The following is a 53,009-nucleotide window of genomic DNA, read 5'->3' on the forward strand; positions in this document are numbered from 1 at the left end:
GTGTTTCTTTTTATCGCTGTGTGAAAGCCTGCGTGCGCTATTACCGCTTGCCACTCATACCCACAATCCTTTGCAGATTTACTCCGGAAAAGACGTCACATTTTCAGTCTCTATTCTCTGTGTTTTCAAGCCGTCCCACCCACAGTCTTGTCTGTCTCAGAGGTCTTAGACTGCAGGTAAACTGCTCGTCCCTCACTGAGTCGCCCCCTGTGGCCATCTGGGGGGTTAAATGCAGCAATATATTAAAAAACAGGGTTTTTTTGGGGGGTTTTTTGTTGTTTTTTTTTAAGTATGTTTATTGAGATTTTTTGATATAAGGAAAAAAAGAGGCACACAAAAAAAGCAGACAACACAACAGCAAGGGCTAAAACACACAAATAACACAAAAGGTTACACTGCAACAACAAAAATACTACTCCAACACTGGCAATAAACAGAAATAAAACGCTAAGGTGGTAGGCTGAGTTATTGGTGATCGATCAAACAGAACTTTGTTTTAATAGATGATCTAAAAATGGCTGCCACACATCAAAGAAATGACTAAGTTTGTCCGCTAATGTGTGCCTAATCCTCTCCATGTGCAATAGTGCAGTCAGTTCTGTAAGCCACATTTTCAATTGAGGTACAATATCCGACTTCCAGAGAGTCAAGATAATTTTGTTAGCAATTACCATTCAGAACAAAACTGTAGTTTGTGCAGCAGAGCTGAGGAGTAAAATGGAAAAGGAAGATCCAAACAATGCAGTTATTGGGTCTGGCTCTAATGTGCAATTATAGATACCAGAAAAACATTTAAAAATGTCCAACCAATAGTTATACAATTTGGGGCAAGTCCAAAATAAATGAGTGAGAGAGCCTTCTCCAAGTTTACAACGATCACATATCGGACTGATAGAAGGAAAAATCCTGTGCAGTTTAGTTTTTGAATAATGAAGTCTGTAAAGCACTTTGAATTGAAGTAACTGATGCCTTACATTTAAAGACTAAGAATGGATCCTATACAGACTCCTCTCCCACACCTCATCTCCTATTTGCAAACCAAGCTCCTCCTCCCATGCCATCTTCAAAAAGTCAGATTTAAAATTTAAATACTCTGAAAAAGCTTTCACAAAACCAGAAACCAACTTTTTAGAATCCGGGGAACTCAAAAGGAGTGTAAAAATTGACCCCCCTTCCAGAAGAGATGAGATTAACAATACTCTGACGAACATAGTTTCTTATCTGTAATGAAAAAATGTGACGCGGGGAGAGAGAACTTGTTCTGCAACTGAGTAAATGATGCAAACTGCCTGTCAATATATAAGTCTTTGACAGTAATAATACCTTAGAGGCGTCTAAACATGAGGGTGGAAATGCATGATTACAATATATTGGAGTATGGATCGAAGTGTCTGGTAGAGCACAACCTTTTTTGATCTGACTAAAGATTTTAACGCAGTTTGAAACTATAAAATTATTGACCTTGGTTCGTGGATTAGAGGACGAAAAAAGAAGAGCAGGGAGGGAACTATTCTCAACCCCACCACTCTCTATGACCACCCAAGGTGGGGTATCTGCAGACATGACCTTTTTGTACCCTTCCTGCCAGTAAGCAAGAGTTCTAGCATTTGCAGCCCAATAATAAAACTGAAACAGTGGCAGAGCAAATCCACCCTTAAGTTTAGACTTACATAGATGAACTTTTGATATCCTGTGAGTAGGGATGGGTATCGTTTAGGTTTTATCCGATACCGGTGCCAAACCGGTACTTTTGAAACGGTGCCGGTGCTTAAACGGTGCTCAAACCGGTGCTTAAAGAATGGAGAACACAAAATTGGTCCAAACACTTCTCATGTTCAGGTGTTTTTTTGTAAAAAGATAACAATGTTAGCCTTTTCTGCAGCTATGGGGCATATATGGTATCACTCAAGGCTAGAAGCAGTGCTTAATCAATGGAAAAAACACAAACTTTGTCCAAAAACCTCTCATGTTCAGCTGTTTTTTTGTAAAAAGATAACAATGTTAGCCTTTTCTGCAGCTATAGGGGATTTATGGCATCACTCTTGGCTGGAAGCAGTGCTTAAACAATGGAAAAAACACAAACTTTGTCCAAAAACCTCTCATGTTCAGCTGTTTTTTTGTAAAAAGATAACAATGTTAGCCTTTTCTGCAGCTATGGGGCATATATGGTATCACTCTTGGCTGGAAGCAGCTTAAACAATGGAAAAAACACAAACTTTGTCCAAAAACCTCTCATGTTTAACTGTTTTCCACTTTTTGTTTGGTCATTTTAGCCTTTTTGTCCAGGGTGAAGGGAGTATCTGCCATCAAACAAGAAGACAGCCGCATGTAGCTATGATGGTGTTTGCTAGTTCACCTTACATGCATTAATGTAATAACGTGGTTAGCCTACTCAGCATAAATTACACACAAACAACATTAAGCTACTCACGCAGAGAAGAACTGCTGCTGCTGCCATCATCATCCTCATCATTTCTGCTACACTGGCAGGGCTAGGGGCCAGGACTCTCCTCTTCGGGTTTTTGAGGGATGTTGCTAACTCCGGGTTGATAACAGGCACCACACCCGCAGTAGATGTGCTCGGTGTGAGGTCTCGCAGCAAGCTATCAAATACGGTGCATTTCTCGGCTTTTAAAAAAAATGCTATGCGTCGCCAGGTGTTTCATCAGATTTGAGGAGTTACCTCCTTTGACAGTATCACAGTATCAGCTTAAAGCACTTGTTGCAGCTGCTGAGTTTGCATCTTTTGCTGTGAAGTACAGCCAGACTTTTGACCGCTTCGCCTTGGGCATTTTTAATCTGTAGCTCTGCTCTAAAAGAACGTACGTACCTGGACCCGCCTACTATCCTCGGAAACATAAAATGATATGCTAGAATTCAAAGTGTATCACATCTCAGGAAAAAAAAAGCACCGAAATAAAGCACCAAAATAAAGCACCGAAATGTGCGCTGCTTTTCGGTCTGGTTACTACCGTTTATGTCAGAAGCATACTGGTACCCATCCCTACCTGTGAGTTTTAAAGCCCCAAACAAATGGTAATACTACTGAGTTGATCACTTTTAAAAAATTGCTTATTCAAAAAAATAGGTAAATTTAAAAATAAATATAGAAATTTACTAAGGGAAACCATTTTAATTACATTAATGCGACCTACCATGGAAATAGGGAGAGCCCTCCATTTCTCAATGTCCTTTTTCAAATTTTCAACTTCTTCAAGATAATTCAACTTAAAGATCAATTTAGGATCCTTAGGCAAAATAACACCCAAGTATTTCAATCTGTCTGTAATTTTAAAAGGCAAAACTTTCAAAAAATCAACATCCAAGTTTGCAGTTAAAGCCACAAACTCACTCTTCGGTCAATTAATTGTATAACCTGAGATTTCCCCAAACGACCTCACCACATCTAAAAGTACAGGAACAGATCGCTCAGGATTTGACAAGAACAAAACTACATCATCCGCGTATAAAGAAATGTAGTGCTTGATATTCCCCAATCGGACAGGGTCAATAGAGGGCTCATTCCTAATGGCTACTGCAAGAGGTTCAATAGAAATTGCGAAGAGCAAAGGGCTCAAAGGGAAGCCTTGTCGTGTCGGTGTAAAAAAAAAGGTGCTGATCTATCTTGGTTAGTAAGAATGGAAGAAGAGGGATGCCTATATATCATATCAACCCATGATATAAACTGTTCGCCTAAACCAAACTTCTCCAGTACCCAAAGCGTATAGGCCCACTCGACCTGGTCAAATGCCTTTTCAGAATCTAAGCTCAGTACTGCGATCTTGGAAGCTCCCCAGTGCCTATGATACATAATGTTCATCAATCTTCGAACATTAAAGAAGGAAAACCTCTGTGGAACAAACCCAGGTTGATCCAGATGGATAATTGATCCAACATGTCCATTTAATCTGTTTGCCAAAATTTTAGTGAAAATTAAATGTTTCCCATAAAATCAGAAACGTCTTGTTGATCATTAGTTTCCAAGAATTCTGATATTTTAGTTGTCATAAATTGGCAAAAGGATGTCTCAGACAGGAGTGATGGGTGAAAACGCCAGTTACCCTGTTGTTTCATACCACAGAAGTCCAGGACTAAAGAGGTTGGAGAGTGATCCGAGATCAAGATGTTGTGATAAGTTGAGCATACAACTTTAGACATCAATTTAGAATCAAGCAAAAAATAATCTTTTCTGGTGTACGATTTGTGCACTTGTGAAAAATAAGAGTAATCTCTACCAGTAGGGTTACACAGTCTCCAAACATCAACTAGGTAGAACTCAACATATTATTCAGAACAGTTGAAGCGTTAAACAACTGAGAGGTTTGAGTGGATCTATCCAAGTGTTTATCAAGTGCACAATTAAAATGGGTTGCATGAATATGGCCATATCACAAGAACAAATCAACCATTCCGGTCACTAACCATGGACTCATGTCTAAATGGGACTGTTCTACGGATCAATATAGCCACTCCACGGGCTTTACTGGAGAATGTTGACTGAAAAATCTGATTAGCCCAGGAGCACCTGAGCAACCTCTCTTTAGTCAGTTTCATATGGGTTTCCTGAAGATACACAACATCAGCAGCTAGCGATTTTAAGTGAGAAAAAACCTTAGCTCGTTTGTGCACATGCCCAAGTCCTCGCACATTCCAGCTCACAAATCTAATGCCACCACTTAGCGATGATGAATTAGGATTCACTCCAGAAATAATAAATAGCAGTGTACACATGAATTGCCCTTGTATAACATTAATACGTACAACATACCGACAACACAAAAAACATAGCCTCACGTGGCGTGGAGAACACTTTGACCATGGAGCCATGCGTTACTCGTAAACGCGCTGGATAGTAGAAACTACACTGAGCATCCATTAGGCATTTACGCATGTCCTGGAAGACCTGCCGCTGTTTCACCACCTCCGTCGGGAAGTCAGGGAAGATGTGAATCGCCTTGCCATTGTAGTTCAAGGGAAACTGCTCCAGAGCAAGCTGTAGTATCTTCTCTTTCACTTGAACGCGATGAATCCGTGCTATAGTTACCCGGGGATGATCTCTTTCCCCGGGGGTACGACCGCCCAACCGGTGTGCTCGGTCAATGTCCAAAGGCTTGTCAAACTTGTCCGCGCCCAAAAGTTTCGGGAGAAACTTAGACAAAAATTCCACCATACATCCATTTTCAATTTTTTTGGGCAGACCAACAATTTTAATATTCTGCCATCCGGACTGACCCTCCAGATCTAATACTTTTAGACGAAGTGCCTCGTTATCCGCTTGCAATTTTAAACATGTTTTCTCAACCAGAGAAAGACGATGGTCGTGATCAGAGCTAGCATTTTCAAGCTCCTGTAGCCGACCGCAGATACTCGTCAAAGATGCCTGTGCTGTAGCCAGAGACGCTTCAAAACCTTTCAGTCATCGTGATATTTATTTTCTGAATTTCAGAAAGAACCTTGAAAGAACTTTTATCACCATTATCCGCATCTTTAGCAGGCTCCGAGGTTAGCTCAGCTTCGTCGACTGGTTCAAGGAGAGCGGTGTCGGTCCTGTTCGGAGGCTTCTCCTGCTTTTTAACTTTTTCAGCTTTTGATTTGGGTATCCTGTTTGAGTTAGGAAAAAAGTATTCTTCAGTGAAACCAGGAATTGTGAGGGATAAGGCAATAAAGTCCAAAATGTGAAGAGAGTATAAGGAGCTCCACAGAAACACGTCTACTCCATTCGGTGCTCCTAAAAAAACTTTTTTATTGATTAAAAAACACACACACTATATCGGATTCATATCGGTATAGGGAGATATAGAAATTTATGATATCGGTATCGGACTTAAAAAAGTGGTATCGTGCCAACAATGTAACCCCCAATAAAGTTATGAATTATCTTGCATTAATAGGCTGCTGATTTTCTTCACTCGTTTCAGGTGTTACCAGCAAAATAGTTGTTAATCATCTGGGAATGTACCCAGATTGATTTATTTAGACAGAGATCTTGACCCCCCCAATGTTCAATACAAAGTTACGCCGATTGTTACGTACCTGTGCGGTTTACCTGTGTGTGTGTTTCAGGACAGGAAGTGTGTACTGCACGTACTTACCTGTCAGCTCCATAACTGTGGTCTCCCTGGGAGACAGCAGGTAAGTTTACAGGTAACGTCTGGTTCACGTGTTTGTCGTGCTGTTGTTTATTTGTTTGTTTGGTTTCAGCTCGGCCCAGCCTCCTCCTCCTGCTCCCATCATGCACCTGGGCGAGTGGGCTCTGAGCAGCAAGCAGAGGTGCGCTGTGGGACAGGTCAAAGGTCACGTGGTGTGTTTCCTGTTCCTGCAGCTGCAGTGGAGCTGCTCGCTGTGTGGCAGCGTGTACACACAGGTACTGCATAAAATACACACAGTGTGTACAGGATGTGTTTAGTTGTAGTTTCTCGGGTGCAGTGAAAGTCCTCAGAGTGCTTCACGTGTTGTTAGCGTGTTGGTGGTGTGTTAGTGCCGGTGCACGTAAGTAAAGTGTGGTTTTGGAGGAAACTGCTCACGACTTCAGGTGTGTGTTTACCTGTTGCTCTCTCGCTCTCAGGGCTGCAGCAGCTCTCAGTGTCGCTCGACCTCGTCAGTGTTTCAGTCCAAAGCAAAGTAAGAGCAGCTTCCTGTTGAGCTCACCTGCTGATGTTAATCACCTGGATCAGTCAGGTGACAGTCACATGATCAAACCATGTCGCTCTTCGATCAGGCTGGTGATTGATGACGGGACAGGTGAGGCTCACGTCTGCTTCTCAGCTGCTCTGGTTCGTGCTCTGCTGGGATTGGCTGATGCTCAGTGGGAGGGGCTTCAGAGAGCACTCAGGGTCAGAGGTCACATCAGAGTCTTCCCTCGTGGGCAGAGCCAGGTCAGTAGCACCTGTCAGGTGTATATGTTTACCTGTCACAGGTGAGTCACGTGCTCATTGTCGTCTTTAATCTTTATTTTGTCTTTAAAATTTAAGATGAGGCTTTAACTTTGAAAGGGCACATCCTGTTTACATCCTGGTAACGTCTGCTCACACTCTACTGCTGAACTGGTTTGGGGGCGTGGCCACTTCCACCTCTAAAAGTCTGTAGGTGTGATGGACCCACGCTGGGCTCACGTGAACAGGGGGGAGGGGCCTTACAGCCGTGTGTTTCAGCGAGATCGTGCCCCTGACTCCACCCACTCGACCTGAAGAAGCAGCAGGTGGTGTAGCTCTGAGGGTAATCAGGGCTGACCAGCTCCATGTTCACTACACCTCCCACATGGAGGGTGGAGACCACAGGGGAGGGGCAGGACAGCGAGAGGCATTTAGGACTCGGGTCACACCAGGAGAACCCACAGGGCTCCTCCACCCACAGGTGGAGCTGTGTTAAAAGACCCTGCAGACTGAAACGTCCTGTGGAGGTGAAACGAGAAGAAGATGCAGCTACAACCCAAAGAACAGCGTCCACACAGTGAAGCACGGTGGGGACGCTGTGGGGGGGCCACCACAGAGAGAAACAGGCGTCCTGCAGGACGTTTCCACAGGGCCGAGCCGTGAGTCTGCAGAGACATAACCTCTGTGTCTGTCTCAGGTGTGTGACGCTGACGACTTCCTCCTCCACTTCCTGTTGACTCTGTGCAGCAGTGATGTCATGATTCGGCCGCTCAGCCTCACCTGCAGGAAACACACCAACCAGAGACCAGAAGGTAACCCCACCCTCACCACCCTCACCCAACCTGACCAACCTGACTACTTCAGAGTCGTGTGTGTGTGTGTGTGTGTGTGTGTGTGTTTCAGAGGTGAGGAGGTTCACTCGAGGAGACAGAGAGTTCCTGACCAGACTGGCTCCTCCACCCTGACTGAGCTCCACCTGCTTCGTTCTGACTTCATCTGTTTTACATGTTCATGCAAATAAAACTTTATTGTTCCTCCTGTCACACAGTATCTCACCTTCACTGACTACAGGAAGTGATCCCTGTGAGTGGCGCCCACATCAGAGACGTTCTCAGATGGTGATTCATAAAACCTGAACCAGTAAAATCTGACAGTAGAAGGATGATGAGTGAAACTGGTTAATCTGGTGTTTGTGGCACAGAAGGTTTGACCTCCACTGTGTCATGTGTACCTGAACAGGTGCGCTGTGTCACGTGTACCTGAACAGGTGCGCTGTGCCACACGTGTACCTGAACAGGTGCGCCGTGCCACACGTGTACCTGAACAGGTGCGCCGTGTCACGTGTACCTGAACAGGTGCGCCGTGTCACGTGTACCTGAACAGGTGCGCTGTGCGACACGTGTACCTGAACAGGTGCGCTGTGCCACACGTGTACCTGAGCGGTGAAAGCTTCAGCCTGACGAGGAAAGAATGAGTCTGCTTTAACTTTAAATTAATTCCTCCTGACCTTCACGTGTTGAGTTGATCCATCGACACATTTTAACCTGCAACATTTCACCGTGTTAGTTTGTCATAAATTGGACTATTTTAGGATTTCAGTTCATCTTTCCAATAAAGCTGGCAGCTCTGAAACAGCTGTTCTCTCTGAGGGTGTTTTGCATGTAAATAAAAGTGAAATAATTAAATGTAAGTTCTGTGAACAGACCGTCCAGTGGAGCTCCTCAGGGCTCTGTGCTTTCACCACTTTGTTTTCTATGCTAATGAGTGTCAGAGCACGTCAGCATTAGTCCTTCAACATGGTCACAGCCACTGATGAAGGTGTTCAAATGTGGGTTTTTAATCCAGGTTTACACTTAAACAGTCTCCATGAAACTCTGCCCTCCTTCATAACATAAAGTTAATAGTTTATCTGCAACAAAACATTTTTCACCGCTTCAGTTTTTGGTGTCGGGTTCTTTTCCACATACGGTGGTTGTTGTCATGGAAACAGTGTTTAAAGTGAAACAGGAGAAGGGAGGGATGAAACTTTGACTTTGTCTTTATCTGTAAGACAATCAGGCCTTGGATGGACGTTGGGAGTTCTTAACAGCAGCTCGTTGTTCATTCTGATGTTGTTTTAATTATATTTTATATTTAATATCATATATTGGCCTTTTTCAGCTCTATTTGAAGGGCCACAGGTCAGACTCCACCTGGGCTGCCGCTCTCAGCCTCACTCTGAGGAAGCCTACAGTCTATCAGAGTGGAAACTACACCGGGGGACCCGATCTTTGGGGTGGACCGATTTTGGTTTTAGCGTGTTTTGGGGTTTAAAAGCCACAGAGACGCGGTGCTTATAAAAAATGCATTTCAGCTGTGCCGATGCTCCTGACACGTATAAGACTGGGGAAACCTGCATTCAGCTGAAACTGAAAAACACTATGTCCAGATAAACAGAATCAACTTTTGGAGAAAAATAAAAGATTCTTCATCAGACTCAACTAAAAACATGACACTTACCTTAATTGTATGGGCTACATCAAATATATTCAAGACCGACAGTAACACTTCTCACTGCTGCTAATTTTAACTAAACTAAACAAAAAGTAGAAAAAGGCAATTCACCAAGTCTCGAAAAGTAAAACTGAAAAATATAAATACAGAATAAAATATCCATCCAGACCTTTACAACCAACAACATAAAATCTATCTTAATTAAATGGCCTAATTCTCCAATAAATTAGCAATAATAAAGTAAGAAAAAATAAGATATTCAATTTATGGACGCGCAAATTAACAGAGCGACATTAAACGCACCTCATTGCCTGCCGTAGCGTTCTTCGCAGCTGCACTTCACCTCAAAGGTCGGTTAATACATCGGATTTAACTTAACCAAAGTTCCACAATTAAAGGAAAATAAAATGTTTCTAACAAATACAATGAAGAACATTAAAATAATTCACTGTCAGTTACTGTCGCTGTGAGTTTGACGAGGTTAGCTGCTTCATTTGGTTCTCCCTAAAGTTAAAGTTCTCTCAGTGATCGAGTGTTTATATGATAAGATACATGTTTAATGCAGAAAGAAAATTATTTAAGAAAGAAAAAATGATGTGACTGGAAGGATGCAGCAGTCTGTGCTCCACCTTTCTCCTCCACACCTGCAGGTGGAGAACACGGATGCATGAATCTCTACAGAGTTCTTTGAATATTATCCGTCTCATCAGTTTTCAGTGAACAAAACTCCTCACAGAGCCAAAATAACCAGTTTGTATCCAACATAACTCAGCTGGACTCTGATGCTCCGTATAACAGCCACACATGAGTCTGGATTCACTCAAAGCATTGAACAAACTTTATTGTAAATGAAGCTTTTGGACATTTATTCTCTGATATTTGCTCTTCAGCTCGAGTCTCCATCAGTGGGAACATTTCCTGATTCAACTTTTCTTCTGTTCAAATCAAACTCCATGAGAATCAAAGTGTGAATCAGAGTCCTGATGATCAGATTCTATAGAAACATGGAGACTGTAGAGGATTCACACTCAATATGTTCATTTGTTCCCTTCAAGAAAAATCATTAAAAGTAAAATCTTCCTCTTCTTCAAGGTCATCATACATATAAAAATTTTGTCTCATCAACTCATCCTGCATGAAATCTGGAACATCTGGAATTTCATCATCAGACAGGATGAGTTTAGGACGAGCTGTATCAGGATCCAGAGTCACGTCCACCTCATGCTGCTGGACCCTCTGCAGCTCTGCAGCCTCACACAGCTTCTTCTTCATGGGTTTCCAGACTGTCTCCTCCAGCTGAGCCACAGCTCTCCCCACAGTCCCCTCATATGATGGTGGATGAACTCTGACCTCTGTCCAGTCCTTGCTGGGTGGAGCAGCTTTCAGGGAGGAGAAGCTTTGGAGGAGGTGGAGGTGGTCTTCAGAGCGTGAGAGCTGCTCCACCTCAGAGCTTCTCTCCATCAGCTCAGAGATTTCCTGTTCCAGATCTTTGATGAGACCTTCAGCCTGTTTCTCTGTAGCTTCCTGTTTGTCTTTGATCTCCTTCATGAGCTCCTTCAGGCGTCTCTCAACAGACTCCATCAGAGCCGTGAGGACCTGAACACCTTCTGCTTTCTGTCTGTCTGCAGCATCTTTACTCATCTTCACTGACTCTGTGATCTCCTGAATCTTCAGTCGTCTCTTCTGGATCATCTGCTGAATCTCAGCCTCTGTCTTCTCCAGCTCTGCCTTCTTTCCTTCATATTCTTCTCTCAGAGGAACAAACTCGTGGTTCTTGTGATCTAAAACAGAGCAGAGCATGCAGACACATGTCTGGTCGGTCTTACAGAACAGCTGCAGAAGGTTATCGTGCTTCGTGCACATCCTGTCTTCCAGGTTCTCCACAGCATCAATCAGCTGATGTCTTTTCAGACGTTTCAGTGTCAGATGAGGCTCCAGGTGAGTCTGACAGTAGGAGGTCTGACACACCAGGCAGGACTTCAGGGCCTTCAGTCTGGTTCCAGTGCAGACGTCACAGGGAACTTCTCCTGGTTTGGCAGCTTGTTGCTCTGAGCTGCTGCTGCTGGCTTTCTGCTGAGCTTCACGTCTGAACTGAGCAACCATCTCAGAGAACAAAGTGTTGATCTTCAGCTGAGGTCTAGTGTAGAAAGTCTCTTTACACATGGGACACTGACAGCTCTGATTCAGGTCCCAGTGCTGACTGATGCAGGTTTTGCAGAAGTTGTGTCCACATGGTGTAGAGACTGGATCAGTGAACACATCCAGACAGATGGAGCACAGAAACTGATCTTCAGATCGCAGATTGCTGGCAGCAGACATGTCTGCACTCTCAGGGAGAAAGAAGAGAAACATTTGATTCAAAATTCACTTTAAATTTCATTTTTAAAAAGAGAGAAACAAGCGTTAGTAGTCTGAGGAGCTTGGAGAGAAAAGCGTCTGGACTTCTTTAAGTTTCTTGAAGATGTTTCATCAGAGAAGCTTCTTCAGTTCTCAGAGTAACTGGTGGAGACCCAGCAACACACTCAGACACAAACTGGTTCATCCCAACACAAACCTAACATCGTAGTGTCTGCTGTACAGTGCAGCATCCAGATGGACAGGATCAACGTTTGGGGATGAAGATAAGTACAGTCGTTAAAAAGATGTGAAATATTTTCTCTGACTGTTTTACAGAAGGTCCAAGATTCATCCAGATCATTTCTATACTTGAATAAATCAGTTTGTTGGATATATTCCATCAATTACTGTGAAGTAAACTTCGACCTTCGACTGATTTATTTTTGTATTTCATATATTTGTTTGTCCAAATCAAAGATTGATGTTAGTAGAGAAGAAGCCACCATGATAAAGCCTGTGTGTGAAAATGAGATCAGTGGATTTGATCAAAATCACATTTAAGGAGGAATTCTGTCCTCCAGTTTGTTTAAATAAGCTTTGGGATTAACCACCATCATCTATGTTTGTGTCTGATGTTTGATCCAGTTCAGCTTGAATATCACAGCTGATGTGTGGAACTCTGACATGTTTAAAGCCTGATTATCAGGATGATTTAAACACATCTGTTTAAATAATGAGATTCATGTTTCCACACAAAGTTATAAAGTGCAGCATCGACTGTTTTCTGAATGATTTAGGAACATCTGTGACTCTTACAGGATACACTAAGTCAGATAATCTTTGTAAAATGTGTGACTTTTTGAAGTACTGACCAAAATCTACTGGTTTACAGTATCAAACGCTTTATATCAATAAAGAATAAATAGTTGTTTTCACGTCTGTAATCCTCAATCAGATCAAGAATCAATCTAATAGGAACAGGAAGTGATGAATAAATCACCCCAATAACATCTAAGATGGCGCCACGGTAGGCAGCCTGTTTCGTCCGCTCCCAGCTTCCTTTCCTTTCTGTTTTTTTATTGTGCTTTAAGCTTTTTTTACCCGACACTCTTGGTCGTGTTTTATTTCTTGTGCAATGGGACATGGACCCACAAATTTTCGTGAGAGTAGTAGCATGTCTTCTACTCTTTTTGGGACTTTTTACCACCACTTCTGGAGAATCTGTAAGCCAAGCCATTGTTTACAGTAGGGAGCAGCTGCTAGCTCTGGGCAACAGGAAAGTACACCCAGAGGAGTGACCCAAGATTCCGAAGGAATTACGACGTTGGAGGAGGGAACGCAGGGCTGGAGTGAAGTACCAAGAAAGAAGGAGACGGTACAAACCAAGCATTCCATCCATTCTCATGGGTAATGTAAGATCTTTACCCAACAAGATGGAAGAGCTAATTGCGCTAACCAGACTGCAGTGGGAGTACAAGCAGAGCAGCCTCCTCCTGTTCACTGAGACATGGCTCATGGACCACACACCGGACTCTGTCATAACTCTGGATGGCTTCCAACTGGTTAGAGCGGACCGGAGTGCAATGGAGAGTGGTAAGAGGAGAGGTGGGGGACTAGCAATGTATGTCAATGAGAGATGGTGTAACCCAGGGCACATCACTGTGAAGGAACAGAGCTGTACCAAAGACATTGAACTGTTGGCAGTTAGCGTCCGGCCATACCACCTGGCCAGGGAATTTTCACACGTTATTGTGCTGACTGTTTACATCCCACCCTCGGCCGATGCTACAGCAGCCTGTGAGTACATTCACTCCACTGTCTCTCAGCTACAGATGGCACATCTGCAGTCCCTCATTATTATTTCTGGGGACTTCAATCATGCCTCACTATCTGTCACTCTCCCTAACTTCTCCCAGTACATTGACTGCCATACAAGGGACAGCAAAGCCCTGGATCTATTGTTTGCCAACACAAAGCAGGCTTATAGTGCATCACCCCTCCCCCCGCTTGGCCACTCAGACCACAACCTGGTCCTTCTCCACCCCACCTACACTCCTATGGTGAAGAGGAACCCCCCCACGAAGAAGGTGATAAGGGTGTGGTCTAAGGAATGCACTGAGGCCCTAAGAGACTGTTTTGAATGCACAGACTGGCAGGAACTCTGCAAGCCTCACGGTGAGGACATCAACGCCCCCACCCACTGCATCACGGACTACATTAATCTCTGTGTTGAGAACACTGTGCCTACCAAGAAGATACAGTGTTTCTCAAACAATAAACCGTGGGTCACCCCAGAACTGAAGGCCCTGCTGAACAAGAAGAAGAGTGCTTTCTGGTCGGGAGACAAGGAGGAACTTAAGAAAGTCCAAAAGGATCTTAAATACAAGATCCGAGAAGGCAAGGAGCGCTTCAGTAGGAAGATGGAAAACCAACTCCAACAGAAAAACGTCAGAGAAGTCTGGAGGAACATGAAAAAAATCTCTGGACACTTCCAGGACAATGGAGGAGCCACAGTGTCTGCTGGCTGCAGGTGGGCTAACGACTTGAATCTGTTTTTTAACAGATTTGACAATGGCCCACTTATCACCTCTCCCACCCCCCAGGTTCCCTCAACCCCCCTCCAGTAGCCGCCCCCCCCTCCGGGTGCAATGCCATTGTCACCTGAGCTCTCCTCTCACCACAACCCTGCTTCACCCCTATCCACACATCTATCCACAACAAAGCCAGCCCCATCCCCCACTCCAGCCTCACATCTACTTCACAGCTGATCAGGTGAGAAATCAGCTCAAGAGGAGGAAGGCAGCAGGTCCGGATGGAATCTGCTCCAGACTGCTCAGGGACTGTGCAGACCAGCTCTGTCAGGTGGCCCTGTACATCTTCAACCCGAGCCTGAGCCTGGAGAGGGTTCCTGAACTGTGGAAGACTTCCTGTGTGGTTCCGGTGCCAAACATCGCACACCCCAGGGAGCCCAACCACTTCAGACCTGTTGCCTTGACTTCTCATCTGATGAAGACCATGGAAAGGCTCATCCTGCACCACCTTCGGCCACTGGTGGGCTCAGTGGTGGACCCCCTGCAGTTCGCCTACCGTTCTGGAATTGGGGTTGATGACGCTGTCATCTACCTGGTACACTGATCCCTCTCTCACTTAGAGCAGGCGGGGAGCACTGTGAGGATCATGTTTTTTGACTTCTCCAGTGCTTTCAACACCATCCAACCCGCACTACTGAGAGGGAAGCTGGAGGGAGCCGGAGTAGGCAAACAGCTGTATGGACCATCGACTACCTTACCAACAGACCGCAGTATGTGAGGCTCCATGACTGTGTGTCCGAGGTGGTAATCTGCAGCACGGGGGCACCACAGGGCACGGTTCTCTCACCTTTCCTGTTCAGCTTTTACACTTCAGACTTCTTTTATAACTCGGACGATTGCCATCTACAGAAGTTCTCAGATGATACAGCCATCATTGGATGCATATCAGAAGGGAATGATCAGGAATACAGGCGGGTCATCAGTGACTTTGTTGGCTGGTGTGAGACCAACGTACTCCAAATCAACGCTGGCAAGACAAAGGAGATGATCATAGACTTCAGGAGGAAGTCACCTCCTACAACACCGGTGAACATCCAAGGGAAAGACATTGAGATAGTGGACTCTTATAAGTACCTGGGTGTTCACCTCAACAATAAACTGGATTGGACTACAAATACAGACGTCCTGTATAAGAAGGGCCAGAGTCGACTCCACCTGCTGAGGAGACTGAGGTCCTTCGGAGTCTGCAGGACTCTGTTAAGGACATTCTATGACACTATGGTAGCATCTGCCCTTTTCTATGCAGTGGCCTGCTGGGGGAGTGGATGCACGGACAGGGACAAGAGCAGGATTGACAAACTGGTGCGGAGGTCTAGCTCTGTGCTGGGATGTCCCCTGGAGTCTGTGGAGGTGGTTGGCGAGAGGAGGATGTTAGTAAAGCTGACATCCATCATGAACAACCCACATCACCCACTGCATGAGTCTGTGAGTGGGCTGAGCAGCTCCTTTAGTCAGAGACAGAAACACCCTCGCTGCAGGAAGGAGCGCTTTGGCAGATCATTCAACCAACAGCAGTTAGACTCTATAACTCCTCAATCACGATGTCATGAGTCACTGGACACTGTGAACATCCACGGACACCACTTCATGCATAATGGACCCTCCATGTGTATGGACATGTGCAGGTATATATGTATGTATATGTATACATGTGTATATTTAGTGTGTACATGTCTATAAACAGGAATAGTAGTGGTAAAATAGCTATATCAAGCTATATAGTTTATGTCTTCCATATTTCCAACCATATCCATAATCACATACTGTGTATGCTACCATTGTATATAGTGTATTATCTTACTTTTTTTCATTGATTGTACTTATTTGTATTTCCTTCTGATATCTGTACCTGAGCTGAGGTGACGCAGAAATTTCCCCGTTGTGGGATCAATAAAGTCTTATCTTATCTTATCTTATCTTATCTTAAACAAGAAGTGTGGAGTCAGTCTGAAGTCCAGAGCACAGCCTGAGTCCACAGTCCTGAGCAGAGCCACAGTGAGACTGAAGCAGCAGCTCGATGTTCCTACAGTGGATCTGTGGTTACATGAGCAGATTTCTATGGATCCAGTGTGACTGTGATGAGTCCTGATGAAGTGAACAGAGTGAAGATTTGTGTAGAAACAGGAAGTGTGATCAGCTGCACTCACCACTGTTGCTGAGAGAAACCTGATGGACTCCAGTGAATCTTCTTTGAGAGACAAACAGGACTCGACTGCAGCTCTGCTGCTGCTCTCTCACACTTTCACTTCTGCAAAATGACGTTGAGCTTCTTGTTTTTCAGCTGTTGCTCCGCCTCTTCCTGCCTCTCCCTTTACAGGAATCAGCCGGTCTGTACTCAGTGACTGTGTGCAGCGGGTGGGAGGAGTGAGGAGTGGTGTGTGGGTTCACACAGTAATGACGGCCTCAGGTGATCAGGAGAAACTCACCTGGATTTCCTTTTTCCACAGCAGACTGAGAGCTTCAGGTGGACCCTGAAGGAGGTCTCAGACACAGGTGGTAAAAGTACACACAGTGTGTACTGAAGTAGAAGTACTACTGTTAAAAATACTCCAAGTACTGTTTCAACTTCTTTACTCAAGTAAAAGTAAAAAGTCCTGGCTGTGAAATGAGAGTAAAAGGAGCTGATTGAAGAACATTTCTAACACATGTGTTTATACAAAGCTAACTGAACCATGTGCTGCATCAACGTGATAATAAAATAATATTATTCACTTTGTTTCTAATAAATATTCCCAGCTTGAATCAGACAAGTTGAACATGAGCAGAGAAAAAGAAGGAAATCCAAATATTCCTGTGTTCAGTTTTCTCCATTGTACAGGCCGACTGTGCCTCTAAACAGGAACATGAGCAGGAAGAGGCTGAAGTGGATTCAGCAGGTGGAGGATGCCTAACATCAGCTGGAAAGATTTACTGTGACGTTTGTTTGCTGTTTTCGCCTCGTGCACGAGAACATCACCAAATAAACTCGAGACAGTTTTTAATATTTTATTGTTCAAGAGCAAAAAGACTGACGGACTGTGTTTAAGGCAACCTCACAAATGTCACACATGAAATATTCAGTGTTTATTTGCTGGTTTGTTGGCAGCAGCTCCTTAAAGTCTGTCACACATCTGTTTGACCGTCTCCAGTTAATCTGAGACACCAGTTAATCTGCAACACCAGCATCAGGCGGCTCAGCTGATCTCTGGTGTGTAGCTGCTGTGCTGAGGTCCCATTCCTCAGTGAAAGTAACAGCAGAACAAAAACTCTCTCGATGTTTGAAAAGAAAGCTTTTAAACAGATGAACACACTCAGTAAAGGACAAAGAAATAAGTAAGAAAAAGTTAGAGTAAAGAGTAAAAGCAGGAGCAACTGAAACAGGCTGCATGCTAGCTGACGCATGAGCACTAGAACTGTTAAACTTAATTGTTATGATTTTAGCACCGAGTTACATGAAATCCTGCATCAAAAAGAACAACACAGCGATCACAGACATGTTTCTGCCAACAAACCAACATTAACCCAGAAAAGCCTTTAAAACAACCTGCTGTGGTTTGGAGTAGAGAAGCTGAATTTACCAGGTGCACCTAAAGGCAGCACAATTTAAACCGTAAATAATGATGTAGGTGCGCAAATCCTTTTCAAGCGTCACACCATCAGATGAGCCGGCTTACATTTGTTGCACTTCTACACCAAGTTTTACGCTCACGTTTCTTTGTTGCTGATTTTTGTTCCACAAACCAAAAGAAAAAAGAATCAACCTTTAATATATTTTCATGTGTGTTTCAAGCACTGTGACATATCACACACACACACATGCTGAGTGTGTCCCTGATAAAGCTGTGACACAGCAGCTCACTCAGTCCAGTCCAGGTAACAGACTCACCTGTTAGCAGCAAGTCTGAGAAAGCCTCCATCCTCAAAGACCCCACATCCCCCCAACACAGACTGTTCACAGTTCTGCCCTCAGGACGAAGGTTCAGAAGTTCAAACTCCAGAACATCCAGACTCAACAACTCCTTCTTCCCACTGCTGTCAGACTCTTGAACAGCTGACCTCTTCTAACAGTAATGTTTGCACATCAGGTCATCTTTCATATCAAGCTCAAAGCTCCTTTGCACCAACATCTACCTCACACTTACATTTAGTCTCCATCATTTATTCATAGTATTTGTATCTTATCTTGTTCTATTTGTATATATTAGCCTGCATCAGTGTGTGGACAGCACAGAAAGAGTTTCATTGCACAGAGAAATGCTTTTCTTTGTATATATGACAATAAACACTTTGAGATCTTGAAATGTTGATCTGATTATTCATGACACTGATTACATCTGAAACCATCAACAGTCACATGTAGATCTGCTTCATCTTCAGCTCTGTTTCATTTTTGTCTGATCTTCTCTGAAGCTTCCTGACATTCAGCAGCTTTGACCTTTGACCCACATGAAGCTAACATGTGACACAGAGTCAGGACGCTCCGTGGAGATCCATCAGAACAGCAGAAACACGCTCGGGGTCATCATCATTGTAAACTTCTAATGTTAGAGAAACAGCTGCAGAACATCTGGCTGAGGTTAGTTAGCTGTTAGCAGAGGAAGGCCAAAGCAAAGCTGCACCTTCATCTTCCTCAGGACTCAATACACAACAGATACTGTATATACACACAGGCTGCTCTTCATCACCAGCTCCTCCTCCTCCTGGTGACCTCACAGTTAAACACACATACCTCAGCTGCCCTTTGACCTCTGCATTTGGTGCCCTCCTCCTCCTGAGACGTGTCAGCATGTCTGCTATGGCTAATATTAAGGTTTCTGCAGAGGAGGAAACGAGTCTCAGAGCTCATCAACTTATTTCTACATCAGACACAAACCATGTGACCATGTGCAACACGCTTTCCTCTCAGCTGTGGTTTAGTCTGAATAGTGGGAATAACAGAATCACCAGTGGACCATCTGACAGTGACCCTCCAAGCCTGCATGAACCCAGCAGAGCTGAGCACCGACTCTGGTCAGGTCTCCAAATTCAGGCTGTTAGATTTATAAAACTGTACAAGTCAGTCTTAATGAGGAAGATGGAGAGGATCTGATTTCTGTGATCTGTGGATGGAAATCTGGGTTCTCTTCCTCACAGTGAGGAATACAGATCATTCCCTCAGCACTGGGATGGGAACCTGGAAGAGCTGAACATCAGAAGCTCTTTGAGTAAATGCAGCAGATACTCTTCAGTCCTGTGGATCCTGTGGATCCTACAGTCTAAGATCCAGAACTGTCACTAGGATGGTTCAGTCATTTCTCATCAGCTACAATTAGAACTCAGAGCTGAGCAAATATCATCAATCACATGCTGTAGAAACTTAGATGTTTCTATCCTTCAGAAAACATCTGACAAAAAGATCTAAAACTGTGTGAAAATCAACACTTGTTGTTCTCTAAATGTTGGGCCACAGCTGTAGATTACACTATGAGTGTTGGTCAGTAATGACATTTAATTTGTCTTTGTGCAGGTGAACACTGTCCAATCTTCTATCTAAATGATGCTTTGTCTTTAAAAAGGTGAAGAGCCTGAGGACGGTGACAGTCCAGTTGTCCTTTCCCCAAGTACATCCTCACAGCGGCTCACAGGACAAGGCCACACTCCTGTCCTGCCAGAGGAGAAGCTTCAGAGTGTCCGTTCAAACACACCTGTCATATTCAGTACGGTGTTCATGCAGTTTGCTGCCCGACAGTTACAGCATGTAGTGATACAGTCCCACTGCCTGTTCAGCAAACATATGATGAGTTCAAGCGTGTGATGACAAAGGCCTCCCACTGTGGTTTCATCATGTGTAGGAGCCTCATCCAGCCACACATCTGATCAGTGGAGTATTAGTAAAACAGAAAACTAAAGAGGACACATGTTACTTTCATCTTTTTTATTCTATACATTTGTCATTGTCAGACATTAGGTTCACTGAAATCATTACAAACAGTTTTGTCAGATTTCTTTCCTTCTTCCATGTGACTGTGTCAGCTTGTCAGCATCTATTTGGGACGAGAATGAACCAGGAAGTAAATGAAAAGTACCAATAAAAGCAGGAGAGGTTCTTATATTACAGAAGAAGAGATTATTGTAAGATAAGACGTTCTTATAACTTCACCCTGTGACGGGCCAAGCTGCGACTCTCAGGGATGGTGATGTAGGTACAGAGCATGTGAGAGTGTGGTCCAGTAAATGTCTCTTCTAAAACTAGATGAAGGCACAAGAGGATCAATGTCAAGGTGTAGAGATCGGACATCTTCAGCCTTCAGTGGAGACTCCATTTCTGGCACCAGAACACCTGGGTGGGTATGACGGCCCTGAGCTCTCCCAATCATGCCCTCAGTTTGGATTTGCTGACATCAAGAAGCATGTGTAAATGATTATCAAAGCACAGAAGAGTCAAGAAAAGAAAATCACTGCTTTATTACTCAGCTGCCTCATTTCCTCAGATCTCTGTGGCTCTCTGCTGCTGCAGCATCCACAGCTCCCACAGCTGGTCGGGGAAACGCTCGGTCCTAATGGGAGGATCATTCCAGACAACAGAGAACAAATCCACCTTGAGACTTGGGAGGAAGGAGTGCTGGGCACAGAAGAGATGAAGAGTATCTGAGATGATGAGAAATCCATCTTCCTCCAAGCTGTCATCATAGTAAATGTGTCACACCTGTCCAAACGTCCCTCCACAGACGCTCAATTCTACATTTGAAAAATACTGAAAAGTTCTCAAAGGTCAGTCGCAGACAAAGAGCAGCCAGACAGCAATTCAGCTGGAGCCAGTCATGATGGAATAACAACAATGTCAGTTTGATCTGAAGAGCTTCAGCACCTCTGCTGGTGCTTTTCCCACTAAGAAAGCTTCCACATCCTCTCACAGTGAACCTCAGCAGGCTCTGGACCACATGAGATTTTGAAACAAGTGTTCAAACAACAGGATACACAAAAACGAATCCTGATGACTCCATGTTTAAAAATCATGAGACTAACTTCAGAATAAATTTAACGGAGCTTTGCTCACATGAAGGCAAAGTGAGCAAATCTTCTGATCCATCCAGAAAAAGCTCAAGTGCAGTGCTGTTGTTGCATTAATGTTTCAGAAGTAACCATCCTCTCCTCAGACACAAGCTTTAAGACCAGCCTTGCAAAAGCAGTCACACTGAATGAGAAAGGAATCGACAAGAGCTTTAAAAGGATGTCTGGAGGTCCACAGTGTTGAATTTGGTGGGTGGGGGGTTGCACTTCCGCTCTTCTAGTCACAGCTGGATTTCCTGAGATGAGCTAGTTTACAAACACACATTTTGAATATTTGGCCATGTTTAATGTAGCAGAGTCCCAAATAATAAATATGACAGAACCCAAAATGAATTATTAATATTTACTTCTTTGAAAATGTATATAGAAGCACCAATTAAAGAAACTAAAAAGACTTTATCACCTGGAAGAACTGAGTCACAGCCACAACTTGACTTTTTTGTGGAGAACAAAGCATTTTCATCAGCAGGTGGCAGCAGAGATCTCTAATCTGAATCTTTTAACTGATGCTCTCTCTTTGAAGTTTCAACATGACGTTGAAAGAACAGTTTACACTGAACTGTCACACAGTTCAAATCTGCATACCTACTGACTACTTGTGGGATAAAGCAACAGAAACACTGGAAATATAACGAGACGTTTCAAACAGATCAGTCGTACAGCAGAGTCCTCAGTTATTAGTTAATGTGATGACATTGAGCTGTGTTGGTTTAATAGGAGTTGGTAGCAGATGGAGACGTGGTTCTTTAACTGATACGGTGGCTTTGAAAACGTTCTCATGTTCCAGTACACAGAGTCAATCATATCTTATTATGTGAAGTGGCGATAAAACTGAATTAAAATTGAAAAGTGCTGTAGTCGTGTTTAACTCCTGCATCTCGGTCTCTTCTAATGACATAAATCAATGTTCAGAAGTCATGAAGTTCAGAAGTCATTGCTGTGTGTGAGAAGCTGACAGAAAAGATGAACCTCCTTTTCTCTCTTTGAGCGGCTGCTTCGATAAACTCCTTTTGTTGTGATCGTCATGATTGCTCTCACTGTCTGTGTGCGAGAAGATCTGGATTGTGTTTTGATATGAATGATGCTGATCTCCATCTGTTATCATGATCTGTTATCATCCCAGCACTGAAACAAACTAACAGTTCACCTGTAACTCAGTTTGTAATCCATATGTCTGATTACAGATGAACGTGATTGGCTCAGACGCTAATTGTCTGCATCTTTATTCTCTCCTTTGTTCTGCAGCTTAAGGAATGAAGCAGTGTGTGCATTACACCACAGATTTGGATTTTCTTCTGCTTTTAATGAGCCTGAACAAAAAGCTTTCTACTCTATTTTGCTTTTTTAAAAATATGAAATGAAACCATTTAAGCACAAACATCATAAATATCTAAACATCAGATATTATCTGAGGAGTAGCAGCCACATAGAGTCAGGCTCACCTTAATGCACAACCTGGGAAAGAATTTTAAAACGTTGACACACTGATCATCAGACAGCTTCACGAGACAGTGAGTAAGATATCAAGCATGAGTGTGAGTACGCAAATATTTGTGGAGCTTCTTTTCTGAGGTAGGGTTACACCGAAGGACGGCTTTGTCACTCCCTCCTCGACAAAGCAGTCAAGGATGTGCGTGTAGTGCTTATCATTGCTAATAGAGCCAGTAAGATGTTCCTGCAGCATTTAGTCAGTTGAAGGTTAATAAGGTATTTTTCCACATTCAGCTTTTCTACAGTCAATGAATATAATCCTGCATCCAAGAGGAAGGAAATAAGCTGTATTTAAAGGGGCTACACAATGGAGAGCTAATCCACATATATTATTAAAACAATTAAGGTTATCACAGGTTTTTGAAAGCGTGGATGTTTAAATAAGTGCAGAGAGATTAGAAGATAAGTGCAGAATTCAAATATAGCTTCTGAATTTTAGAATGAATTATGTAGAAGTCATTTTGTGGAAGTTGAGTGTTTCTCATTCAGCTTGTTTATACTCTGCCTGAGCACTCACACCACTCTATACAACATGCCTCATTAATGGCACAAGCTTTAAGTGCTTTCTATCACATTCACACTACAGTGGACTGTGGAGAACAACCTGGGCTTAGCATCTTGCCCGAGGATATTTGGCATGCAGACTGCAACCGTCTGAATAGTAGATGTGCTACCTTCTGAACCACAGCCACACTATGAGATCACATCCTTCTAATTACAGGAATTATGTCTCTTTGCTCAGTAGTTGGGATAATGGGCAGTGAGTACGACTGAACATAGAGAGTGGGAGGAGCTGAGGAAAGCAGGAAAAGTTCTGTTGAGACAGAATAATTTATTATTTCACTCAATGGCATCAAATCAATTCATAATTCTGCTGATGTGTTTTTCAGAGTCTTTGGTTGCTATGCCGACTCTCACAGTTTAAATGAATGTACAGTGAACATCATAGATTGTTCATTTCTCTTCAAACGTTCAAATTCAGAATCTTTTTATCTTTCATGTTGTTTTTATGTTAGTGCGACACTCAGGCTGTAGTTTCCACTTCCTGTGTATTATCTGCACACATGGTTTCTGACAATGAAGCTGACTTTGTCTTGACTTTGACTTGGAACATGTCGTGTCAGCAAAAGCTCTGGATAATATTTCAGTGAGTCCTGTTCTCCAGACAAGAGATGCTGTTTGGCAATAACAGCAATAATTTTCCACATGAAAATCTTTCTATACAACTTTGTTTTCAATGTGAGCTTCACTTCTATTTGTAGAAACACTCGTGTTCTCTTGTCCTCTTATACTCTGTTCAGTTCAGCTGAAAATAATGTCCCATTGGAAAAGCTGGTTAGTTTAGGCCTTTATAGATTCTGATGATCTCTGAGCAGCAACAGAAGGAAATAAATGTCCAACAGAACGAACTCTGGGGAATTCAGTCATCTTCCTTCACAGGTGGATGAGGTGAGAGAATAAAGAGCTTTTAGAAATATCAGTCAACAAACATTATTGGGATGAACTCCTTTCACCCTCACACACAGACAACCTCCCACAGACACACACACACAGACTGTACACACAGATGAACACATATTGATGAACTCAGGATGACCTACTAGCCTTGTGTACATTTGAGAGCTTCACATATATAGAATTACTGAAGGCTATTGTTGAGTGTTAGTAAAAGGCGTATATGTGACAGGCGTGTACTCTCTGACTTGAAATGTTTCTGAGGTCAAGGTAAGGTCAAGCTGGGCAGCCAAGACCAAGAAATGGACCAAACAGACCAGAATGTTTCTATGTAGCAACGAGCAGCACTTTCCATGTTGAAGGACACTTGTATCAGCAGGGGGGGCTTACCCAAGAATACGAGCCACTCTTCTGTGGTCCTCGTGGGGTGCTGGGGCACACCGCTTCTCCTGGCTGCCTGACCCACGTCTTCACCTTTCACCTTGAAGCATGTTCGCTGAAGCCAGTACTTTTCTACGTCTCACAAAAAAACAAACCATCTGTTCAACAGCCTTCATGTTTATCAGTAGTAAGTTTCATTTCATCTTGCGAGAGGAGTAACAGCATGCTGTATTCTATGCAGAAACCTGAACTGGGAAAGTCTGTTGCTCTCTTATACACTTCTCCCAGTTATGGAACCATTATTCCATAACTCTTCTAGCATTTTGCTGTCAGGATCCAGAGTATGCTGAGCAGCCTGAGCTTTCTGTGCAACCAGACCTCAGCCAGAGACTGCTGGTTCACCTGTGCCTGCTCATTCCAAACCCTCTCAGCCAGCTTTTGCCGTGGTTGTTCCAACAATTGTGCTAGGTCAGGGGTGTCAAACTCAATCGCACAGGGGGCCAAAGGTCAAGGCACGCTTTAGGTCGCAGGCCAAACAAGATAAACATTTATTGAACACTAAAACTGTTTTTTAAACATAAATATGAATAAAAACAGACAGGAATATTATTCCAGATTAAATAAACTTAAAAAAATAAACTTATAAATAAAAATATATCCTGTCAAAATTATGCAAGTTAGAAATATGAACATGCTGCCAAAACCCCAGAAAAAGTAAATGAGAGCAAACACAAGGTTGGAGCTGCATGTAGGCGGAGCTGGGCGTTGCTGCAGGGGTGGAGCTAATAAACTGTGCGGGACGTTCAGTGTCGTACTTTCCCATCATTACACTGCAGCTCCATCTGAATCTGCACAGCTGCAGCTCAGCAAAGCTGACTTGGTTCAACATGACTGCAACAGGAAAGTGAGGCAGGCTGCACTGGTGCATTAGTGACAGCTTCACGTGAAACGCCTTCACAGCATCAAACATGTCCATGAACTGACAGGTTTCCTTGATGAGCTCAAAAACTCTGTTGAGAACTTTTCCCCAACTCAGCCAGCGGACCTCTGTGTGATGAGGAATGAAACTCTGAATCTATTTCCCACATAAAGACTGAAACTGACGGTGATTTAAACTTTTAGCTCAGATAAAATTTACAGTTTGTGTTACGGTGATCATTACATGCTCCATTTTTAGGACTTTACCACACAGCCTTTCCTGGTGTTTGATGCAGTGATGTGCTGTTAATAGGGCTGCAACGATACTCGTATCGATATTGAACCGTTCGATACAGTGCTTTCGGTTCGGTACGCATATGTATGAACAATACAAATTTTTAATTTATTTTATCGACTTTCCTTCTGACGATGCTGTCTGTGTTGAGCGCTCAGTGGATCTGCGCTCGACTACTCGAGACAGAAGCTAAGCTCGTTGCAACATGGCAAACTGAACCTCCCCCACCCTCATTCAGATCTGGCGTTTGGAACTATTTTGGTTTTCATGTGACGTATGACCCTGAAGGTAAGCGCGTCATGGACTAAAGTAAAACAGTATTTGGATGTGCCACGCAATGCTCAATTACATGGGTGGGAACTAGTGTGTTAGCGCAGTTAGCTCGTTAACATGTTGGCCGTCCAGCCCCACGCTTGAACGATCCGCGGTAGCTCGTTAACAGAGATTTGCCGTGTTGTGGCGTTAACGTCATTTCAGATTAACGCTGACAGCACTAGTGGGAACACAACGAATATGACTGCACATTTACTCTGACATCATCCTCGTGCAAAGACAAGTGGAAGCAGACAAAAACAACAAGCACGCATGCTACAAACTTTAGCCGAGTCATTTAGACAGCCGTTAGCACATGATTCTCCTTATGGGGACCTGATATGTTTAATATGCTGCTGAGAATATAGCCCAGAAGAAGCGTATAGTAGAGCTTTTATTTTGGAAAGAGACATTTCTCTGTAATAAACTCTCTTTTCCAAAGATGAGGGATTTCTCCATCAGATAGATTCATTTTTTATTACTTTGTTGTTTCAGCAACATTAAATTTAAAAACTGTACTTTTGAGTTAAAATATATATTTATAATTTTAATAAATGACAAATTAAAAAGGCATGAACATTTTTTTGTATTGAAAAAATATCGAACCGAACCGTGAATTTTGTGTATCGCTGCACCCCTAGCTGTTAACTCACCGGTACAGTTCTCCTGCATCTTTACTCGCATCCTGCTGACTAGTCCGCTTTTTTCACCGCACAACACCGGCGCTCCATCTGTTGTAAGTCCAACAAGTTTGTCCCAGGACAGTTTCACGTCGTTACACTTTGACATGCGTTTTAAAAAAATGTCTTTCCTGTCGTTGTCCCGTGCATCGATTTAATGTCCAATATTTCCTCTGCAAGGATGAAGATGGCCAGCTGTGCAGTGTCCATCATGTCTGTACTTTTCAGCTTATCCTGACATTTTGTCTCGTAGTGCCGTCTTATATTAAATTCCTTAATTACAGCCACATTACCATTGTGAGCGGCTAGATTGACGCGGGAATGTTCCCAGTTAGCCTAGCGTTCAGCAAGGAGGCTGCAGCGCTGCATTATGGGATCTGTAGTTTGTATATTATTAGCGCCTCATATCGCCGGGCCATGCATAACAATAATAGTACATCTATATAAAATGATCTCTCAGGCAGGATATAAATGTACGCTGGGCCGGATGTGGCCCGCGGGCCTTGACTTTGACACGTGTGTGCTCGGTCTTGTGCTGTCTGGCTCTCCACTACTGCTGCTGAGCAGCCTGCGCTCACACACGAGCTAGTCTTACGCCATGGACGTAGATTCTTACGGGTCTCCTTTGTTACTTTTTCATTAGCACTCTTTCCAGCCAACTCTAAGACTACGTTCACTCTGCAGGTCTTAAAGCTTAATTCTGATTTTTTGATCAAATCTGATTGTTTTGTCTGCTCGTTCACACTACAAATAAAATGTGACAGCAAACGCGCTCTAGTGTGAACGCTCAAAGTGGCCGCATGCGCAAAAGAAGACGTCACACACAACGCGCTCTGTTTAGACCCAGAGCAACAGTATTGTTTGACTGATGGCCTTAATATAAAGACGTGTTTCAGACTTTGCGTTTCCCAATTTAGCTTTAAGTTATAAAGTTATTTTGTTATTTACATTCAGCACCACATACGAAAGTGACCCAGATCGGATTTGAAAATATCCGATTTGTGCCGTTCACACTGTCACACTATGATCGATATGGGTCGCAGAGGGTCAGAAAAGTTGGATTTGAACGTGTGAACGTAGCCTAAGACTACTAAATGAAAACACGTGGCTCAGTAGTGCAAAAAACCACTAAAGCTAGGAAACACTTAATTCAAAAGCAGATGCTTTACTAACTATAAGAAGCTAACATTTTTAATAGCTCACCTGAGAGCCTGCATCATGCACAGTGGCTGTGTCTTCAACACTGTAGCCCACACCGTTTACTGCATGTCACTGACTGATACTCTGAAAGTAGCCAAAAACTGTGTGTGTTGTCCAGCTGAACCATATCCTTTTGGTTTTTATTTGGCAATATTGAGTTTGAAAATCATCAAGATGACATTTGCCATAATCTGGAGGTACTTAATGAAACCAAGAAGCACAAAGATGCTTCTGTCGCTGTTTTACAGAGGTTTTTGGTTTCCTCTGGGCTGCTGTTTAAAGCTCCATGCTTGAGTTAGGACTTGGGTTTTGTGTTTGAGAGACCATTTTATTTCCTTTTCTTTTCTTTTTGTAGAATTTTTGGGCTTTAGGCCTATTGCACACTTGAACTGTATATAGTTGGTGCACTAATAGATAATCTAATGACTTTTATTTTAAAGTCATTCTAAACTGTCCTTTTCTGTCTCATTTCCCAATTGGCTGTTCACCAAATCACTGTTCAGGTTGCTCCTCAATTTCAGGGGTGTCCCCAGTCATTACTGGGAAGAAAAAAGAAACATGTTTTATTTCATCTAGTGTGGATAATGATGAGTAAAAGACAGCTACATTCACCATGCAAAACAACAGTGTGACACAAAGATGAGCTTATGTATCTCTTTGTTGACCGTCAGTCAATATGACAAATTAAACAGCAGTGAAATTTTATCTGGGTGGAGGTAAAAAACAACGAAATGCAAGCAAGCATGGAGCTAAAATAAATATCAGTGTGTTTTTGGTCTGTTTGTTCTTGGTTTGAGTGAAGCTACAGAAACAGTATATAAGTGCTGGTGTTGGGTTTGATCAGCACCTCCACACTCGAAGGCTGAAGTTACAAGCTGACACTGATAACAACGACGATAAGGTATTATATCAAATGCTTGCTGGAAAGTGTCAGATTATTGTCTTTTCTTTAATAAACGACCTACTTTGAATTTCCTGATTTGTACAGAGATACTAAACATCACCATGAAGCTGCTGACTGCGTCTACACTTCTCTGTGCAATGGTGGCTCTGGGCACTGCTGCTGGTGAGTGTTCCAGTATACTGAGCATCATCTATACATCGTATGCATGAATATATTGAACTGAAAATTATGATGAAAATCAACATTTGCTGTTGTAATTTGTCGAGCACTTCCAGATGAAGTGGCCCGTAATGGGACAGAGGCATTCATTTCAGCAGGTCAGTGGACTTTTCAGGTTTTTCACCAAAACTAATCACATTTTTATCATCAGTTTCAGCTTTCCTGTGTCAGTTTTCATGAATTTGTTTTTATGTGTGATGGACGAGTACATCGAGTATGAATTTATATTTTAAAGCTTTTTCCGACACAGTAAAGTAGCTCAATATTCTTTGATTGTCTTCAGGAGAACATCACGTTGAGAAGAGAGCAGCATCTTGTACAAGGGGCTGGACTCAGTATGGGAATCGATGCTTTCTCTACAATAACCATCAAACCACTTGGGCTCAGGCGGAGGTAAAAGCAGTGATGTGAATTTATCATTTATCCTTTGTGAAATCTTTCTGTTTACGTTGTCATTTCTATGAACTCAGTCTGTTGATTTCCGTTGTAGCGAATCTGCCAGTCCTTGAATGCAAACCTGGCATCTGTAAACAGCTACGACGAGAACCAGTTCATTCGAGCCCTCATATCTAGTGCCTCTCGTGAAAGTGGACTAACATGGGTTGGTGGCTCAGATGGTCAACAGGTAGATCACTTATCATTACTCAGATGACCCTCCCCCATTAGCAAGCACTTGGTGACAGTGGGGAAGAAAAACTATTTTTAACAGGAAGAAACCTGAGGCAGGCTCAGGGATTAGTTCCCATCTGCAGTAGATATGGAGGTCTTTAAGATGGGATCTGATTATTCAAGACTTTAAAATTCCTTCTTCATATTATTGTATCCATGTTTTTCTGTTTTCTAGGAGAATTACTGGTTTTGGATCGATGGAACCTATTTCACATTTACACAATGGTGTCACGGAGAACCTAACAACGCTGGGGGAAACGAGCATTGCTTAATGGTGAATTTTTCAGGTAAACCTTCTGTGAAAAAAGTACAATGTAAGAGCACTATAAATGTTAAAGAAAAAAGAAACAATACCCAGAATCCCCCAAATAATCTTTATGCATTTAATGTGACAAACAGTGATGAGTGAAAAAATGTACATTTTTCTATCATATTAATTATTTACATAGTGTTTTGATGCAATACTAAACACATGTATGTGTCAGGTGCTGTTGTTATACAGAACAACATATTTAGATCAGGAATCATTTCTCCATGTGACTGTGATTTCAGTTCATGCTGATTTTATGTACTTACAGGAAGCAAGTGTTGGAATGATGGGAGATGTGACAGCCAATTCCCATTTATTTGTGTGAAGGCCATCTGATGATTCCTGGGCTCTCGTGAAGGCGTGGCCTACCTGACGACAGAGCAAATACTCTAATATATATCTGATTTGATTTACTTCTTTTCTTTTACTGTAATGCTGCATAAGGAATGAAGCGACAAGCGACATAAGCTGGAGTTGCTCTTTTAACAGGAGCAAATTGCATGTGTACTTGAACGAATGCTTTTAGCAAAACTTTGTTTCCCAGAATGAATTGTTGTTTCTCATCTTCTTCATCATTAAAATCTTAAGCATTGAATCTGTGTGGTCTGTGCATTTAAATGCTTCATGCTTATCAGTGTACTCTTAAATATCACATCCGCACTGTAAAATCGAACTAGTTCTCTGAGCTTAAAAACACGTATGCAAACGCATTGCCTAGAAAAACAAAGAAACACTAACAACGCTTACTTAAGATGACTAAATTAGGACGACTTAATCATTGTGAGTACAAAGTACTACAGATGACTTCATTTTTTCTGAGTGAGCAATACTAATTGTTTATCCACTGACAAAGATTTGAAATCTAACAAAATAAAAATATATATAAATTTTGTGGTAGCTTACTATTTTAAATTTTGCTAATGTTTTATCGTCCTTGAACTTGAGATTTATAGTAGAACACTTAAACACTATAATAATGGCTAAAAAATAACTATCAGCATTTCTTCTAATGCAGTTAAACTCAGTCCAACGGTGATTTTCAAATGCAAAAAAGTATATCAGTAAACATCTTGGACACTGTTCTGCTAAATATCAAACAAGCATATTCCTACTATTGTATCTTGTGCTATTTAATAATACTTAAACAATTATTAAATTGGTATTTGTATGTTTTTTGTTACACATTTTAAAACTTTTAAAAACTTATAATAAAGTATTTCTCAACCTCATGCACTAGCTCACGCTGCCTGCAGAATGCTAAAGAAAACTTGTATGAACAGCACACAAGAGTGGAAACAGAAATAAGATCCCTAGAAAAATCATATAAATGAAACTTGTATGTTTTGGATACTTAGTAAAATAACATGTGAAAGTAATGAGAAAGTGGCCACTTTCATGAGTAAATCATGTAAGCCTGATATGATTCACTATATGAAGCAGGCCACATCTGATGTAAGTCTTTTACAAGTTTTTACTATTTCTTTTCCATACGGGCAGAAACACAGTCAGCCCAATATTCATGTACTAAAACCAACTATGGTCAGTTGACAGCTTAAGTTATAATTATTTAATTTTTCCACAGAGCGATATCCAGCCCTGCTTGTGTCACTCAAGAATACGAGTTTGATTGATGACCCTAGCCTTGACCTTTTGACCTTACCGGAAGTACTCCGGAAGTGACTAATCGATTCCAGGGCTGTGTCCCAATCAAGAGACCGCACGCTTGAAGTACGCGCACTACGCGCACTACGCGCACTACGTACGGTCTCTTAATTGTACTTAATACGTACGGTGCGTACTATAAGTACGAGAAGTGCGGAAGTGAGAGGCGTGCTGTTCAGGTTGCCTAGCAACCATGATACTAACCGCAAGAAACGTTAACCTGTTCAACATGTCAGTGGCTGTGAACTGTCGGGATGAGAATATTATTTTACTGTTACTATTCATAACCATTATTACTACTGTTGCATCACTTATGATTTATCATTATCATTTCATTAGAGCATTTATTGAAACTGTTAAAGTCTGTATTTCAGGTGTGAGCTGAATTACATAATGATCTTTTATTGCAGGTGCAGCTGTAATCATGTTATACACATATTGCATTTTTGTGCTAATTAAAGAGTTGAAGCTCAGTCAAGTTAATTAATGGTCTGAAGCTTCGGTCAGCGTGAGTTTGGCCGATCTATTGAGTAAAGTGACCCACAGCTATTGAACGGATTGCATACATATAAATATATATATATATATATATACATATAAAGGATACATACATACAAAGCATACATGCTTACAATTCACCACATATTATATAGAAATAGAATAAAGGCCTGGGTGCCCTCAGCAGCCTGTTGCAGTGGAGTCTGCCTGGTAACACATGACAGTCAGGAAGTATGCTTCTTTAATGTCTTTGTTTGTCGAGTAAGGTCATGCACTGAGGTTAAGACACAGACATTGCAACTTGTTTTACCTGCGTACGTGACAGTTTAGTTCCACAGATAAGTGCAGTAAATGAAATAACAGGAAGCATCTGGAGGAACAGAGGAAGGAACTGTTCTTTTTTAGAATATGTCCAGGGTGGAATTACTGGAACTGATGCAGGTCATTTATCTGTGTTGACGCATGTTGCTCATCATCAACTATGTTATATATATGACACCCCATTTATTGTTCGGAGAAGATCGATGCTGTTTGAGTGATCGTGCTCGGCTTCCCACATATATATGTGTTTAAATAAAATCATTGTTTGGCGCACAATGGACCTCCAGTCGTCTGTCTCATACCTCAAATCAAGAATCGGGACAGAACAAAGAGAAACTTGTAAATAACTCATGAAAGAATAAAGTTACGCTGAAACCAAGCACACCATTGTTTTTCTTGTGACATTACCAATAAGTTTGATGTGTCACATGTCCTCTTCCTATTGGAAAAAAACAAAAGTTGTATCCAAGATGGCCGACTTCTAAATGGCCACCATGGCCACCACCCATCTTGAGGAGTTTGCCCCCTCACATATACTAATGTGCCACAAACAGGACTTTAATATCACCAACCATTCCCATGTTATTACGGTGTATCCATATAAATGGCCCACCCTGTATATTGTGTTCAGTATACGTCACTACAGTGGGATTTTGGAAATATATAAATATACGGACAACAGGCTCTTCAGCAGCAATCTCTTGTGGTCAATAACAACGTTTAGGGAGCTCTATAGTATTCAATGAGAGGACCCTGCACGTCGACGTGAGGGGGGTACCCTGTGCGTCGATAAGTGAAGCAGAGGGAGCCTGACCATGCGTCACACATTTGATGAGTTGGGAGTGAGAAGGTGTTGCTCTGGCACAGCTACACGCCATGTGAGCTCGTAGCCCCTCCCACTAGGATGTACTACCACAGTCGACCGTCGTAAAGCAGCCGCAAACCAATAGCAATACAAAAACCCTCAAAATCATTGAAGAACATTTTATAACCGAACACCCAATATAGATATATACATATATACTGAATATCACACAATATCAGATCACCAAATTAACACTGGGTTACATTAACATTTTACCACAACTTCACCAGATGTAGCTAAAAAAAACTCGCCATTGAAAGAGGTGAAGAGAGAAAGATGGCAGCTCGGTCAGCACTAGTTGCCTCTATAATGTATGCAAATACATGCAGGTCTCCGCCCCTCAGGCGCACCCCCGGACAGTGCCAGCAGATTGAAACTGAAAAACAAACTGTAAGCAATACTTTTGACCGCTTCGCTTTGGGCATTTTTAATCTGTAGCTCTGCTCTAAAAGAATGTATGTCCCGCCTACTACGCTTGCAAAGGTAAAATGATTGGCTAGAATTCAAAGTGTATCACAGCTCAGGAAAAGCACCGAAATAAAGCACCGAAATGTGCGCTGCTTTTCGGTCTGGTTACTACCGTTACCATCAGAACCCATCCCTACATATAACAGACAATCAACGCAGGACGACATAAAGTGCAAAAATTGTAAAAAATCAAAACACAGACAGAAATTAATGATATTGTGTGTGTGTGTGTGTGTGTGTGTGTGTGTGTGTGTGTGTGTGTGTGTGTGTGTGTGTGTGTGAGATCACAGCAGCAGCTCACAGACAGGATTGAAGCAGTTTGTAAAAGCAGAAGTCCCAGTTTGTCACTTCAGGTTTGACTGAGCTGTTTCCAGAAGAGCTAAAATAGACGTCCAGCTGCTGAGATCAGTTCCACTCTGTTGGGTTTCTTTGTGACTGTTTCCTGCTGCTATTTTTACAGGTCATTTTAGAGTGAAGCAGCTGCAGCGTCCTGATGATTCCTCCTTTTATCGTTGCTGTTAAAGCAGAAATAACCAGATTATAAAGGAGTCTCACTCATGTTTCTGCACTCTCATCCAAAGACGGTTCGGTACTTGGACCATGTTTGTTTATTTATTACAGGTTAATGTTCAGTCTCATGTCTCTGAGGTGTATCTTCTTTGCTGATGACTTTATTGTAGTCAGGAACATTTACAGCAGCTTCTGGATCCCATCGAACGTGAGCTGGTGACTGTTAGTAAACTGCTTTGATTGTAACACATGCTATTCACCTCTCTCTTCACTTAGGAACAAATGTTTAATATTAGGAAATCACTCGTTAAATATTCACAGAAAAATGTAACAAATGACGTTTCACAGCAATATTTGTGAAGCGGTGCCAGGAGACCCGAGACAAACATCAGCTGAATCATTTTACTTTGAAAAACTTGAAAAAACAGTTGCTGTAGTTTAAGGACACTGACATAGTCGTGTCGTCAGACACTCAGAGACTGGACTGACACACACACACACACACGCACACACACACACGCACACACACACACACACCAAATGGAAATGTGCAAAATACTTAGCATTTTGCACATTTCCATTGCACTGTGTTGTCTTGTTTATTTGCACTTTACGTAGTTGTGTGTTTGTCTGTCATATGTCATGTGTAGCACCAGGGTCTCATTTTACTCTGTACTGTTCCACTGCACATGGTTGAAATCACAATAAAGCCACTTGACTTGTATATCTGCACATTGTCCGTACTACATCTGTATATTTGCTTTTTGTATAGCAATATAAACATCTGTATACGTATTTGTACATACTCTGTTCATAACTGTTCCCACCTTTCACACTATCCTTATCTGCATATAATCTGCTCTTATTGCACTTACTGCTCTTGCACGTCTGATTAGATGCAAACAATATTTCAGTCCCTGTTTATACATTTGTAATGACAATAAAGTTGAATTCTAATCCTAAAGTCAACAAATTCATCATTTATTCAATTAAATGCAATGAAATTTAAAGATTTATTAGATGATGATATTAAAAGACATAGAAGACATCCAGAAGCTGTTTGAAACGAGGGATAAACGAGGGCTGGAGTGACCCCACAGAGATAAGCAGAGGAGAATGGATGGATTTAGTGTTTGAAGCAGAGGTTTTGTTGGTTTGGTCTCTTTCTAACGTGTTTGTTGGGAAGACAAACAGATGCCTGACTGACATGTGCACTCCGTGTTACTAATGACGTGAAGAAGACGATGGCGGTTAAAGCACCGTATTAATAAACACTCACAGACGGCTGAAGTCACCACACAGAGCAGACTGTGTGAAACAAATCAACAGTGTCCAAATAAAGTGAATGATTAAATTCTGAATGGAACATTTAAATGAAAAAAAACTTTACAGAAAAGGAAGTGATGTCACAGACGTCACAGAGCAGCGTGATGTTGACTCATGTCATTGCATACTGACCTTTGATGACCATCAACTATGAAATAATCGCCAGAAAATAAAGTTTTTTTTATTGAATGTTTATTGAAACTTCTGACGAAACGTAAAAGACAGAACTTAAAAAATGTAACATTCATTTGCTTATGTGAGTTTTAATTTGTATCACATTTACTGCATCCAGCAGGTTATTGTGTAAAATGTAAAATGACGATGCATCAAATATGAGACACTTGGAGTTAAAGGGTTAAAGGGTTATTATTTTGCTTTTCTACAATCTGCTATTTGCTGACATGTTCAAATAATTTGTTGGTTAGTAAAGAAACAAGTTGATCAATAATGTGTTAATAACCATCATCATCAGTTTGGTGCTTTCTGTCATCAAACAGGACTGAGGAGGAAACCAGCTCAGAGAGTTTGAAGGTTCTTCAATGACACAGTAGAAGAAGAGCTGTGAGGCCACAGTAACGTTTCAGAACTGAACTAACTCTGTCAGAGCTTCCACAAACACTGATCAACACACTTATTAAACCTCCTGTCATCAAACCCTCGTTTTTGCTGAGTTCTCCCTGTTTTACCTTTTGGAACCTGAATTTGTTTTTTATAAATCCAAATTTGAGCCGACAAACTGGACATCTCAAAAAGACTCAAAAACACAAAGTTCCTCTTCAGGGATGAAAGTCAAAAACTGTAATTTGGAATCTTAATGGAATACAGTCTGGTTTAATTTTATCGTTTTATCCATGGAACTGAAAATTCATGGATCTGAGCATTGAAATATCATTTTTTAAAGAGGTCGTGCACACTGTTGGATTCACTGTATTTAGTCAGCTGTGGCAGAAACCTGGGATTGGTAATAAATATGAGAATCTCCTAAAACTACATGGCTTTTTTTCTCCTGCTGATTAAAAGAAAACCTTAACAAAGCTGAAGAACTCAAAGTGCATCAACAGTTTCTTTCACCATCATTCTGTAAAACACCGGCGAACGCTCCCAGTGTTTGATACCATTTATCCCAGTGTTTCCCAACCACTGTGGCGCAGCACATAGGTGTGCCCTGAGAAATGATCAGGTGTGCCGTGGACGATTATCTGGTTCCACCTGATTAGTCCTCTAAGTAAAAGACTAACGGGTGGAACGATTACATTCTCTTCCACTAGAGGGCAGTACAACTACCAGCTCTAATTAAATGAGTTGCCAACTGGCAGTAAAACAATCGGACCTGGTCCTGGAGAAAACTCAGACGCAGATGAAGGTCCTAGCATGAGTAGTGGTCAGAAGAAAGTACAACAGGTACACTGGGGACAAACCGAGCCAATACCACTGTACCTGGTGTGCAGGGAAAAACTATCAATATACTTTCTGTGATATTTTTGTTGGTGGTGTGATTTTTCTAATGTGAAATATGTGCCGTGGCTCCCAAAGGTTGGGAACCAGTGGTAAATATATGAAATGCAGTAAATAACTTTAGAGAGGTGCACAGAGATTTCAATGTTTGAAGATGATAACAATGTCAAACAAAGCTTTCATCCAATAATTCAGTAATTCATCAGTAGTTTGAGGGTTATTGATCAATCAGTGAACAGATCAGGTTCTGATTGAGAAACTCAGAGTGAGGACTTCAGAGTTTTCAGCTTTAGAAACATGTAATTCTATCAGAGGATCATCCGCTCAGTGGTGTCATCATGCTCGTCAACATCCAATGGCGTCTCCATGGAGACAGCATGTTTGTTACCTGTGGGCAGAGTGGAGAAATCAGGACGGTGCTGACGTGATCAAAGTGTTCCTGTGAGTATCTGCCTGAGTTTGTACCTGAGCGCCTGCTGCAGCAGATGGACAGGAGCAGGATGGTGCAGATGCAGTACGGGCAGAAGGCCAACAGGTGGCAGATGACTCTGATCCAAGACACAGAGGGAGAAGAAGGGGAGGAAGAGTTGGTGAGAGGAGGAAGAGTGGACAGAGAGGAACTGGCCTCAGAAACTGGAGGTGGAGGGACAGACTTTCTGAGAGTAGTTATAGGAGACCCTGCAGGAGACATGATGAAGCAGGTTAATGAGTCAGCTCAGCAGGTCAGGTCTTTAAACACGGAGTTATGTCAGTGTTCTGACCTCTGACCCTCAGAAAGCTCTGAGGAGATGATCCAAATGTGTTAGAAGCGCACCAGTAGAGACCTTCATCAGAGGGCCTGACATTGGTGATAACGTGTTCTGCTTTAGACCCAAGGAGACGTCCATTCATGAAGAAAAAAGATGGAACTGTTTCACCAGTCTTCTTCTTGCATTGCAGAGTGACATCACTTCCTGGTCTCACAGGAAGTGCAGGGATCTCCAGGATCACACCTTTTTCTGAATAGCAGGTAAACAGAGACAGACTTCCACCATCAGATTGGAGTCACACAGAGACAGAGACACAGCTGGAACATCTCACTGTACCTGAAACACTGATGGACACTTCATCGCTCTGCTGTCCAGATGAGCTTTCACACCAGAAGGTTCCACCGTAGGACGAGTTACGATCCAAAACGCACAAACTTCCACTCATCTCAGCTGCTCCACAGTCCTCAGTGGGTCCTCCACTGGTCATCTTCACTGTCCATCCATCAGCTGTCTGTCCATCATCAACACAACTCAGAGACACTGAAGACGATCCACTGAAGACCTGCTGAAGGTTTGGACTGACAGACAGAGACACTGGAGGACAGACAGACAGATAATCACCACCAAAGAGGAGAGGACCAGCGTCACGATGATCATCAAACTTCACACCGACCTGCATCAAAACCAGAATCCAAATGTGGAGCCAGCTCACATGGGCATGGTTGCCATGGTAATTTGAATTTGACAGGATGCAGACCAATTAACTCTTTACTTGGCATGACTGACTACAACTGATAGGTGGGGGATGGTAACTATGGAGATGCCAGGGGGAAAAGAAGAAACCCAAAGAGTAGGTTCATGGATATCTTGAAGGAGGACATGCAGAGGGTTGGTGTGACCGAGGAGGATGCTGGGATAGGATGAGATGGAGGCAGAAGACCTCCTGTGGAACCAGCTAAAGCAGCAGCCAATAGAAGACGACGACACATGAAGAAGACTGCCACTTATTTCAAAGTTCTCATCCAGAAATTTGGCTTGCCCTCTAAGGAACATCCCTGAAACCTGGGAGACCTACAAAACGTTTACCTTGAACTTAAGGGAGGGGTGGACTACCATCATATCCCTTTATAAATAATGATAACAAAGAATCCACTTTGAGGAAAAACTTTGATTTCTATCTTCTTTGTCTATTTAGTTGGCCAAACTGAATTTCTGTTGAGGTGATGTTGTTTTCACGTACTGCTGTTAAGTATTTGGTTTGTTCTGAATAAATATCCATCCATTTTCTTCACAGCGAACCCAGGATGCTTACACCAGCTGTCAGTGGTCAAAAAACCAGGGCACATCATGGACAGGTTGGCAGTCCATAACAGAGACATCACTGTCAGTTAATCTAACAAGACTCAAACTCTTGACCGTCGTGGTGTTTGGTGATGGTGCCAACCCTCCACCACCATGCCAACTGTCAGAATACTGCAATATTTTGATATTCAGTATTCATTTTAGGTCTTAGTGAGATCTTCATTCTATCACGTCAGATCAAAGCTAAAGCCCTTTCTGTCCAGGCATGAACTTGGAAACTGTCATCCATGCTTTGAATACTCCAACTCCCTTTTGATGGGGGTTGGCCAAGCCACTCTGTCACGCCTGCAACAGCACGGTTTTTACCTCATTTAGTTCAAAATATATTGAGAAATGTACCAACACACGTAAAGTATGGCTCAGTTAACCAGAGATGGACCTGAAGTGTGTTAATAAAAATAACCTCTGTGGCCATTAATGTTTCGACAGTTAGTATTAAAGACTATAAAAACATAAAATCTTTAAATCATCAATTATAACTGTCAAAAATGTGTTTGTGTCATCAGCATAAGAGTGGAAGAGCTTTGTTTAAGAACTTTTAAAGACCATTAAAAATCAGTACGTAGTTTTGAGGCACAGGCAGATTTTAAAGGACCACACATGCCTCTGACACATCGTCAGATATTCATATTCTGAGTTTGAGGCAAAGCTAAATGTAAATAAAATAACAATTTTTTTCTTTGGCTGTCTTTTGCAATTATTGTGCAAATGTAATCTAAATCAGCAAAGAATCAGTCTGCAGGAAATGGTTCTCTCAGTTTGTGGAGCACAACTTCCTGTTAGCTAACTAGCTTTCATGCCAAAAAGAAAAGTTATTTTTTCAGTAACTTAAAGAAACTTGAAGTTTAAACGTCTAATAGCTTAATTATTTTAAAGAATAAAGATAAAACTTAAAAAGGCTAAACAAAAACAGATTTGATGAAGCTGCACTTCCATCTACTCACCTGCAGAAACAGTCGGTGCAGACAGCAGCAGCACACGCACACCTGCAACAGGAGGTCAGAGGTCACTGAGGGTTACAGGTCACAGAGCATCAGAGGTCAGCGACTGACACTGAGTATATCATGGTGAAGAACAGTTCCTGTTCCATCAGTGAAACACAGTAAAGAGAGACGACTGAGCTGATTGTAGCAGCAGACAGCTGTGGACACAAACATCTACAGACAGCTCAAAGTAAGACGATGGTCCCAGTTCCTGTGTGCATACAAACAGGAGTCCTACCCTCAGCTCTTACTAGAACTATGAGAAAGAGTCGGTGCAGTCCAAAAGCACCAATCACATGTGTTCTACCTTTAGGAAGTGACAGGACGTAAATGATGGTCACTGAGTGTGACACAGTGTCCTCGTCCTCATGTTATCCACATAAACTCTGACATTACATCCTTTATGAAGACTGACTCGCTCTGAATCGCATATTTGGATCAAGCAGCTGCTACAAACAGGACGATGTGACAGTCAGAGGTCAAAGGTCAGACTCTGCTGCAGTGAGAGTGAAGGTGGGACTCACCGAGCAGGAGCAGAGAGGCAGCTGCAGCCTTCATGATGTCTGGATGCTGACTGACTGTGTCAGACGCCTTCAGCTTCCCTTTCATCACTTCCCTTTGATCCCATTGGGTCCCTGTGTGCTGTTGGTGGAGCCTCACAGTACTGCATCTATCAGAGAGTTTAGCAAAGGCTGGATCATTGCTTTGTTTTCAGCCTGACAGGAACACAAACCTGACTCTGTGACTCGTTGGTTTTCCCCATTTTATGATGGTTTTCATGAACAGATGCTTGTCACAGAGTTCCTCAGTGTTCTGTGCTGGGACCAGTAACTTTTCACTTCATACTTCCTTCAGGCAGTATTATTAGAAAACACTGCATTTGTTCATTGCTATGCAGATGATAACCAGCTGTACTGATCCAAAAGCCAGATGACACAAATCCACCAGTTCACATAAAGACCTGGTTTGTGATTCATTTCTTTCTTAATAAATTCATGAAATGTTAAAAAGTCATCTTTATCTGAAACTGTTCAAAGGTTCCTGATCAACACTTCCTGCTGCACTTTCAGATCCTCTCTCTGCTCACAGGAGAATCAAACCGCTGAAGGAGACGGCTGACCTTTGACCTCTGACTCCTCTCAGCGTGTCTGCAGCTTGTAAACGATGATATAATAAAACATGTCGTTACAATAATGTCAGATGTTGGTGTTGCTGACGTTAAAGTCACAGGTGTAGATCATGAGAGCAGAAGTGTTGTGTTCAGGTGTGACGGAGCTGCTGTCGTTAGATTTAAATAGAAGCGAGCGTCCAGCCAATGAGATCAGTTCTGCTCTGTGTGCTCTCTCCTGGTTGGTCTGTGGATGTTTCCATGCGGTTACTATTACAGGTTATCTTAGTGTGTTATGAGTGTGTTTCCTGATGATGTTCCCCTTTAGTCCTGTGCAGCTCGTCTCAATCACACGTTTGTGATGTTTGAATCTTTCATTGTGGTTGGATCAGGTTAAAGCACAAAAACATCACAGAAACAAACAGCTGTGAATATAAAATAGTTGGATTCATGTTTTTACACTTTGATTCAATACTTCAGAAATGAATTTGACAGCTTATTGATCAGTGAACAGAGTTTACAGCTTTGGACACTTTCAGATTCCTCAGAGGATCCATCAGCTTAGAAGACATGCTGAGTGGTGACATCAGCAACAATGTCATCATACTCCGCGTCACGCAAGGGCGTCTCCATGGAGACAGCATGTTTGTTACCTGTGGGCAGAGTGGAGACATCAGGACGGTGCTGACGTGATCAAAGTGTTTCTGTGAGTATCTGCCTGAGTTTGTACCTGAGCTCCTGCTGCAGCAGATGGACAGGAGCAGGATGGTGCAGATGCAGTACGGGCAGAAGGCCAACAGGTGGCAGATGACTCTGATCCAAGACACAGAGGGAGGGTGTAGATAACCTGCTGTTAGTTTGGTATTTTGTCCTAATCCGCTTGCCGTACCTCCGTGTAGGTCTGTGTATGTTTTGAGTGGTATAGGCTCCGTTACTGAATCCAAGCATGTAAGTTCTCTGCTGCTCTGCTGGTTAATAAACCACGTTAACTGAGTTTACTGCTTCATCATTATCATACTGGTGAACATACAACAGAGGGGAAGGAAGAATTGGTCTCAGAAGAGACGGATGTTTTAAGAGACGTTGTAGCAGACCCTGCAGGAGAAATGATGAAACAGGTAAAGGAGTTAGCTGAGAAGGCCAGGTCTTTAAACAGGAAGTGATGTCATTGTTCTGACCTCTGACCCTCATCATCATCAACGCAGCCCAAAGACACGGACGTGGGTCCACTGAAGACCTGCTGAAAGTTTGGACTGGCAGACAGATAGACTGGAGGACAGAAAGAGGAAGGTCACCAGCAACACATGGAGTTACAACTGTAAAGGAGGAGAAAGCAGATTCAGGCATTAATCATGAGACCTTCAGGACCAGAATCCAGGACTAGAATCCTGATGGGGCCCAAGCTAACCTCTGCTAATAAAATACAAAAATATGAAAAGTCTGCTTAAGAGCCCAATTTCAGATCCTGTGGAGCCCTGTTGCCATGTGGAAACATTTTAACAGAATCAATGTCTTTACCTGAATAATTTAACAAGCATTAAAACATTCATCACAAGTGTTTACCTTCTTGACAGCCTCACTCTTTCTAAAACCCACCGTCAAAATAAAAATAACATTGCTTCAGATTTTATTCATTATTTTATAAACAAAACTGAGTTTCTGTTACTTGCTTTAAAAGTCAAATGTAAAGCAGCGCCTTTAGCTTTAAGGCCCCCGAGCCGAGATATAGAGTCTCTGCAGCATGTCCTTGGTCTTCCCTGGGACCTCTGGGACATGCAGGAAACACCTAGCTCCAGGAGGCTTCTTTAACAGATTCCCGGACATCCTCAACTGGTTAATTTGACATGGAGGAATAGCAGCTCTTCTGGATGGATGAATAGCAGATTGCAGAACACCCTATCTCTGGCTAACTCTGACAGCCACACCTCGGAGAAAACTCATTTCCGTCGTTTGCATCCACAATCTTATTCTTTCAGTCAAAGTCAGAGTTTGTGAGAATGGGTGAGGGTAGAGATGCAGATCGACTGATAACAGCTCTCTCTTCACCATGACGGCATCCGTCAGCGTCTGCATCACTGCAGTTGAACTAATTCATGCAGGAAAGTTTCTTTATTTTTGTGTCTGAGAATTTTATGCTTAATGTACAGTACAATTCAGTCACTATGTGTCTTTTGCAATGTGATATTTTTATAAAGTATCTTAAAGTATTTGATATATGAAGTTAAAAATCATTATATAAGGTCCGTGTCTGCGTAAAATCATTAACAAAATGTTTGCTTGTTTTAATCATCTCTGTCTGAACACTGTTGATATTTATAAATTTGGACTTTTTCCTACGAACCATTTATTACACGTACGTCATAATACAAAAAGTAAAAGCCAGGATGTTTTATGCTTATTACCAAAAATATCAGATTATATTGTGAATAAGGCTGGATGTGTTGCTCTTTAATGCATCTGTGAACCATCCTGATACGTGGAAACAAGGGTGATGACAGACGGATATTTACTCGGGTAAATTATACTCTCCACAAAATCTACAACTCACTGTAAGTCTGTGACTACAGGGTCAACGAGGGACCTCTTCAAAGGGCTTTCCTTAAGATTAAGACCGGCGAACAGCAAGTCGATTATTTTAAAGACTTTAAGCAGTAAAAATGTATTAATGGAAAAAGTACAGCTGGTGGAGAACATTGTGCATAAGGCCGTTCACAACCAATGAAAAAGGCCATATTTAAAAAGATTTATAACTTATATGAAGAACTAGAATTTTAGGGCACTTCCAAAAGAATGAATAACTCCGTAAAAATAAGTAATGTTGGAAACATGTAACTGTATTCTCCAGTAGAGTGGGATTACTGCTGTTAGACAAACATTTAGACGTATTGGTTCAGTTTATATGAAACTCTGTTCTGTCACAGAGATCTGAATACTGGGAATGACTGCAGACTGTCTCCTGAAATCATAAATATAAACTTACACCTGCAGAAACAGTCGGTGCAGACAGCAGCACACACACGCCTGCAACAGGAAGGCAGAGGTCACTGAAGGTCAGAGGTCACTGAGGGTCAGAGGTCAATGAAAGCTCAGTTCAGAAATGATGCTGTTTTAGGATTTTTATGTTCCTCGACTGAAGGAAAACCAGAACCAAGAACCTCATCCCGACTCTGAGCAGAACTCTGAGCTCATGTACCTGCAGATACTCAGGTGATGCATCAGTGGACGTGTCCCTGACGCACTCATGCAGACGTGCTGTCTGAGCGCGTGTTGGATGAAGCTGTAACATGTTCATCCACCCCGGAGCAGACAGACGGACGCAGTCTTCATGTCTGAGTGACGACTGAGAGTCTGAAGCCTGAGCAGCAGAGGTGCTTTCAGCTTCATCACCTCCCTGTTACACACTCAACACGTCCCTCTGCTCCACGCTTTCACTACTCGTCTGACTGAGCTCCGTCAATTCAATTCAATTTTATTTATATAGCGCCAAATCACAACAAATGTCACCTCAAGGCGCTTCATAGATACAGAGAAAAGCCCAACAATCATATAACCCCCTATGAGCAAGCACTTTGGCGACAGTGGGAAGGAAAAACTCCCTTTTAACAGGAAGAAACCTCCGGCAGAACCAGGCTCAGGGAGGGGCGGGGCCATCTGCTGCGACCGGTTGGGGTGAGAGAAGGAAGACAGGATAAAGACATGCTGTGGAAGAGAGACAGAGATTAATAACAGATACGATTCAATACAGAGAGGTCTGTTAATACATAGTGAGTGAGAAAGGTGACTGGAAAGGAAAAACTCAATGCATCATGGGAATCCCCCGGCAGCCTACATCTATTGCAGCATAACTAAGGGAGGATTCAGGGTCACCTGGTCCAGCCCTAACTATATGCTTTAGCAAAAAGGAAAGTTTGAAGCCTAATCTTGAAAGTAGAGATAGTGTCTGTCTCCTGAATCCAAACTGGAAGCTGGTTCCACAGAAGAGGGGCCTGAAAACTGAAGGCTCTCCCTCCCATTCTACTTTTAAATACTCTAGGAACAACAAGTAGGCCTGCAGAGCGAGAGCGAAGTGCTCTAATAGGGTGATATGGTACTACAAGGTCATTAAGATAAGATGGGGCCTGATTATTTAAGAGCTTGTATGTGAGGAGCAGGATTTTGAATTAAATTCTGGATTTAACAGGAAGCCAATGAAGGGAAGCCAAAACAGGAGAAATATGCTCTCTCTTTCTAGTCCCTGTCAGTACTCTTGCTGCAGCATTTTGGATTAACTGAAGGCTTTTCAGTGAGTTTTTAGGACATCCTGATAATAATGAATTACAGTCGTCCAGCCTGGAAGTAATAAATGCATGAACTAGTTTTTCAGCATCACTCTGAGACAGGATATTTCTAATTTTCAAAGTCAAAACGCACAAAATCAGGCATCAAGTGAAGAATCCCTCTGTTACACCAACATCACAAGTTCATTATTAAATGATCTTTTTTCCATGTAATCCTGCATCTTAATCATAACAAGTGACCTCCTCCTGGTGTGAGGGTACAGATCCTGTTCTGCCAAACGGAGACATTATTTCACTCTTAGATCAATTCAATTCAACTTTATTGACACAGCACCAAATCACAACAACAGTTGCCTCAATGTGCTTTATATTGGAAGGTAGCTCCTACAATAATACATACAGAGAAAAACCCAACAATCAAGAAACAAGAAACTTCCAGCAGAACCAGGCTCAGGGAGGGGCGGCCACGACCGGTTGGGGTGAGATCACATTTTAAAGTGTCACTAGTCCATCATAAAGGGGCCTAAGCGTACATCTGTCACCATCTTACATGCTGTGATTGCAACCATTCCCCAACTCTCTGTGAATGGTACTCATGGCCATTGATCAGTGGCCTTTGGTCAGTGGTTGTTGATCAATGGTCATGAGAATTTGCATAATTGTGATTAAGGAACTGACCTCCCAGCCCATTGTTCCTTCAGTGGGCTGGTTTCAGTCATTATGCAAATGTTCTGTTTATAAGATTGAAGTCTGCAGTCAGCTGAGACTGAAGAAGTCACCTGGATGATGATGAAACGTTTCTCCCACAAAACATTACGTCCAGATGAACAGAATCAACTTTTGGAGATCTGCCGCTTTAACATCGCTGTAGTGCAGCTGCGCGTCATTTCGCGCCAGTTTGCTGCATAGTCGTATTCTACAGCGGAAGATGTGGGACTCGGCTGAAGCGAGTGGCTGTTTCATGACATGGACATATTCCCGTCTCTTCACTTTTCTGAAACAAGCAGACAAGAACATTACAGCAATATGTAAGCTATGTGCTGGGGAGAAAAAACTATCGGCTGCTGTTAATAGTGCGAGTAATCTACTGAATCTACTGAAAACGGGATCGTCTCGTATTCAGAGAAAATATTGTGCGTTTCGTATTGAGGTGAAAAGGAACACAGTTTGTCCCGGACTTCAGCTACAATGAAAAAGACACAAAGCTGGAGTTATTCCATGTTTACGCTGCACAGCTGTTTCTTCTCCTCTCATTCTCTCCCCTCCCTCTCCTGTTTCTACTTCAATCATGAAACTGATCAGTGATCAGCTGATCGGCTTTTCTCTCTTGTTTGTTTATGCTCTGAATCTTACAACAAACGTTTTCATCTAAAGTAAAATGTATAGAAATCCATTATTTTACATAGTATTTTTTTAGGGTCCCATCATAATTTCTTCAGAAGTAGCTAAGTACTGTATATGATGCCAGTATTTTCCCACATTTTCTAGATACTGCACCAGTACTGTGTGTGAAATTCCATCAAAAAGTCAGTTAAGTTTTCTTCTTTCTCACCTGTCTTTCTGTCTCCTTTCACTTTTTAAAGGTTGCTGCTGGAGGAGGTTGAGGGTGATTTAGGTGAAACAGATTGTGAGGATTCAGGAGGTTGTGGCGAGGCACCAAGTGATGAGCTGCTGTTTTCAGGAGTATGACCTGCAAACACACATACACACACACACACACACACACACACACACACACACACACACACACACACACACACAAACACACACACACACCTAAAAGGGTTCACTTTATGCAGGCAACTTCTTGTGCTGTTTGTATCATTCACTACAATACTTGACATCTCAGTTTCCAAGCAGCAATGGCTTTTCGTGCTTGAACTGGCCTCAAAGCTGAGTGCAAATCAGATTCTTCAATGAACTGAAAATCATCATTTGTCTCTACCCCAATTGATTGTAAAGTTTCTTCAAGAATATCCTTTGTCACTTCTGGAAGTTCAGGCAGGACCTCATTGATTGCAGTCCTTAGAAACGTTGGTTCAAAGTCAGTCATTTCTGGAATCAACGAAGAATGACGCGCTGACAAAAGGCAAAAGTAATCTTATATTTAGTCAAGTAACACTGTGCATATATAAATAAGATGAATTTCTGCTTTCGGGGCATAATACGAGGGATGGTTTACACCTTTTATTTTGTGCATATATAAAAGGAAAAGGTAATTCACTTTCATTTTTCCCCTCCCATCACAACATTTTCTTTTTAATCATTGCAGTCATGCATTTTAATATGGTTTCCAAGGTGGTAAACCAGGTTGGCAAACATGAAAAGATTTCAAGGTATTAAAAACAGAGTTTACCTTTATCCCTTTGATTTCTTGACTGCCTTCAGCTTGTAGATCGCCCACAGCAGAATTGTAGCTTTCAGGTGTGCGCTGTGGACCACAGACATTTGGATCATTACTCTGGAACTCACTTTGTGTGATTTCACAGTATCTGCAAAAGTATTCAGAGCGACTGAAGTTCTCAATAAACCCACCAATGTTGTGTGAACCCAAATTATCACCAGCAATGCTGTACAAAGCTGCTTTGACTATTTCATCACCAGAAATAATACCATTTTCCTCCAAATCTTTTAAATCTTCTACCACTTTTGAGAAAACCTTTGCGTTTCCAAATTTTTTAAGGTCATTCTCTCCACATAGTTAGACAAGGGACATGTGATCAGTATTGGACCACAAATGAGCAGGCAAATTTGCCACTGACAGATAGACTGCTACCAAGAGGATTAACAATTTCAAATGCATCCTGGTACAGAATTAGCTTCAGGCATCCTTTTCAATGAAAAACTTGTTGGACTCAAAGCTTTGTCCGTCACTTGTGTCTCCAAAAGCCTCAGAGTCAGTTTCACAACACTGCTGTGACACTGAATTCTTCCATAATTCTGATTATTATTATTATATAATGAGCTGCTTAGTGTTTGTTTCACTGGTATGTAGTAGGCAAACCGTGGTGTCATATTTCCAACATTTCCAAGGATCCAGATCCTGAATTTGGACTAGCCAAAGAGAGGCTTCAGTTTTCAGGCCCCATCTTATCTTAATGACCTTGTAGTACCATATCACCCTATTAGAGCACTTCGCTCCCGCTCTGCAGGCCTACTTGTTGTTCCTAGAGTATTTAAAAGTAGAATGGGAGGGAGAGCCTTCAGTTTTCAGGCCCCTCTTCTGTGGAACCAGCTTCCAGTTTGGATTCAGGAGACAGACACTATCTCTACTTTCAAGATTAGGCTTCAAACTTTCCTTTTTGCTAAAGCATATAGTTAGGGCTGGATCAACTCTGTGGAGATGGACAAGTCTGTGATGCTTCAGTGTTCAGTTATTTGAACTTGACAGATGAATGAATTAAATGGATCAATCACTCTTACTGACCCTCAGAAGTAATGGCCCTCAATCAGGACCTGGGTGGTGTAAATCCACATGTTCTTTGTTTCTCAGTGTAAAAGGTTTAAATGCTGTGACGTTTTTTTGTTGTTTTTTTTTTTTAGGATTTCAGTTTAAAAACAGTTTAAATGAGACGATGTATAGTAGTCAGACACGAACGTCAAGGAAGGTGGTAGAGAAGCAGACAACGCAGACATTTCAGATGTCCAGAGGTGATCAATTTATTTACAGTGAACTTAATTTAATGTGTAACTTAACAAAACTCAACATAACAGGGCTCCTCTGCTAACAGGGCTCCTCTCCTGATGTGACATGTGACATCATCAGGACTTTAAAATGAGGAAATGACAGGCGGGAGTTTCCCCACACCTGACCCTCATGAAGACTGAAAAGACAAACAAACTAAGTATGAACAAATGACTTAATCTGTAACATAATAAAGTAAAAAGAAACATAACTGAGTATTTGTCTTAATTTGCAGAATGTTTGATTTGCCGGCAACACAACGCTTACACAAACAAACCCGGGATAGTGAGTGAAGCAATGTTACTTGACAAATAGCAAATCATAGCAAATACATAGAAACAGAAAAATGTGTACAATGTGCAAAAAAAACAAGGTAAACTAGTGATGGGCAGATGAAGCTTCATGAAGCACTGAAGCTTTTCATCCAACTGGTTCACCCCAGCACAAAGCGTCTTGAAGCTTCATTTGCTCTAGTAGGACACCTACTGGACGTAAAAATATTAGTTGGCATGAATTTGAAGAGTGTGGCCTTTTGCACACAGCCTGTTAATGTCAACAACAAAAGGAGTGTGTAAAACATGTATATTGTAGTGATGGCAGTATACTGTGTATATTTATGCTGGCAGTATGGAAAATGATCATTTACTGTGAGGTGAGGTGTGGTTGGGGTGTGGACAGTGGTTGTGCTTTTGTAACGTTGAGGTATGGACAGCTACACAGTCCTGCCTGTTCACATTTTAATCTGTAAAAACTAAATTTTCACTGCTTTTATGACCTTTTTAATGGGGAGAACATAGCTAGGATTTAATGATTTAACAAATCTTTTACATCCTTTGTCCTCCACAATGCTAAATGGCTGGGAGTCCTCAATCACCATGGTAACCAGGTCTTCATCTATTTGAGATTGTTCTCCTGAGGAAAGACAATAAAAACAAAGCACAAATATAAATATTACACACGTAACATATTACAGCTGTATAATATTGTTATATCATTTAGTAACATTACTGCATGCTATATTATCCTGGCATTTGATGGCTCACCTGGTCTTGCGCATCGCGGAAACGCCCCCTCCATTACTCAACACAAGCTTTGAAGCCTCGATACAGAACGTCACATCACTAAGGTAAACACATATGGGACAAATTGAGACCATTGCAACTGCTCATCCACTTTGTCACAGGCGACAGCTGCAGGTTGTTTTTGCTATTTTCTTCCTTTCAGTTTAAGACAGAGTAAGAAGTCTTGTTCCTGTTTTTCCTCTGTGATCTCAGAGTTGAAGAGATAAAAATGTGCAAACAATGAATTTATTAAAACTAAAGAAAAGCAGAAGTCCTGTGAAGGACAGTTTGACACCTCAGCTGTGAGTGAGCTGTTTTCACATTAAAAACAGCAGTGACCATCATGATAAGATCAGCTCTGTTCGTGAGGACTCGTCTTAGTTGGAGGTGTGATGTTTCTCTTTATTCTGTTCCTGTTTCCATCACAGCTTATTGATGCACACACTTTAAGGCTACGTCCACACTAGTCCGGATAGACTTGAAAATGGCGTTTTCGTCAGAAAACGCTCCGCGTCCACAGTAGCGTTTTCAGTCATTTTCTCAGAGTTATGCATCCACATTGAAATGGCCGAAAACGCTTATGTTCCAGTACTGCACATGTGTGAAACGCAAGATGATTCGACCTGCCTCATTTCTTTCTGCCATTTATTTACTTACTATTTACTTTGAAACGTCGCGGCAAAAGGTGGAGGAAAAGCACCGAGTTTTTTTAAATGGACTAACAATAAGGTGGAGTTGTTGCTGCAAGTAACACAAAAGTACAAAGTTGCCAAAGCGAGTGAGAATTAAATCATTTGAACAAATGATTTAATTCTGGAACATGTACAGACTGATATTAATCTTTTTTAGGGCTGTCAGAACTGAGAGCAAACAAAACAACTTCTCTATAATGACTAGTGATGGGATTTCCGGCTCTTTTTAGAGAACCGGCTCTTTGGGCTCGGCTCACTAAAAAGAGCCGGCTCTTTCGGCTCCCAACCGGCTCTTCAGGTTGTTTTGTTGCTTTAATTAATTAATTATCAATAACAATATAAAATTATGCACAAAAGGAATTAGTAATGTAAAAAACTTGGTTTTCTTTATGTATGTTTATATATAAATATTTATGGGGGCCTCTAGAGGCGAAACAAACTTCCAAAACAGAGCTACTAGATCACTTAAATTATACAATCGAATTCATATGTCTATTGTTTTTGTATTAATACACAAACACTCGTGTATATATATATTCAAATAATTTAAAAAAAAAACTTCATTTACCTGTTACTACCACACACCCAATCCGGTCATTGTTACTTCCTGGCTTGTGTAGCCACTATGTAACAAAAGCTCAACACGGCCCCCTAGCATCCTGGAGCACTGCTGTTGTGTTTTGGAGTTTGTACGTGCTTTCTCTCTAGGGGCCACTGTAAATATGCTTTTATTTATTCACTCCACATAAAATGTAATAAATAAATTATAAAATACAGAAACCAATTATTTACATTTCATACATTTCAACTTTTAACTACTTAAATTTTCAGCTTTTTCCTTTTAAACAAATTTAAAGTGAAACAACACAAATCACTGCAAACCACAACACAATAAAATATTAATTAAAATATGGGGAAAAAAGGGGAAAAAAAGAACGCCCAGATCTTTAATTAAGGGAAAGGTTGGTATTTAGAAATATTAATATCACACTCAACTGACTGTGTTTTATCTTCCCATTGCACTGATGGGTGGACAGTTGTTAGGTGCCTGTGCATGTTGTTTGTGGAGCCGGCTCTATATGACATCCTTTTCTTGCAGACTCTACACTCTGCCTTTGTTTTGTCAATAACATTGAAATGGTTCCAGACTTTGCTTCTTTTCTTGGTGTCATTTTCTTTACTGTAACTTTCCAATGTGACGGTGTTGTCTCTTGTTGCTCCCGGCTCTCTTTCGTTCCCTCTCCCTCCTGCTCTTGTTGTGTGCTACTGCTGTTGCAAGTGTAACTACCGCCCCGCCCCCTCAGCGCAACACAAGGCTCTGTTTGCCGTCTCTGCTCAGCGCAAACACAAGGGTGACTTGCAGCGTGAAGCGAAAAAAAGTGAAAAAGAGGGCAGGAGAAAGGAAATAAGGAGCCGGCTCGCATCGTTCACTTCAAAGATCCGGCTCTAAGAGCCATTTCGTTCGCGAACGACCCATCACTAATAATGACCTCTGCTATCTTAGTTTAATTGGTCACATGACTGCATCACATGACTAAAATGCGTCATCGTTTTTTGATGACACATTTTAGTCATGCTTGCTGTCCACACTGCGACGCGAAAACTGCATTTTCAAATGTATCCGCTTTGGAGAGCGTTTTCAAAACGCTGTTTTCTTTGACCAAAAACTCTGTCTCAGGAGGCCAAAACGAAGAGAAAAAGATGTTTTCAAACAAAAATGTATTACTGTGGACATGGTCTCAGGCCAACCTCATCAGCATAGAATAAACCTAATAAATAAATATTCCTCTTATATCAGCCATAGTTCACATTCCTGAGTCACTTTAATCCT

At 42.0% G+C, this 53,009-nt stretch overlaps 4 protein-coding genes and 1 long non-coding RNA gene across 8 annotated transcripts; 2 read left to right on the forward strand and 3 right to left on the reverse strand.

Annotated features, from left to right (window-relative positions):
* Positions 1-268: 268 nt before the first annotated feature.
* Positions 269-3,124, reverse strand: LOC146520968 (uncharacterized). The gene is made up of 2 exons (XR_014873253.1): positions 3,009-3,124; positions 269-1,690 (listed from the first exon to the last, which is right to left on the reverse strand). It is a non-coding gene; the product is annotated as an uncharacterized LOC146520968 (long non-coding RNA).
* Positions 3,125-3,967: 843 nt separating this feature from the next.
* Positions 3,968-7,913, forward strand: LOC146520969 (CST complex subunit CTC1-like). 2 transcript variants are annotated; one of them, XM_085154545.1, is made up of 6 exons: positions 3,968-6,132; positions 6,202-6,364; positions 6,566-6,621; positions 6,719-6,875; positions 7,570-7,684; positions 7,776-7,913. In XM_085154545.1, the coding sequence occupies exons 1-6, from the start codon at positions 5,999-6,001 to the stop codon at positions 7,835-7,837; spliced, it is 687 nt and encodes a 228-aa protein (XP_085010671.1). In that variant the 5' UTR covers positions 3,968-5,998; the 3' UTR covers positions 7,838-7,913. The 2 variants fall into 2 exon arrangements, 1 of the variants encoding a protein (XP_085010671.1); XR_014873159.1 differs by lacking the exon at positions 7,776-7,913 and having other exon boundaries at positions 4,816-6,132; positions 6,719-7,459; positions 7,570-7,681.
* Positions 7,914-10,180: 2,267 nt separating this feature from the next.
* On the reverse strand, positions 10,181-16,839 carry LOC146520970 (E3 ubiquitin-protein ligase TRIM47-like). The gene is made up of 2 exons (XM_085154467.1): positions 16,441-16,839; positions 10,181-11,693 (listed from the first exon to the last, which is right to left on the reverse strand). Exon 2 carries the CDS (start codon positions 11,682-11,684, stop codon positions 10,416-10,418), a length of 1,269 nt encoding a protein of 422 aa, XP_085010593.1. The 5' UTR covers positions 11,685-11,693; positions 16,441-16,839; the 3' UTR covers positions 10,181-10,415.
* An 11,995-nt stretch (positions 16,840-28,834) lies between these two features.
* LOC146520971 (ladderlectin-like) lies at positions 28,835-30,851 on the forward strand. Of its 2 annotated transcripts, XM_085154565.1 has the most exons (7): positions 28,835-28,955; positions 29,043-29,120; positions 29,225-29,275; positions 29,461-29,570; positions 29,668-29,802; positions 30,022-30,133; positions 30,425-30,850. In XM_085154565.1, the coding sequence occupies exons 2-7, from the start codon at positions 29,060-29,062 to the stop codon at positions 30,490-30,492; spliced, it is 537 nt and encodes a 178-aa protein (XP_085010691.1). In that variant the 5' UTR covers positions 28,835-28,955; positions 29,043-29,059; the 3' UTR covers positions 30,493-30,850. The 2 variants fall into 2 exon arrangements, with proteins under 2 accessions (XP_085010691.1, XP_085010692.1); XM_085154566.1 differs by lacking the exon at positions 28,835-28,955 and having other exon boundaries at positions 29,047-29,120; positions 30,425-30,851.
* Positions 30,852-36,159: 5,308 nt separating this feature from the next.
* Positions 36,160-44,914, reverse strand: LOC146520972 (uncharacterized). 2 transcript variants are annotated; one of them, XM_085154516.1, is made up of 6 exons: positions 44,760-44,914; positions 40,317-40,358; positions 38,347-38,604; positions 38,023-38,259; positions 37,727-37,939; positions 36,160-37,649 (listed from the first exon to the last, which is right to left on the reverse strand). In XM_085154516.1, the coding sequence occupies exons 1-6, from the start codon at positions 44,845-44,847 to the stop codon at positions 37,570-37,572; spliced, it is 918 nt and encodes a 305-aa protein (XP_085010642.1). In that variant the 5' UTR covers positions 44,848-44,914; the 3' UTR covers positions 36,160-37,569. The 2 variants fall into 2 exon arrangements, with proteins under 2 accessions (XP_085010642.1, XP_085010641.1); XM_085154515.1 differs by lacking the exons at positions 40,317-40,358; positions 44,760-44,914 and having other exon boundaries at positions 36,160-37,939; positions 38,347-39,528.
* Between the last annotated feature and the right edge of the window lie 8,095 nt (positions 44,915-53,009).

The sequence above is a fragment of the Neolamprologus multifasciatus genome, chromosome 3, assembly GCF_963576455.1.
Source record: "Neolamprologus multifasciatus chromosome 3, fNeoMul1.2, whole genome shotgun sequence".
Taxonomy (NCBI): domain Eukaryota; kingdom Metazoa; phylum Chordata; class Actinopteri; order Cichliformes; family Cichlidae; genus Neolamprologus; species Neolamprologus multifasciatus.

Excerpts from the sequence above, each read along its gene's own strand:
- LOC146520970 (XM_085154467.1), bottom strand. The coding sequence starts at position 11,684 with ATGTCTGCTGCCAGCAATCTGCGATCTGAAGATCAGTTTCTGTGCTCC.
- LOC146520972 (XM_085154515.1), bottom strand. The coding sequence starts at position 38,689 with ATGCAGGTCGGTGTGAAGTTTGATGATCATCGTGACGCTGGTCCTCTC. Across the intron at positions 38,260-38,346 it reads AGTGTCCATCAGTGTTTCAG|AAAAAGGTGTGATCCTGGAG; the intron begins GTACAGTGAGAT and ends CCTGCTATTCAG. Across the intron at positions 37,940-38,022 it reads GAGCTTTCTGAGGGTCAGAG|GGTCTCCTATAACTACTCTC; the intron begins GTCAGAACACTG and ends TGTCTCCTGCAG.
- LOC146520971 (XM_085154565.1), top strand. The coding sequence starts at position 29,060 with ATGAAGCTGCTGACTGCGTCTACACTTCTCTGTGCAATGGTGGCTCTG. Across the intron at positions 29,121-29,224 it reads GGCTCTGGGCACTGCTGCTG|CACTTCCAGATGAAGTGGCC; the intron begins GTGAGTGTTCCA and ends TAATTTGTCGAG. Across the intron at positions 29,276-29,460 it reads AGAGGCATTCATTTCAGCAG|GAGAACATCACGTTGAGAAG; the intron begins GTCAGTGGACTT and ends GATTGTCTTCAG.
- LOC146520969 (XM_085154545.1), top strand. The coding sequence starts at position 5,999 with ATGTTCAATACAAAGTTACGCCGATTGTTACGTACCTGTGCGGTTTAC. Across the intron at positions 6,365-6,565 it reads GTGGCAGCGTGTACACACAG|GGCTGCAGCAGCTCTCAGTG; the intron begins GTACTGCATAAA and ends TCTCGCTCTCAG. Across the intron at positions 7,685-7,775 it reads CACCAACCAGAGACCAGAAG|AGGTGAGGAGGTTCACTCGA; the intron begins GTAACCCCACCC and ends TGTGTGTTTCAG.